The sequence below is a fragment of the Glandiceps talaboti genome, chromosome 7, assembly GCF_964340395.1.
Source record: "Glandiceps talaboti chromosome 7, keGlaTala1.1, whole genome shotgun sequence".
Taxonomy (NCBI): Eukaryota; Metazoa; Hemichordata; class Enteropneusta; family Spengelidae; genus Glandiceps; species Glandiceps talaboti.
The window spans coordinates 17897496-17969584 of record NC_135555.1 but is presented as its reverse complement, the minus strand read 5'-3'; the positions used below and the strand labels follow the sequence as shown (position 1 = coordinate 17969584).

At 36.0% G+C, this 72089-nt stretch overlaps 4 protein-coding genes across 5 annotated transcripts in view; 3 read left to right on the top strand and 1 right to left on the bottom strand.

Annotated features, from left to right (window-relative positions):
• The window catches only part of LOC144438225 (low-density lipoprotein receptor-related protein 12-like), a 5896-nt gene extending 5742 nt beyond the window's left edge, over positions 1 to 154 (bottom strand). For both annotated transcript variants that reach the window (XM_078127267.1, XM_078127268.1), the window contains exon 1: positions 20 to 154. The gene's annotated coding sequence lies outside the window, so the exon portion shown is untranslated. The remainder of the gene's footprint in view (positions 1 to 19) is intronic.
• A 2697-nt stretch (positions 155 to 2851) lies between these two features.
• Positions 2852 to 15576, top strand: LOC144438172 (short transient receptor potential channel 3-like). Its single transcript, XM_078127209.1, has 10 exons — positions 2852 to 3217; positions 4279 to 4412; positions 5978 to 6128; positions 6874 to 7049; positions 9368 to 9547; positions 11516 to 12297; positions 12943 to 13231; positions 13948 to 14133; positions 14526 to 14582; positions 15318 to 15576. Exons 1-10 carry the CDS (start codon positions 3208 to 3210, stop codon positions 15441 to 15443), a joined length of 2091 nt encoding a protein of 696 aa, XP_077983335.1. The 5' UTR covers positions 2852 to 3207; the 3' UTR covers positions 15444 to 15576.
• Positions 15577 to 19067: 3491 nt separating this feature from the next.
• On the top strand, positions 19068 to 34252 carry LOC144437652 (short transient receptor potential channel 3-like). The gene is made up of 10 exons (XM_078126642.1): positions 19068 to 19178; positions 20315 to 20448; positions 25107 to 25257; positions 25487 to 25662; positions 26539 to 26718; positions 27336 to 28135; positions 29414 to 29696; positions 30398 to 30583; positions 32048 to 32104; positions 32728 to 34252. Exons 2-10 carry the CDS (start codon positions 20317 to 20319, stop codon positions 32851 to 32853), a joined length of 2091 nt encoding a protein of 696 aa, XP_077982768.1. The 5' UTR covers positions 19068 to 19178; positions 20315 to 20316; the 3' UTR covers positions 32854 to 34252.
• A 1170-nt stretch (positions 34253 to 35422) lies between these two features.
• Positions 35423 to 44162, top strand: LOC144438038 (short transient receptor potential channel 3-like). The gene is made up of 10 exons (XM_078127070.1): positions 35423 to 35508; positions 35835 to 35968; positions 36558 to 36708; positions 37999 to 38174; positions 39367 to 39546; positions 40409 to 41184; positions 41705 to 41984; positions 42494 to 42679; positions 43701 to 43754; positions 44040 to 44162. Exons 1-10 carry the CDS (start codon positions 35499 to 35501, stop codon positions 44160 to 44162), a joined length of 2070 nt encoding a protein of 689 aa, XP_077983196.1. The 5' UTR covers positions 35423 to 35498.
• Positions 44163 to 72089: the final 27927 nt, after the last annotated feature.

Sequence of the window (72089 nt, the reverse complement as noted above, 5' to 3'; positions counted from 1 at the left end):
AGCCAGTTATTCAACTTACCTTATAAATTGCCTTCGACCAGTTGGTTGAATTCATCATGGCGTCTTAAAAGGTCACATTGTTGTACAACTACGTATCCTTTGTGTGTGTGTGTGTGTGTGTGTGTGTACACTCCTCCCTTGGCAACATACTATTTATACACAGCGTTTGAATAACCCGGCTATATACAGAATGAAAAGGCGATCTTCTCATTGGCAATCAGGCACAAGTTGAACTTTTTGACGATTGAAAGTTGAAATTAGTCGTTACAATAAATCACAAATGTGAATAGATGACGACCTGAAAACTTCAAGTATGCACAGGCCCGTGGCACAGGCAACCATATCAAGTTAAAGGACTCTGACCTGAGCACTCAACCGCAAAAGACGTCTTGCTATGTGTGTGTTTGATTGCTGACAAGGGTCCGCCCAAATTTCCGATGGCCAGAATTAATTGTAACATTGTTTTATATCACTACAGCGATTTTTATAAGTACAGAATTCAACCCCTCAGATTAGTCAAGATAAACGTACTTCATGACAGAGTATTGTAGAATCTGTATTCTGATTGAATATATAGATTATTTGTCTATTTGTCGTGCGGTCAAGGACAATATGAGTGACCTAAGGGGCCTTGACAAACCGTTACGTCACGACTATTTTCTGCCTGAATGAAGAAAAAAATTGCGGAATAATATAATCAAACGTCCTCAAGCATAATTCATAAAAAAATCGGGAAAATAATTAGGATTTGGAACGTTTCGAGTAATTTTTTGAATCACCGCAGAATACGTGATATAGACATTGAGTTGTCGTGACGTTGAACAACCAGGGTATACATATTTTCCGTTCAAAGACAATAACTTGGCTTGTGTTTGGTATGATGTAATGGGGGGGGGGGGAGGGAAATCAGAATGCTCAAACAAACAAACAAACACAAATACACATACAAGCAAAACAATCACAAACAAACACACAAACGAATAATCAAATAAACAAACAAAAAACAAACAAACGAAGACAAATATGCAAAGTATAAAACAAATATTGAAAAATTCTGGCAGTCAAACTCTGAAGAACTCTAGGACGTTTAAGTCTTCTTTCCATATTTTATGCCAGGTGCTCGCATTTTATTCTAAAAACTGAATAAAATTGTTAGTAATTTTGAGAAAATTGAATATTTCCAGGGTTGAAGTCGGGAAGAGGAAGCCAGGAAGAACCGTATATCTACTAAATTGTAAGAGTTGCATTACCTTACCTCCAATATTTCTTTAATTTAGCAACATTTTAGTCATGTTGGACGATGGTATACAAATCGAAATACGCCCATTAAGAGCTGGTGCCATACATTCATTTACGTACTTATGCATCATGAATAAATTTCTTTAACTTATGATAGAGGGCAGTACACTCCAGGTACTGCTGAAAGTACCAGTGGAACCCAATCAACCAGCATATAATTGTCAGAGATTGCAACAAATATATTACAGAATTATTAATCAAATTGTCATTGATTAAGAATACTGTAAATGAATGCTGGGTAGCATCACTTGAATACATTCTTGGTTGCAGAGAGAGAGAGAGAGAGAGAGAGAGAGAGAGAGAGAGAGAGAGAGAGAGAGAGAGAGAGAGAGAGAGAGAGAGAGAGAGAGAGAGAGAGAGAGAGAGAGAGAGAGAGGAGAGAGGGAGAGAGGGAGGGAGGGAGGGAGGGAGAGAGAGCCTCTCAGATGAAGGCATACACAAGTACATTCGCCATCACCCAAATCATCATTGAATTTATGTTGTAGATAATATTGCGGCAAAGCCGCGATGATTTTTAAAAAAAGATTTACTCGGTGAACCACCTCTCCCGAGCAAAACATTGCTGGGCAACCCTTTCAGACCATTAAGATTTTCATGGCCTCTCTTTGTACCCTCGATGAATTTTTCAATTTTTTTTCATGCCCCCCCTCCGATTTCTCCCAATGCCCCCACCCCCCGATGAAGATTCTGACCCCAGCCTAAGAATATGGCTTGAAGTTACATCAGAGACATTTAGTTGCTGTTTTGCATCAAACCATGTTGGTTTGAGACTACTTCTCAGCACTATAAAGACAGTTAGTTTTAATTGTCCACAACTGATACAACGTCGTTCTAATCACAGACAACTGCTGCAACGTTTGTCTGTGAAAGTTAGATATTTTAAAGTGAAAATGAAAAAAAATAAATAATAAGAACACCGTTCAAAACATTGCTGATATTCGTTCAAAACACAACTGGCATTTCACAGAGATAGCTGCCTGTCTGTTATAATCTAGTCAAACTACGTTGCCGTAGGAACCTGGAAAGAACGAACACGTGATCATACATCAGACATGTATATTCGCAGCTCGAATGAGGAAACACTGTCACCATTGCACCGTATGTGGGAAATATGGAAAAGAAAATTATGAAAATGAGTATTTATTTATGTCAGTAACATACAAATTTCGCATATTTTGCTCTGGATGTCAACTTGACCGAGATGATGGTCTACTTTATTCCGACCATTGAAATGCTGTTATCGATCAAATCAATTAGTGCAAATGGTCGACAGATGTCACGTTATGTATGTAAGCTATTATGCTACCCTATACATAAAAAATGATATTCAAGTGATGCATTCCTCCTGTTGTATGATCATGATGCATTTAACTATTAGCATTAAATCCCAATAGAGGGGATAGAAAGGGTATGACCGCTTGGTGAACTTTGACGGATAATTGAAAATGATTGACGTCTGACTTGTTTTATAATAACAACAACAACGATGTAATCACGTGATGTGAATTCTGGTGACCTTCAACCAGCTTTTATGCTGGTACAGCTTTGTTCAATCTATGTATGTGTGTAAATGTTGGTACGGTCGCAGTAGTTTTGTTCTTTTTCTCTCGTTGAGACCTTAAACACAACTGAAACATCGTCGCGTACGACGCAGAAGACAACTGACTCGAGGCGCATCCTTGGTTTATCTACGGGAGATTTGCACATACATTTAGAAAACCCAGATCATACATTGCCAGCACTATACGTAACTATCTCTGTTCAGACATGATGTCATAGCTTTCTTTGTAACAACGAAACCGTGGATTTGCAGGTGTTTAGAGGGAATATTATTCAAACTTAAGGCAGTTTCTACACTTTGGTAAATCACCTGATACCCAAAACAATAGTTGCATATACACAACCGAGATGTCTGTAGGTGAGTGAATTTTTACAAATGTCGGTTTTCCCTCGTTCAACAATATGCTGTAATTCGACGACACACATAGTACTCATGCATAATACATACGGGTGTCTGTACAATATATTGAGCGGAAATGTTTTGTGAGTGTATTTGCTATTTTGTTAACGAGCTACATAATACAAACCATAGGGGCAAAGTTTTTTTGTTTCCTCAAATAGTCATCATCATGATCATCATCATGATCACCACCACCACCACCACCACCACCACCACCACCACCACCACCACCACCACCACCAACATCAACAACAACAACAACAACAACAACAACAACAACAACAACAACAGCAACAACAACAGCAACAAATATATATGAACACCCCGAAAGATATTGCATACATGATCAACACAGTATACAACAACAGCGAAATGTAATAACATCAACTTGATCATGAAATGACTATTTAAAAACATCCTACATCACCAGAGATTTTTTTTTGTCCGCTACAACCACCACATGTATAAATACTCACTCCCTTACATAGCCCACTGGAACGGTGTAACTATATGGATGGGGAGAGTGGAGTTTGACTAGTAATGGCGAATGGATTTTGTTTTTACATTGAGGAAGCCTGTATTCAGATCGATGGTCGTTTCACTACAGCGACTGAAAAAGTCGCCGTTGTTGCGCTCCAAGGTGTAAGCGATAGCAATATGGTACGCTCACAATGAGAAAAATTTACATTTATCGTTTCATGAAAACACGTTCAGCTCAAATGTCCCTGTACTGTTCATGTCTGTGTATGATTACTGCTTTCTTTGTTGTTCACCTGTTCATTCCTTGTCAATAATCCCTTACACCCTGAGCACAAACTACTACGGTAACAGAGACACTTTGACATTACAGAGACACATTGACACTACAGACTGAGATAATTTGACATTAAAGCTTCATTTTGAAATTGCTGTGTATATATTGCTTAATATTGTAGTGTTGATATACTTCAAATGTAATGTTGATATACATGTGGGAGTCAATATAACCTAAATACCAAAACGCTCTTGTTTTGTTTCAGACGTGACAGCTGTACTTAAACTCACTTCAAAGGAGAGACGCTATTTGCAAGCTAGAAAAGGAGAACAGAATGAAAAGAAGTTCATTCAACTGGTTGAAAGTGGAAACACAAAAGAAGTCGCTGAATGGCTCCAGGTATTGTGCATACGAATCGGTATCTGAGGTCAACATGCAAAGGTCGTCAGTATGTCTATATCAGAGTCTATACATAGAATTTGTTTTCACAAAGAAAGCTCTCCATTCAGTTCATAGCCGTCTGTTTTAAATCGGACTTGAATATCTGTAACGTAAATCCCAACATCAGGTGTAAAATACGGGAAAACATCAGTATTTGGAATATTTCAGGTCGACGATAATGAGAGGGGGATTGATTATGTTTACATCGCATTTACGCACTATCTATTTCATGTAAACATATAGGCCTAGGTGACCTCATATGAACTCAGTCTGCTGCTTACAATCATTTTCCACATCACTATGTCTGGTTGTACCAGATGGTATAAATAGTAATTGATTATAGATAATTGAATCAACAATGACCCCCGCGGAATCTGAGCTGATATAATATTACAATGATGACTTAGTTTACGCCATTACTACTCTGGCAATCGAGGTCTCAGTTTACTAAGGCAGACATAGACTAAAAGTACTAGTATTGCTACAACATGTTGGATATAAGCTATTGAATGGATGATAGTTTAATTGTACTCACAGTAAGGTGGCTTCTGTGACAGTGTAAGCACAGACTTAATCACAGAGTGACTGTATCCGAACAACAGAAGCACTACTATCAACCACTTGTGTAATCTACCACATTGAACACAGGCATTAATTACATTTGTGTCCATCTGAGTAATCTGAGACCTCGATTGCCAGATTACTAATTAAAACTCCTATATAAAGGCTTTAATTACCTTTTGACAAAGTTATATAATAAGCAATTTGTACAATATACAGAAACGTATTTAACTTTGAAGTTTGTCACAGACATTCAATTAATTAAAGAACTTATGATGATGGTGGTAGTGGTGGTGATGATGATGATGATGATGATTATGATGATGATGATGATGATGAAGATGATGATGACGATGTTGATGTTGATGATGATGATGATGATGATGATGATGATGATGATTATGATGATGATGGCGATGATGATGATGATGATGATGATGATGATGATGATGATGATGATGATGATGTTGATGATGATTTTCATCATAACGATGATAACACGATGATTAAAATGGCCATTTGGGTATTTTGTTTTGCATTTTCAATTAATAAAACAATTTTATCATGGCTTGCTATTTGAAAAATCAGTGTGAAACTACATTGACCAAGTCTGTGTTTGTAACTCAATACATTGCAAAAATATCAGACAATAATTAAGGCTACTTGTTAGTTAACTGTACGTTTGACTTCATTTGAAACTGAAATTGCAAGTTAAAGGTAACTATTTTGATATTTTATGATGCAAATCCCCCCTTCTGAGATAGTGAAACAAATTTAATGTTCTGAATACTTGGCTTATCAGGAACAAAATCAACTTTCACCCTCCCAATCGTGGTTATCACCACTACCACCACCACCTCCACCACCACCACCACCAAAACCACCCTTCCGTGTCCTCTCCTCTTACTATTTAATATCTAAAATCATTTACGAATAAGATGCAAAATGTATATAATTTATAGGCAGGTAAAATGGATGTCAATGTGAAAGTTAAAATTGGAAAAGTACAGATGACGCCATTGTTAAGTGCAACAGAGAACAATGATTTGCAAATGATACAATTACTCCTTGACAATGGAGCAGAACGTCTTAAGGAACCCCAGATAATGAAAAGTAAGTGAATTAAGCCATTATAAGCTGCGTATTGGAAATTTCTTTACATCAGTCAACCACAGATATATTCACTAAAACTTATTCAATCACTTTTTAAATGCACTGTATATATTAATTAGTGATTATTTTTATCCATGGATGGTGTAAAGAAAAGCGTAAATCTTGAGAACTAGTGCTGGGTTTTGAATCCGATGCCATGTTAGGTCTGACAATATATTATATTGGGACAAATACTAGATCACACATTCACAGCCATTGCCAAACATAATTTAATGGCGATTGTCGTATTTCTGAAGTTCTGCATGGAAAGTTAATGTGTTCTGGTAGAGGGGTCGTTGATTTTAATATCTGTATCATAAAATACAAAGTCATCACGTGTTTTTACTGTGTTAAGTCTACAGTAACATACACGTTTACCTGCAGACGATTCAATGCATCTCAGGAAGTCCAGTGTGTGAAGACTGACCAAAGTTTACCAAAACAGTTTAAACAATGCCCTATTTGCAGCCGTAAAGAAACTCTAGGCATATTTTCATCTTTCGATTTGACGGGAACTATATTGGGCATAATAATTGGTCTATATATTGTTGCTGGATTATTGAAGAATTTCTGGAGTTGGCAACATTTACAAAATGCAGTCTTGATTCTAAAGAATGACAACAATTTCAATCATTATAGTTATCGAGTCAAGATTGAATTTATACATACTTTTTACTGACTTCATGAACGTTTTATTGCTCATAAGGAAATGGTCACTCTGAGAGCATCGCCGTTGCTTCACAAAATCTCCAACTATACCGAAGTCTATCCAGTCCTGCCTACATCTGTCTTACCAGTCAAGATCCTCTCCTGACTGCGATGAGAATGTCACGAGAGTTACACGACCTCGCTCACACAAGTAGCATTTACAGTATCTATAGAGTAAGTACAATACAGGTTGCTGCAAGAATACAGCAATAGAGCAGGAGAAAGTAAACTGTGCAGAAACAAAAGTCAGGACGAATACAATTTATGCTCATTGTGACTGTCTCATGCACAAGGGTGATTCACATACACTGTAATACAACTGTCGCATATGTCTGTCTCTTGCTGGGGGCATTTGTATAGCATGTGTCTGCGTGGCATAGTCCGCACTTAGTGTACAATCATGATGTGGTGCTTGTTTTGTCTGTCAAAATTAAGACAGGGACAAGCAGGCTTTTATATAGTCCTTTAGTTTATTAAATGACCCTCTGCAAGTGCAGCAGTTGTATCCATTCTTACCTTTGTTCCTGTACAGGTTACTTTCCTCTGCTTAATATGTATGACAACTAAACCAAAGACCTTCTTTGACACTGTTACTTTGTGTTATGAGGAATTGAGTTCATTCCTCTTTGTTATTTGTTCTCGACCATAAAGGAGTTGGTTGGTTGGAGAGGTAGATTCGTCAGATGACAATGTAAGCAGTTCAGTAGACTTGTATTCGCTATTCGTACACATGATTGAAATGCGGAGAGATGAAATCTAAGTCAGAAAATTAAAAAGCAAAACTAGTCTCTACTTGTAGGAACATTCGTAAGAGTAATACCATCAGCAACATTAAGCATTACTCTGGGTAAAAATATAATCTTCATATATTTCTTTGGATGCCATTCATAACTCACAGCAACCACTAGCAAATGATATAAGCTGTATGTAGTTTTTGACAATAGACTTGGTGTTGCATTTTGAGTTATTTTGGTTACCATGGTCACAGGCATATCCAACTTTGATTATACTATTTGATCTGGAATTTATCATTCCCAGGGCTGTATGTAAATTGTCTGTTACTATGACACAGTTTGTCAAGGAGGTTGACTTTCGTATTTTTAAGTTGTAACATGACTAGAATCATGGACTTGTTTCCCACCTCAAAGTATCTTTCTCAAGAATTTTTATTTGAATTAATGGAAAGTTTGTAATTTGTGTTACCTTGACAACAACAACAACAACAACAACAACAACAACAACAACAACAACAACAATGTCTGTCTGATAATGTGCCTGACTCTGCTTCTTTGAGAAGCATATTTTCATGGTAAAGGCATATCCAAACGTCTTTGATTTCACAGTCAAACAAAGGTATATTTAGAGTAAATTTTAAATTTTAAGAAACTGCAATGTACTTTGATTATATATCTACAAAAAGAAAATCTAACATAGGATAAGATAAGATAAAATATGACAAGTTAAGGTGAGATGAGATGAGCAGAGCTGAGCTGAGCTGAGCTGAGATGGGATTGGATGGGATGGGATATGATAAGATATGATAAGCTAGGATGAGATGAGATGAGATGGGATGAGCTGAGATGAGATGAGATGGGATGGGATGGGATAGGATGGGATGAGAAAAGATATGATAAGTTAATATGAGATGAAATGAGATGAGACAAGAGGAGAGGAGCATATCTGAGCATAGCTGAGATGGGATGAGATGGGATGGGGTGGGATAGGATGGGATGTGATAAGATATGATAAGTTAAGATGAGATGAGATGAGATGAGATGATGTGAGATGAGATGAGATGAGATGAGATGGGATGGGATGGGATGGGATTGGGTGGGATGGGATATGATAAGATATGATAAGCTAGGATGAGATGAGATGAGCTGAGATGAGATGAGATGGGATGGGATGGGATAGGATGGATGAGATAAGATAAGATATGATAAGTTAAGATGAGATGAAATGAGATGAGATAAGAGGAGAAGAGCATATCTGAGCATAGCTGAGATGGAATGAGATGGGATGGGATGGGATAGGAGGGATGTGATAAGATATGATAAGTTAAGATGAGATGAGATGAGAAGAGATGAGATGATGTGAGATGAGATGAGATGGGATGGGATGGGAGGGGATGGGACGGGATGGGATGAGATGGGGTGGGATGAGATGAGATCGAGATGAGATAGATGAGAGGAGAGGAGATGAGAAAATATGTCAATCGAATAACACATATTACAAACACAATAGTTCTTATGGAACAACATCTATGGTGTAAAAGGTATATTATGGAACCACAAAAAGACCAGGCTGAAGGTCAACCAAGGGTTCAACAGGAAACGGGTACAAACTTATTGTAACTGATTTTGAGAGAAAATGGTTAGTTTATGTGTTTATGTGTTTTGTGTTTGGAAATATTGCTGACCATGAAAAGGAGATGGTGCCTTAATTATTATGGAGAACTAAAAACTTTCTATCTATGTACTTTATTGATGCAGGAGGATTTCCTAGCAATGTCTGAAAAATTGGAAGATTTCACTGTCAGCATACTTGACCATTGTGATAATAATGACGAAGTTCTTACGATTCTTCATGGTCCTGGAAAATCCAAGACAATATCCTGGAAAAGAGGCGACTGGGTTTTGGCGAGGAAAGCCATCGATAAAAATTTAAAGAAGGTGAATATTATCAGTGATATCGATGTTGGAAATATCACTGGAAATAAAATAGCACTATATGGAAAGTCTACTTTATCCCCCTTATCTAACCTTTACCCTACCTGCAACCCACCTGACTATCACCTCTGTCCAAGGGCAGTGCGAGTCGAAGTACCAATTTGACTATTTACAGCCCCCAGGGGTTATATCACTGTGGATCAATGAAGTCAAAGGTGAAACTTTGTCTTGTGTCTCATATACTCACCAAATTTACATGTACAGTCGGTGCACAAGTTTTGTCACTAGTTGAAGGATTTGGTCAAAGGAGACTTTTCATACAGTGAAGGTAGAGAATAGCTGTACATGACCACGTGACACATATATCTGGTCATACACATCCCTGACTGGCTGACATGAAGAGAGCATGACATATTATCTCGAGAGCACGACTTATTATCTCGAGAGCACGACTTATTATCTCTATAGCACGACTTACTATCTTGAGTGCACGACTTATTATCTCGAGTGCACGACTTATTATCTCGAGTGCACGACTTACTATCTTGAGCGCACGACTTACTACCTCGAGAGCACGACTTATTATCTTGAGCGCACGACTTATTATCTCGAGCGCACGACTTATTATCTCGAGTGCACGACTTATTATCTCGAGCGCATGACTTATTATCTCGAGTGCACGACTTATTATCTCGAGCGCATGACTTATTATCTCGAGCGCACGACTTATTATCTCGAGTGCACGACTTAGTATCTCGAGCGCACGACTTATTATCTCGAGAGCACGACTTATTATCTCGAGTGCACGACTTATTATCTTGAGCGCACGACTTATTATCTCGAGCGCACGACTTATTATCTCGAGTGCACGACTTATTATCTCGAGCGCACGCCTTATTATCTCGAGAGCACGACTTATTATCTCGAGCGCACGACTTATTATCTCGAGAGCACGACTTACTACCTCGAGAGCACGACTTATTATCTTGAGCGCACGACTTATTATCTCGAGCGCACGACTTATTATCTCGAGTGCACGACTTATTATCTCGAGCGCATGACTTATTATCTCGAGAGCACGACTTATTATCTCGAGTGCACGACTTAGTATCTCGAGCGCACGACTTATTATCTCGAGCGCACGACTTATTATCTCGAGAGCACGCCTTATTATCTAGAGCGCACGACTTAGTATCTCGAGCGCATGACTTATTATCTCGAGCGCACGACTTATTTTTTCGAGTACACTATATTTTTTGTTATTCTTACTTGCTTTTCGTAGATGGCACGTATGCTCTTTCATAGGAATGAGTCTAACAGAAGTGAGGAGGGAACAGTATAATATAACATAATTAGTTCAACCAACGTTAATGGTGATTCAAAATGCTCACATTCACCATTGCTATTTTGCTAGACGACATGTTTGTTTGAGCAATAGTGAATGTGAGCATTTTGAATCACCTTTAATTATAGTATACCAATCTAGTCTTTAAGAGGTCTTGCCTACTGCCGTGCCAATCATATTCAAACTCGGGAATCAGTTTAGTCGCACACATATTCACTCTCGTGGTAGTAGTAGAAACAACCAAGTTATCAAATTAGTGGTATAGGTGGAATAGAGTCCTTACCAATGATTGTGAGACTCCTGTTCGTTTTCACGTCTGACAGCATTTTAACCAAATATTTAAAAAAAAAATATTTGAAAACGTGAAAGGGCCATGTTTTAGAGAAAATGATATTGATGGAGAGTCACATTCAGGAAAATAGAAATATTGGACCGGGCTTGATCTCTCCCAGGTCCCAGTTCATTACCAAATGAGCCCTAAATCCTTTATTTTAGAAAACAAGCTTATTGACTAAACTATCATGGGATAAATGTTATAGATTTCAAAGTATTTGGCGATTTTAAATGAAGATTTTAGTTCTATTTATTTCAAATGCAAACTCGATATTTGACTTTTTTTCTTTCAGTTTATATGTCACCCTTCCTGTCAGCACGTCCTACAGCGTACATGGTTGAATGGTCAGCCATCTTGGTCTGAGAAGCCAGGAATCATGTGGACAGTTCTCTACTTTGCTTTTTGCTTGTTTGTGTATGGAGTGCTGCAACCTATCCTTGCACTTATTTACATATTTGCTCCGTGTTCCCCTCTTTCCAAATTGATTAAGTCACCCAAAACCAAATTTGTCATGTATCTATGGTCTTACTTACTTTTCTTGACATGTGTTGTACTTGCAGAAATGTATGATGACTACGCCGAATTCCGATATTACCTTACGTACATCATCATTGCTGATAGGGCCTATTTTGACTTCTTAGAATTCCTTATGGTTATTCTTGGATTTGGTTTGTTGTGGGGGGAGTGCCAGCAAGCAATTGCAAGTGGTGTGAAAGTTTATGTCTTGGATTTTTGGAATGTCTTAGACAACATCGTTGTATTGTTTTTCCTCATCGAAACCATACTAACATCTGTGCCGAATGACAGGGAATTGTCTTACCGATCTATGATCATAGTGACTATGTTGCCGGCCTTTTTTGTCACCTTTGCTTGTATACGCCTTATGCAACATCTGTACCTGCATCGTGCACTCGGCTCTATGCTCTTGTCATTCACTCGAATGAGAATGGATGTCTTCTATTTCCTTATTCTCTTTGGTATTGTGGTACTTTCTTTTACCTTTGGATTTGTCTACATGTACAGTGGTAACAACAACTTCTATGCTGAAGAGGTAAAGAAGAATACGTTTAGTAGGCAAGTGTTTCTTTTATTTGTACAGTGGTAACCACAATTACTTTGAAGAGGTGACAAACAACACATTTAGTAGGTAGGCTGGAGTCTTAGATTTCAAGGTGGCTCGGAGTCCGTCAACAAAGTATTTGTATTTTCGTTCATTTGCCAATACATAGTCACGTGGTATTGGCCATTTTAGCGATATCCAATGTATTATGAAAACACTAATCTCCATTTCATCATTTTAGCGACTTCTAGAACTAGTATAAAACACCTAATGACGGTTAAGGTCAAAATCGGCATTCGTACATAGCTAGAATTCCACAGGCAGATTACAAGACACCCCTGTAGCAGGTCCTCTGCAGACCCTTAACAGGATATGCGAAAGAATTATCAGTGTTACAAGTGCTCGCGTGTACACATCCATGTACTGTCACATGTGTAGAAAAGAAAGACCGTGTGACTTGCCTGTATACACAGTCATCAGTGTGAAACAGTGTACCCATATCGATGTCTACAACATAGCCATACCTCTGTTGATATTTGTATATAGAGGTATGATAGGAGGAGAACTAAAATGGTTTAACCCACCCCATTCCAAAAGTTTGTTATCCCATTTTGAACTATTTATCTCGCGCCTAATTCTTTATTAATATCTTATTCCAGCATATCATCATCGTTTTCAACTTTGCTTTTCGCGATATTTGGCAAGGAGGTGTCTGACGAATTAAAAGTATCGTACAAGGTCAGTTCTCCGGGTGAATTAGCTGACTATGTCTGGGTGGATGAAGATGGCAACATGACTTGGATTGAATATTATACCACGCGAGTAACTGACTATGGGTACGTTAACTCGTCCATGGGATTCGTACTCTACGCTGTTTTCCTGTTGGCTAACTTGATGCTAGTGAATCTATGCATTGCCATGATGTCGGATACATATGCCAAGTTACAGGTCAGTGTATATAATTGTTTTTCTTTCCTTAACTGTACCCATTTCAATTTTTTCAATTCAAACTGTGTTGTTTATTCTAAAGTACATATTCTTTATCAAGGCATACAGTGGATTTCCTAGAACCGTGCTGTAATCATCTGATGAGATATCAAGTTTAGTGAGACTGATTTTGTGTTGAGATATACACAATCCAGATCGAGATTGATCCCTCACTGTGAATGTGTTTAATCGTCTGATCTGTAGGCGTATACATCGTTGAACACTACATGAATATTTGTGCCTATGAATTACCCTTCTCTTCTGTTTAAATATTTTAGCTTTGCACTTTCCCAGTTATAACTTGGCTGCTAAGTCAGTACATGTTTCAATTTATTGGTAGTAGCCCAATACAGTCCGTAGACAGGGTGTTCCACGATACCGTTATTGTGTTTATCTCAACATGAAACTGTGATCAGACCCACTGATCTTGATAGTTCCTTTAATGGCTTGTGAATGGTATGTGGAAAAGAACTGTAACCGTGCTTAGCAATGTAATTTTTAGAAAACGGCTCATCCCGGCACCATATTTGATGCAGTAATTTTGTACTATGCAATTTCCGAGTCTACGAAAAACGAGACTTATTTATAACACTAGAACTTTACAGACAACCATACAGCTTTAGGGCATATCACTATAATTTCATTTTGAACCAAACCCGATACTTTTATTTGATCAGGAAAACATTGATGTGGAATGGAAATTCGTCCGTACAACTATCTGGCTGCAATACATCAGAGGGCCAGTTTTACCAAGTCCATTCAATCTCATACCGAATTATATCTGTATCAAGGGAGTAGTTAAACGTTTGAAGGGAAGATTTGTAACGGTGAAAGGGAGCGGAAGACCTGAAATAAACGAAGAGGTAATTTTTTTTATTAAGGGTGACATTTGTGGTTACGTTGTGTTTGTGCTTACACGCACGCATATGTATGTATGTATGTATGTATGTAGGTATGTACGTACGTACGTGTGTATGTGTGTGTGTGAGTGTGTGTGCGTGTATCTATGTCATTGTTTTCTCAACCACGACTGGCTCATTTGAAATTTTATTTGGTACACAAAGTCTTTGGAGTAGTCCCTCATTGCTAGAACTTATTAATATTTTGGCGAAAACTGTTGCAAAGTAATGAGTAAAACTGAAACTGAAATTATGGGAAAAAAATAAAATCCCTTTTGTTGAAATGCATAGTTATAAGTATATAAGTATGTGAATAGTTGCTGATGTTGACAACAATTTTTCTTAACATTTTACAGGATGTAGCGAATGATTATGAACCTGGGGAAACGACGCAGAAGCTATCGTATACAGAGGTATGCTTACCTGTTTTATTGGTATTCAAATCCATAATGGCTCCATGATCAGATATGAGTTATATTTGTGGTGACAAAACTTGTGAAAACCTACAAATCAGAAAGAAAGAATGCGCAGTGTCAGTGAATATCATTCTTAAAAATGACCACACACACAGTTGTTGCGATGTATAGGGAGGAAGCTTATTAAAGGTTTTGCCCTTGGTATTGCATAATAGTACTAGTGTTTTTGCTGAGTAAATTATATACAATCGAATATCGAATGAATGTGACGACCCGTCATCAAAGACAACGTAGCCAATCTTCCTTAGCCGAAATACGAGGAGTGGCACAACTGTAAGGGAAATAAGCTCTCTCACATACCTGAGATGTATATTTGTACTGAAGAAAGTATAGTGCTTGAATGTGGATAATACTTCCTTTGCGCTGAACAATAAATATGAAGTTGTACCTTTCACTCATTAATTTCAATAACTGACAAGTGCTCATCATGTTGAGCAATCATTATTTTGTATACAAGGTAGCTGAATACAGGGATTGGTCTGTTTCTTCACTGGTGGGAGGAGCACGGTTTTTGTTTTACCTATACAACAAAATGCCTTCTTCTGACTTCAAATGCGTACGAATGTGAATATATATATTTCATGGCTACTCCACTTTGTCAACACAACCTGGCAATATGAGGCATGTAATTTGTATGTAATTTCCACATATTTTGACTATGATTATTTGCAGTTGATAAGACTTCTTACCTTGGAATACATGGCAGAACGTTTGAATTACAACAAAGAAGGCAGCGAAGAAGCAGAACCAAACATCGGTGATGGTGATGAAGAAAAAGAAGAAGAATCGCAGATGTAGCCACACAAAACACTGAAAAATATTGATGTAAATCACATGCACGTACTTAGAGACAAACAGCCAGACAGACACAGACAGCCAGTCAGCCAGCCAGCAACACATGCAGACAAGACTGAGGATCAACCTGTCAACCAGCCAGCTAGACATACATACATACATACATACATACATACACGTGTACATTGAATACATACATACATACATACATACATACATACATCCATCCATCCATACATACATACATATATAAATACATACATACATACATACATACATACATACATGCATACATGCATGCATACATACACAAACACACGTGTACAGTGAATACATACATACAGCCAGCCAGACAGACAGAGACAGGCTACCAATCAGCCAGCCAACCAGCCAGCAGCACATGCAGACAAGACTGACGACCAACCTGTCTGCCAGCCAGCAAGCCAGCCAGCCAGCCAGACAGACAGACATACATACATACATACATACATACATACATACATACATACATACATACATACATACACACACACACATACATACATACATACATGCATACATACATACATACATACATACATACATACATACATACATACGTACATGCATACATATATACATACATACATACATACATACATACATGCATACATACATACATACATACATACATACATGCATACATACATACATACATACATACATACATGCATACATACATGCATACATATATACATACATACATGCATACATACATACATACATACATACATACATACATACATACATACATACATACACACACATACATACATACATACATACATACAGACAGACATACATACATACAAGGACAATGAATTTGAAAGGCATGTTGGTTTAGTCACTGATTTAAGTATTTAAGGGGACACAATGATCAGAGCTGAACATCTTGTCATGTTGATTTGTGTAACGTATATGAAATTATTATGTTAAGTTTATTACTGATGTTAGAGAAGAAACTTATCTTTTTCTCCCGTGCTGCAATTAATGACTTATCACTTGAAGTATCATTGAAGTTGCACGAAACAAATTTATATACTTTTTATTCACCTGAAGTCGGTACATACATTCTATGAGATTGCACCTATGTGTCAGCACAGTTGATTGCATAGTATGAATTTCTTCGGTATTTTTATGCGTATAAAAATTAAGTCATTGGGTCAATTATAAATCATATATCATTATAACAGGTTTGAGTTAAGTCAATTGTAATTGATAAGCAAGCTTCAGTAAGTTAAGTATAATTAATACTGCAATTAACTTTTGTACATGCAACAAGAACTGCGTCTCAAGACGTACAATCTCATATCATAATAAGTACTCCATGAGCTTTCAGTGACAATTGAACACAAGTCCACTTCCGAGCATCAGCAATCTCTGTAAAAGTTGTGAAGTTTAGAAATTGACCTCTCCCCAAATACTACCTATCACGAAGTGAATTTTTATACCTCCCCACTGGAAATTGAGACCATTTATGTGTGTTTTGGTAGGAAGGGGGGGGGGGGGTTGGGTTGGGTTAGAAATTATGTCATATCATATACCGATTTACGTCTGAAATACTGGTAATTGTATACATTTTATGGTAAAATCATCTTCAGCACAATATGATATGTATTTCGTGTTGTAATGTAATGTATGGTATACGTAGCTTTATGGTTTAAATTAGAACTTAAAAGCCATGGTTTATATCTCAGTTCCTGCAATTAGTGTTATCTTGGGCCTACAAAAAAATGATTGTGTAGTTCCGACTACGCTCAATTTTAGAATAGGTGTGGTAGGTAGATTTTTTTATTTTATTTTTTTAATACATTTTTTTCATGTGCAAGTGTTTAGTTCAGGTGGTTATGTTTTCCTTTATTTTCAATATGGTTTCTGTGTTATTGGTTTCTTGCCATCAGATGTACAGCTATTACCGATTGTATTGTCCTATGTCAGTTTCCGCATCCACTAGTCTTGCGAGACTTCACACAATTTTCGCGATTTTATATATTTTGTTTTGAATACGTAAAAAAGGTTTAGGCTAGGCAGGTAAAAACTAGGAGGGGTCGGATAACAGGAACCAAGCAACTGTTTTTGTTAGGTCTTATCGAGATTAAATAGGATTATTCTTGAACAATATTATTTTTTTTCACAGTGGACCTATAACAATAACATATCACCTCCGTATATGTTACATAACTACATTATTGTCTATGTATTGTATCTTTGATCCCAGTAGAGTGGCAGGATATAGATATGAAGGAATATTAATTCGAAACGCCAGGATTGTAAAAGCGTCACCAACGGCACTGATTATTTTACTGTCTACTGAGGTCGTCAAGCTTTGATTTGCGGATAGACATTAATTTGATCTATAAATATGTGAACTTCCTCGCATGGATTTTATACGTTATTGAGCCACTGCAGTTTGTACGATGTATATATGTTATGTTAAAAATAGATTAAAGACATATATTACAAAATATTGATTGATCGACTGACTGATTGATTGATTGATTGAGTGAGTGATTGACTGATTAATTGAGTGATTAATCGATCGGTTGATATATTTAATGATAGATCGGTTGATTGATTGATTGATTGATTCGCTGATTATTTTTTTCTACAAAATATCAACCATCACCAGTATTTCAAATGTATGTCACATGATTGCAATCACGATATTTTAGAAGTGATGTTATTCATCTACATAAACTATACAACGACTTGTTTGGATTATGTCTCCTCGGCCTCTGACAGGTCTTGCTATGTGTGTTATCGTTCAGCTACAGCCCAATTCTTGTTAGAGATCACTGGCTGTGTTTGATAAAACCAAGCAAAAACAAATAAGGCACTGCACATATATAGTACCCATGAAATGGTTTGTGCTTGGATGCTAACACATCTAGCAAGTCTGGACCCTTATAGTAGCCCCTTAGCAGGTTGTGCTATCGAGGTCTGCTAAAAACAGCTGCAGTATCCGGCCCTTAAATATTTTATCATATAGCTCATGAAATATTGAATTATGTTTCAAATGATAATCAATTATCGTACATTTTTGGAAATAACGTTGGTCGCCCTTGGTATCAATCGCAATAAAAGTAAAAGGCTGTATCACTATGCGGATTGATATCTACAGTGTACGTATTGTTCATGATCATGCAATGTCCTTTCATCATACACATGATACAATTGTTCTCTACCAGGACATTGAACGTGAGAGTATTTGCTTGTTTGCCTGGATAAAATCGACCGAGCGGTGAGAAGGATTGTCAAGTTTGTTTTGACGAATGAATGTTTGTTAAAAATGTGAATAGATGCCAGTTGTATATTATGTACGTTGTGCTCATTTGTATAATGTGCCCATATATAATTACACAGTCGTCGAGCAGTTACTTTACCTTCTCCTATTCCACGGTGCATTTAGTCGGCCGCATTCTATTTCCATATTGATAAATGATAACAAAAGTACGACCAATTGTTGAACTTTTGACGAATAATTATGAAAAAATGACAGTTATTGAAACGTGATGTGAATGTTTAGGACCTACACCCGCTTTATACACACATAATACGGCGTTGTTCAATCTATTTATACGTGTAAACTGTTGGTTGTACGGTCGCACTATTTTCTTTCTGTCTTTTCCCCTATCGACAACAACAAATAAGGTATACTGATACAACCATATCTTCGTCGTATACGGCACGAAGATAAAGGTGAGTTCAAATTTATTCTTTGCAGATATTAGGAAATACAAACGGGCATTACAAGCCTTGCTCGTGTGCGTGTGTGCAGTCATTGAGTAACAGACTGAGCGTTCTCTGTACCAGCGATACCACAAATTTGCATATTTTTTCGGAGACCTGTGGTAGACGAGTCTACAGGCTTGTGACCAAACCCGTTGCCGAATATCGCCATTGGTTCACGTAAGAGTTTAATCGTAACTAGTAAATAAATAAATGTACGTACGTGTATTGAACCACGTTATCTATAGCGAGTACACAGAAAATACTTTCTCTCCGTTGAATAATTGGACCCCAACGCATTGTCATCATACTGTAAACAAGCTTCTGACGAGCACAGTTGGTATATATGTCCATAGGTTGATTTCGTGTTGTTCTTGTAAAGATTTGGTATGGTTATTTGAAAACCTACGCAAAATACCTCAGAGACAGGTTGATACTACAGTCCAATATTGATTTATTTGACGCCATATACTGTTTGCTTTAATACGCTGGATTACATTTGAATTGGGTGCGTTGTTTTTATTGTCATGACGAAAATATACGCCATTTGGTACACGCCAAATTGAACTCTAATAGTCTGGAATATGTGCGATGAGAAACATGTAGACATAAATGGACTGATTATCGGTAGATTTGATCAAAATAGACCTAAATGGAGTGCAATATCAGCCCTTACTTGAACCTAACAGATCTAATAAAATATAATTTAAAAGTTGCCTATTGTAACCAACTAACCAACCAACCTACCAACCAACCAACCGACCGACCGACCAACCAAAACCAACCAACCACCCAACCAACCTACCAACCAACCAACTAACCAACCAACCAACCAACCAACCAACCAATCGAACGACCAACCAACCAACCAACCAACCAACCAACCAACCAGCCAGCCAACCAACCAAACAACCATCCAGCCAGCCAACCAACATACCAACCAACCAACCAACCAACCAGTCAATCAATCAACCAGAATGTGATTAATTACAACTTAACATCTTAATTAATCTATCTTAATTAACCCATATTAATAAGATATCAGCTTTAAATTTCCATGTATGATTGAATGTAAGCTAGACTCAATCTCCCCCCTTCTGTTTCAGAAATGGCAGAGCTACTCAGTCTGAATTCAAAGCAGAGACGCTATTTGCAAAATAAAAAAGGTCAAGAGAATGAACAGAGATTCATTGAACTGGTTGAAAGTGGAAACACAAAAGAAGTCGCCGAGTGTCTCGAGGTATTGTACAAAGGGGTTAACTTAAGGTCACTGTTCTATACAGGAGGGTCATTGTCTTTTGGTATGACAGTCACATTAGTTTTCCACTCAACCCATGACCTTGTTTAAGGTTGAGATGCAGGTTCGTTAGCTCATTTTTCCTCCATCACATTTCACAGTAAAGACAAGATAAATATACCATTTTTTTCATTAATTATGTCGAGTCTTTGTATGAAGTTGTGGTTTCTGTGGTGATTTTTTACATTTTTAACCATATTATTGATCTGTACCCAAAAACTGTGTTTTTTGACGATTTTCACTTAAAGCTATTTAACTTTTACAAACAGTTGAATATAGTCCTCTTTTCGACTTCAAATGAAAGCTATGTACATAAACAAAAAAACGTTCCTCCGGATTTTTTATTTTGTCCCTCATTGTCTTGTTATAATCATCCAAAGTTGTATTTTTGTGTTTTTTGCATAAATTACCGCTTTTCACACTTCTCAACGCAATATCTCTTGATTCCCTCAAAAACTAAACAATCCGGAGGAACGTTTTTTCGACACACTGTCTCCGAGTATTGTCTCCAAATTTGACGCAGCTGGGACGTTCTGACGCAAAGTTAAATAGCTTTGAACTTCACACAGTATACAAAATAAAGAACGTAGAAAAATGCTAATTAACACAATTGGACTCCTTCCGCCCGACAAAAGCTTTCAAATTCGACAGACATTGCAACAGCTGTTTTCTGTGACTTGCAAATATGTTACTCAATCCTTGCCATTTGGTTGTGTACGTTGCTTTGCTACAGACATGAAGAAAATCGGGTATTTTAGGAGGGTCATGAAATGCTACAGATAGAAACGTGTTTGTTTCCCGCGATAAAGGTGTCAAGTCATCTATTATTCATCTACGGGTGGAGACTTTGGTTTAATCTTTTAATACGGTACGCGTGCCGTTCTCGAGTATACTTTCTGGTTTGGATTCGAAGCTCTTGCTCTACGCAGTTGGTGTTCGTGTTTTGATTCGAATATGGGCTACGTTCCATATTCCTGCTCATGTATTAGGCATTGCTACGTTGTTGGTGTTTCGTTGAAGACACACAATAAAAAAAGTTAATCCTTTCCCTGAAATCAAATTTCCACACCACGACACCGTACGACATCGGGAATGTTATACAAATTGTAAGGAGTGTTACAAAACTACGGTATAAATAATGGTACTTGAACTCACGTCAACAGTTTTTCTTCCACTGCGAGTGACGTTTTATGATACTCGGAGTCGTAGTAGACATTACCTCATTTATTTAAACTACTTGTACCTTCAAAATCTCCGTTTTATAACTTTAATAGCCTTGAGGATCGCTCGGTGCCAAATTCTTTGCCGTTTACGTTCAGACAGCGTCATCGTAGACGCAAATAAACAACGCAACGCACGTATACTACTACAGTACATGTGACTCGGTGTCGACGTGTCTCGAAAGTTCACGAAGGATCGAGCCGTGATAAGCCGATCGTTAGAGTGTGGTTGCCACACTCAATTTATAGGACCTTAACCCTAATAATATAATATAGTATGTGAAGAGGACGTTGTCAAAATCCACCAACGCGAAAGTTCAAAGCTAGTCTACGGCCACGTTCTGTGAATCTTACAGAAACAGAAATGTAATACCCGGAAATCGCCGATGCAATGTCACGCATCTGACGTGAACTCTCAAGTCTCGAAGATAGCGCGGTTCATTTTCGATGCGCCAACGTGTTGAATCGTTTTATTTTTGTAAACATCAATTTTTTTTCGATCGGCTAAAACAATTAGCCTGCAATACTGTTAGATATTCGAGATTTGTATGTTTTTTTTTTACATGCATGGTACTTGAAAACCGTCATCTAATACATCGCCGTCGCGTCGGGTACACTTGAAGGCTGTAGACTAGTGTAGTCACAGTCGCTTGTAAACTGTTATTCCTTTCCTAAATGGTTTTATTCTTGTCTATAACGGTCCTAATACAGAACAATGACGTTATTATGGGGATTGGCGATATTCTTATGAAATCGGTAGCAATGTCATACCCCCCCTCTCCCCCTACGTGTTGTATGTAACTTGTAAGTACCATTTAGGAAAGGAGTAACAGTTTACAAGCGACTGTGCGGCTGTAGTGCAGTGTAGGCCGCTTCACTGTAACGTTTTTAGCCGATGCACTGGTCAAAGTCAACGTGCATAAGTCCAGGTTCAAAGGAGGTATTTTTTTACTTTTTATTGGTTATAACCAAATTTACCGAGTTTTATTGGTTTTGTACAACAACACAGCTAAGAGATAATGTCACGTCAGTCATTGCACAGAGGCCTACCAGCTATGGCTCATTTGCATATGAAAAGACACTTCTGTAATCAACGTTCCTGTCAATCTTCTTTATGTATGCAAATCTTTGTACATAAACATTCAGGAATGAAACCATATAAAACACATATAGCGTTAGAGTTTTTTCATTTCAAATTTATTAATGGAAAAAATGAACGATTTTCAAAAAATCTTTTAACCAAATGATGGCACATACCATGAAGCTTCATAATGAGCAAAAAAAAAAAAAGGCCAAAATTCACCAACGAACCTGCATCTCATCCTTAAGTAATTCTAAGTAAACATGATAGGAATTTGTTTTAAATACAATTTTGTACCTTTAATGATAGATGAGTGTGCTAATTATCATATGCTTAAATATTGCTCACGTCATGTCAGATTCTATAATCAAGCACTACATGACCTTGTCGTTTGGTTTATGTGAACTTCATGATTGGCTGCGTCCATGATCACAGTTGAGGTATCAAATACAGATTGACTTTACAAGTAGGTATGTTGCCCATCAAGGTCTGGTTATGAAATTGGTCTCTATCAAAAGTGCTATCAATATACATGTACCATAATAGTAAGTAAGTAATTAAGAGGTTTTTTTTTATTCTGGGGACATGTGAATATACCCACTGCAGTTACAAATTACCAATACAAATAACTGAACATTACTACATCACCCACCCCATTGAAATTTCTTTCCACTATGAAGTTAAATAACATCTACAGAAATGAGAAAATGAAAAAATAGCACAATCATAAATAAGCAAGTCAAGAAACGAAATAGTACTATGATGAAATATAGTAATGATTACACCTTCTGGTGTATGTTTGTTGAATAAATGTACTAGATGCGCTAGGCGTAGTGGTCATCATAAAGTTCTATACTTTGATTAGACCCCTGGAAAATCTCAACATCACTTCTCGGTTTTATGCAAATTACTTGTTGTAGTTTGTAATTTAGATGGTTTAGGGATATTATATCACTGGTACATTTAATTCAACTGTACTGTGGAAAGCTACAGGGCTATTGTACGGCCATTGTACTATACAGTAGTATTATTAACCATACAATCAACTCCTAAGTCTGCACAATCCGACCCTGGCCAGGTCAGGGAATCTGTAGAAACCATTAACCGTTAAAGAATTTAAACGATTCTTTAAAAAAAAAGAGAAAGAAAGAATTTAAACGGCTGAGTCACTTCATTTGGTAGATATATCTATTTAGTAAAACAATTATGCTTTCATCAATATTGACGTGTCATTATTTGCACGGTGTCATGTGTCTCTCTTAGGATCACGTATACGGCAGACATTCATTTGTGTCCTGCATTGTGACAACATACGATGGATTTTAAACGCTTGAATAACTTGTCAAATAGTTTACCACAGGGCAGCTGGTTTCAGAAATCAAAATCCAACCTGTAACCTTAATATGTGCATGATGAAAGAACCGAATCCAGTCTTTGTGTTTTGTTTATTCCAATGGATGGGCTACACATATATGCTTGCACTGACTAGAACGAGTATGTGCATCTGTTTCTCACGACCTTACTCGACCGCACCCTTATTTCTTGATACACCCCGAGGAAAGATCTGGAAATTCTATAAATTTTAAGACGTTTTTTTTTGCCTATGAAAATTAAAAATAGTCGAAAAAGAAGACTTTTCACATTTGAAATGAAATATGAAAAGCAGATTACATTGATATGAATTTGATATTAATTAATTCATCAAATTGTTTGCCATTACTAATAACAGACAGGCTAAATGTCAAAAGAAATGATAACTTTTGATGTGAATTTCAAATAATTGTTTTGACAGTGTTGTAACAGTTTTAATTACATTATCGTTTTGCACTCCGTATGGTGAGCGTGGTATGTGCGTTTCTTTGGCTGTTAAAATAAAAAATTAATAATGATAAAAACGACCATCAAATTATGTGTAGAATTTAATACAAAGTATTCTTGAGTGATTGCATATTTTTCTCACCTTCATTGTTTAAAATGTCTTTAGTTTCGCTTATGGTAATATAAAATAATGTAATATTTGATTATTAAAAGGAAAGTCCATAGATTCTTATTTTTGTCTTAGTACACCAGCACTAGTAGTGATTATTGAATTGCTATCAACTTAAAATATGATTTTGGGTAAAAGTCTCAGTGACTTATTCAAATCATCATCATCATCATCATCATCATCATCATCATCATCATCATCATCATCATCATCATCATCATCATCATCATCAACAACAACAGCAGTAGCAGCAGCAGCAGCTTCTCATTGTACAAGATCAGTTACTAATACGACGCAAAATTTGATTTTTTAGACAGGTGAACTGGACGTTAATGTGAAAATTAAAATCGGAAAATTGCAAATGACGCCGTTGTTAAGTGCAGCTGAGAAAAATAATTTTCAAATGATACAACTACTTCTTGATAATGGGGCCGAACGACTTAAGGAACCCCAGTTGATGACAGGTAAGCATAAATAGCTGAAGTCTTATTTAGTATGCTATTCAATTAAGGGATTGATATGTTGTTCAAAGATATTTTGACAATATTAATTTTATTCAAATCGTTCATAAATGCATGTACATGGCTACACGCAAACAACACAACACAACAGACAATTTGAATCTAATTTGTCTAATTTGTCGAAGTCAAAGGTCAGACTTTGAAATTTCTTGAACGTCTTCTGGCTTAAAAGAAACTGGTCACTTCAAGAGCATCACTGATGGTGCACAGAATCTTCAAATGTACCGCAGCCTTTCCAGTCCTGCCTATATCTGTCTTACCAGTGAAGACCCTCTTCTAACTGCGATGAGAATGTCGGAAAGGTTACATGACTTGGCCCACACAAGTGGGATTGGTAGTATTTACAGAGTAAGTATTATTATACGTAATCTTGCAAGAAGTAATATATATATATATATATATATATATATATATATATATATATATATATATATATATATATATATATATATGAATACTATTGCATTGTACATTTACAAGGACGTACTACGGTTGTAATAAAAAACGTACATAGATTTACTGTATACAAGCATATAAAATTAAATAAAAGGCGTATCTAAATCTAATTCTGTTGAAGAGAGTATTACAGACTGGTGCACAATTTTATTTTACTAATCGGTATAGCATGGACCTAATTACACCATCGTCCAAGGGTGCAATGAAGGCCGTCTACAGAATACACGATGGTAGACAGGGGACACAAGGAGAACTTACAGTAATATGGAGATTGTTGGGGCAGTTTTATAACTAATGTATCCTCCCTCATCAATTTACCTCCAGTCTCTAAAAAAGGTAGTTTTCCTTGCACATGGATTACATATGCCGTCAGAAAAAGAGAAGATATCCAGTTCTGAGACATTCTAGCGAAATATCATTTTCGGAATGTTACCTTTACCCAAACCTTACCTCGCTCGTGATCCACTTGAACATGTTATTGCCTGTGTTCGCGGGAGTACAAGACAGGAATACAAACAACACTTGACTATTTTTTTACAGGCCCAGGAAAAAATGCTCCCATAGGCAAACGAGTTCAAATACTCCTCATAATTACGGAAGGATATATTTCCAAAAAAGTTCACTAACCTTCTAAAAGCATCCTTATGAATTCCAATTTGTGAACGATCCTCGAATAGCATGGTGTTTGCAACTGTCAATATTTGCTGAATGCTCATGTTGGTCTTTAGTGACTTTATAATAACTCAGTGTTCTGCATCATCTACACAGGATGATTTTCGAGCAATGTCTGAACAACTGGAAGATTTCACAGTCAACGTACTCGAGCAGTGTGATGATAATGACGAAGTTCTCAAGATTCTTCATGGTCCTGGAAAATCCGCGGCAGTATCCTGGAAAAGAGGAGATTGGGTTTTGGCGCGGGAAGCCATTGATAATCATCTCAAGAAGGTAAACCGTGAAAAGCAAACTTCTACGCATGCTCAGCATTACAGGAAAACCAATTTCCTCTATCGGCTATTGCTTCCTGTCCAATGTAACGCTAGCGATGTTATCAGTAGCGAGGCAATATTAAAGTTTCAAGCAAATATGGCCGCCAAAGATGGCAGGCTTACACCTTTGACATCATGTGTACGGGCTTGCTTCAAAACATCAATGAAAAACAAAAACAGGGGTGAATGTTCTGTTCATGACACTTGATTCATATTAGAGCATATGGTGTCGATCACCGCTGACAAGATCTTCAGATAGAGGAATACAAAGCAAGATGTACATTTGTATATGGAGCGTAGGATTTCAGTTGTTATATAAATTGTTCAGTTAACGTTGCTTACTTATCTTTCCCCAACATATATAAGACGTACACATATCTAGACGTTATATACTCATGGAGTATGGAGAACTTCATGTAAACAGACCCGAAAATTTCATAGGTTAACATAATCACATTGGCATAAGATGAAACAGTACAGAATGTGTAGAATATTATAAAAACTTTATTTTCAGCTTGAAAGCAAAAACAACATAACTATATATAACTAAAACTCGATACTATGGTTTCCTTTCAGTTCATATGCCACCCTTACTGTCAGCATGTTTTGCATTCCACGTGGCTGAATGGTCAGCCATCTTGGTCTGAGAAGCCAGGAATCATGTGGACAGTTCTCTACTTTGCATTTTGCTTGCTTGTGTATGGAGTGCTGCAACCTATCCTTGCACTTATTTACATATGTGCTCCGTGTTCCCCTCTTTCTAAAATGATAAAATCTCCCAAAACTAGATTTCTCATGTATTTATGGTCCTACTGCATGTTCATGATCTTTGTCGTACTAGCAGAAATGTATAATGAGTGCAATGAAGTCACTATTAACTACAGTGACATGAGATGTTATTTGCCACGTATCTTAGTTAATAAGATCAGATTTGATTTTTTAGAAATCATGATAATTATCCTAGCCATTGGTTTGTTATGGGGGGAGTGCCAACAAGCAATGACCAGTGGGGTGAAAGCATATATCTTGGATTTTTGGAATGTCATGGACAACGTTGTCGTCCTGTTTTTCCCCATAAATATCATTATATCTACTCTTGACTATGACCAGCATATGTCTTACAAATCTGTTATTATAATTACTATGATGCCAGCCTTTTTTGTCACCATTGCTTGTATACGCCTAATGCAATATTTCTACCTGCATCGTGCTCTCGGCTCTATGCTCTTGTCATTCACTCGAATGAGAATGGATGTCTTCTATTTCCTGATTCTTTTTGGTGTTGTGGTACTTTCTTTTACCTTCGGATTTGTCTACATGTACAGTGGTAACAACAACTTCTATGCTGAAGAGGCGACGAACAATACGTTTAGTAGGTAAGACAATGTTTCTTTCTACAAATCTGTTTCTCCCCATTCCAATTTTGGAAAATACAAGAAGCACTCCGTTCTCCTATGGATGAGTCAGAACTGGAAATCATATCACATGGCAGTGATGCCATGATAGAGTTTCGTCCAGCTCTATCCATTTATAATATAATCCAAATATTGTTACAGATGTCTATAAAGCAAAGAAGTTTTAAAGATATTCCTTGATCAGAGTCCAGAACCTGATCTCCACCAGCTTAATATTTGTAATTATATATATATATATATATATATATATATATATATATATATATATATATATATATATATATATATATATATATATATATATATATATATATATATATATATATATTCATTTTACAAGTATTCTGTTCATACAATTAATCAATAGTTTTAGATATCCTGTACATAAAACGACAACCGTTAAGCAAGTAGCAGGCAGACACACAAACAAAGAGATAAACAAACAAATAGAAGCAAATACACTCACTGACGGCACTGACATAACCTCCGTCCATTATCGTTTGCTGAGGTTAACCTAAGCTAGGGGGATCAGTCTGTTCAATACATCTAGTTCCCATGGTATGTGATCGCCGTCTGTTACCCACGACAATATATTATAATTGACATGAAATCAAGAGTTTGGTATCATTGGGATACATATTTAACGTATAGTACGAGATTATTCATTCGTGATATGTCTATTCTGTCTGTACCTCGCATGATTCCACGGATTACAAGTACTCGCCCACATATCGTATTTGTATTAGTCTGCAGAACGATATACTGGGAGAATTATGACGTAAAGCAAACATTGATTTCGTGGGATTATAAATAAGTATACGCATATTGACTGATGAGGAGGAAAACATCATAGGTCTGTTTCCTCTGGCGACACTGTGGGTTACCCTAACAAAGTTTGTTTCCTCAAATGTTGCACATGGGAACAGACTGTATAAGCCCCACTCAGAATTGTGAAGGAAGATGGATATAGACAGTCAGTATTGTATTGTTACACGTCTCTCTCTCACACACACACACACACACACACACACACACACACACACACACACACACACACACACACACACACACGGACACAGAGAACTGATGATGTCACAGCATCGACCAACATAAAATGAAAATGCTACGCGAGGGTTACAATTTGTGATATAACTGAACAAGAACGAAACTCCTTCCTGACACGTGTGATGTTATCTCGCGTTCGTAGGTTCTAATACTTCTCTGTATATTTCATTCCAGCATTTCATCGTCTTTTTCAACATTGATCTTTGCCATATTTGGCAAGGAGGTTTCTGACGAATTAAAAGTTTCATACAAGATCAGAACGACAGATTTTGAGTTATATGAATTCTATTCCTACGGTGATGGCAATTGGACTTGGAATTTTGTTGACAGAGTGGACGACTATGGATACATCAACTCAACCATGGGATTCGTCCTCTACGCATTATTCCTGTTAGCAAACTTGATGCTTGTCAACCTGTGCATTGCCATGATGTCAGATACGTATGCTAAATTACAGGTCAGTTTATAGATTTATAAGATATTTCAACAGGCAACTCAAAAATAATTTCAAATGGCACTTTATTTCATTGTTATATATTAAGGTATTATCAAAACTGCTCCCCCAAATAAATCTATTGCCATTGTTTTTTTTATTACGGCGTTTAGTGTTGTACCACTGTTTTTAATTGGATGCCGTCTAACTCTTGGCTCTTCCAACTAATAATGATACGTGACCAAATCTTTCAGATTCAGCGGTATGTTGCCAGTGGCGATTAACTAAGACACAATTGTTGGATGAATGTCCCCAATACCCAGGGCTTCTGTCCGTAGGCCTGTTTGTGATGCTCCCTTTATAAATTCGGGAAATATAACTACCACCAGTGGGCATTTCGACATCCAAGTCAACAGTCTTTTGTAAATCTTTTATTTTCAAGTAGAGATGATAAATGTATATATAACTTGGCAAAATTTGTCGACGAATCATTTAATTTGTATTAAGGGAGGAAGCAGTATCAGGGATCTGTAATAGCCAAGTTTTCCTATGAGTGGCTGATGTATCATTTTCTGGACCAAAGGCAAAAAGCCATATCATTATTAATGTTATTATTACATTTTCTTTAAATAAACGATTTAAAGTCACTACTACTCGTGCTGTCCAATTTAGCCAAAAAACCCCAAATGGATCTTAAAAAACACATAAGCTTTTTTTTTGATCAGGAGAACATTGATATCGAGTGGAAATTCATTCGTACAAGTCTCTGGATACAATACATCAGAGGACCAGTTTTACCAAGTCCATTCAATATCATACCGAATTATATCTGTGTCAAGGGAATCATTAAACGTTGGAAGGGAAGATCTGTAATGGTGCAAAGGGACAAAATACATGAAGTGGACCAAGAGGTACTTTCTCTAAAATATCATTTTTATTGGGGCATCAACGTTTAAACAAGACGCTAAAATACAACCTTAGGCAGGCGTACGTACAATATGCAAGATCCAGGCACTATCGTCCCAGCTTTCTACTGTTGCAATAAAATTATAACTATTTCGCATTAGTTAAAGTGTACCACTCTCAATTAATTTGCTAACACTACCACAGCCTTTACGTTAACCTATGTAGAACATCAAGATATAATACACCCCAGGGACAAAGTTCTTAAAATCTCCAAACTTTACAGTTGCCATATTAAAGCCAGTCTGTTCCCTGATCTAGATCTATTGAAGTAAGAAGATACATTTTGGGGGTTTCATTGTCTTCCTTTCCAGTAAATTTATCGTTTGCTATCTCACGGACAGATTTAACATTATTCGGCGGCCATATTTGATTTTGATTATTAAATTATGTAATTTTTGATATCATTTTGACTGCTATTTAAACAAAATGTATGGTAACTCCTGTCGTTTTTTCATTCGCTTTTCTGAGAATGGGTTTGAGTTTTCTTTTTTCAAATTAACAGAAAAAAGTAGTTAATTTCCGGTAGACGCATACTTCCTTAATAGTACGTGTCTGTGTATCCCTTGTATCGGTTTACATCAAGTATTAGAGCGCACAATATATGTATTTGGTCTAATTGTCCAATCTCTTGTCAGACAAATGTTAATTGATACCATGATGATTGTAGTCTTTTGATAAGTTTAATAGGCAACTGGCCTGTCAGTCGAAATAGCTCCACAGACATTAGGTATGTTGTGTTTGACTTAGTTAACGCAAACTGACGGAGTTCGTTGGAACACCTCTTTAAAATTAAATAACGGATACTTTTTTACTGGAATTTATTTATCACATTCATTCATTCATTCATTCATTCATTCATTCATTCATTCATTCATTCATTCATTCATTCATTCATTCATTTCATTATATTCATTCATTCATTCATTCATTCATTCATTTCATTATATTTATTTATTTATTTATTTATTTATTTATTTATTCATTCATTCATTCATTCATTCATTCATTCATTCATTCATTCATTCATTCTTCGCCAACTTCAAAGTGCGACTACACATAATAATGACAACAAAATGGAACATGAAATCGAACAAACTTTTGGTTTTTGAGTCTAATAAATACATTTCTACCCGCCCCACAAACTATATATGCAGAGTCGACATTCGTACTAAACTGAGTAGTTTTTACACGTACACAAATAAAAGAAGAGCCATTATTAGAGCTATAGTCGGTATTTTTTACATTCGTGAAATAAACGTAATATTCCCTTAAGACTTTTATAAACAGGAGTGTTGATGTGAGACATTTCGTACGAAGGTGTTTCACAACGTTGCAAAAATGTGACATTGTTTAATTTGTCCAAAATCTGCGAATACATTTTCATATCGATAATATTTCTACATTTTCAGGATATCCCAATTGATGATGAACCCGGTGAAGCTATGGATGAATTGTCTTATAAAGAGGTGGGTTGATTCTTGATGTATAATTCATCAAGATTATAAAATTTTGTGTTTGTACTTTTACGTTTTTGCTTTTGCAGAAACAAATGGGTCGGTGTGACAGCTCACAGCAAACCTTACATTTAAGAAGTTGTGTAGTGAATAGTCAGTTACTATAGTGACGTCATGATTCGCGGTTGATTGGTTGGAGTGGTTTGCTTATAATCTGCAAGTTGAATTGCTGGCTAAAGTCATTGAGCAAAATTTGAATCACGATTGTGTGGTAGTCAATGGCAACCCAGTTGTATAATTGGGTACCCTGTAGAACAGAGGCTGACAATGCGAATACGTTAATCATGTGTACCAGCCTAATAGAGGCTACAATGGGTTGTATAATATAATAGCTGTTGTGTAAGTTAAAGGTCTGTACGAGGGTCATAATTGTAAAGCGCTTGAAGCACAGTATGGGAAAGTATTATATAAAAGCTAACGTCATTCATTTTATAACGCACTTAGAAGAAAAACACTGTCCATGGATTTGTTCCTGTAACAATATAGTAAAGAAGAGGGTGCATTGGAAACCTGTGGTTAGTTTTAGTTAGAGAGTGTCTAAACTGTAATTTGCAGTGGATTCTCATTATTTGCAGTTGGTAAGAATTCTCACCTCGAAGTATATGGAAGAATCTATGAACGGCGGCAGCGACGGTGATGAAGAAGACAAAGAAGAAGCAACACCAACCATAAATGAAGGCGAAGAAGAATCAAAGCTGTAGAAATATACAAAACGAGGTCACACAAACACATGGACACCGTTTGTTGTAATTACGCGGAAAGCAAGTGTTTACAATAAAATGTTCTTTGTGACAGATAACAAAACAAAAACAAAGCACATACACACCGCAATAGGTATATGCACAGACACAGACTGACACATAAATCGACTAAGTGATTGATAGGTAGGTAGGTAGATGAATATATAGATAGATAGATAGATAGATAGATAGATAGATAGATAGATAGATAGATAGATAGATAGATAGATAGCCAGACAGACAGACAGACACACAGATAGATAGATATATAGATAGATAGATAGATAGATAGATAGATAGATAGATAGATAGAAAGATTTATTGATATCAGTAAGGCATGCAAGGGTATTCACATAGTTACAGTTTGGTAGTATATTGATTCCATTGCATCCCTTGTTATGTCACATAACAGGGTTTTAATATTATAATTATTATTGTTTGTATAATAAGGGACGGTACAGTTAGCATTGTCGAAAGGGTACCTGGTAAAACACATTTTATTGCATCGTTTTGGGTTTATATATTACATTAGTTTGCAGATTCTTTTGCGTTAAATATCAATACTACTTTTCCGATATTGAGAGAAAAGATATTTTGAAATAAAAATTTGACAGTCTCTTCAAAAAGTTTTTTTTTACCATAAATTATTTTTTTACTGTAACTGTAAATTGTCAATTAAAGTCATTTCTAAGCGAGAGTGCATAATTATTGTTTTGAACATTCTTCTTGACAGTGAAATAATTGGAATATGGTTACTGAGCACCTTAGAGCTAGTACTGTTTTTGCAGTGAAGACTTTTTCCAGTGTTATATATATATATAAAATGTTTGTTGTCTTTCATTATTAGATTTGCCACAATCTTGTCACAATACCTATGAATTTGGTTAACATATCGATCGATAGGAAAATAATGTTTTTAAAATTCCTCTAGATTGTGTTATTACTTAGGTGAAACCCGGGTACCAGTTGCTTCGTCATTCACCTGTTTTTAAGAGCAGTTTGAAAACGTAATTTTTAGGTCGTTTTTATCATAATCGGCCTTTTCAAAATTTGCCATGGTAGCGCTCCACTTCTTGTCTGTGTGTACCTTATTAGGGGTATATATGGTATAGTATTACTTAATTATGGGGCACTACTGCTTTCCTCGGTGTCTGAACAATACGAAAAGCATAACTGAATTTATACTTCTGCAGAATACCATGGGATAAAACTCTTAAGAAACAGAACTAAGAGGTGATAATACCCCCAATTTGAGCGAGGGCGCTGTATTCTCATAGTCCAGTTTGCAGTCTGCTTTTATGCATGTGTACATTTTTACTAATACTTTCCTAACATTTGAACTTTTTCAACAGTTTTTCAAATTTAGTGTATTTTTGTTGTCTTTTTCTGCTTGAAAGTTAGTTTTTCCTGTCAGTTGTACAGCGGATTGTGATTATTTGATTATGTATTGGACTTTATAAGAAATAAAGGTTATGATTAAGATAACATTTTAGTCGTAATTATTTGAACTGTTTATGTACTCTCTTGATACTCAGCCTGGATTTATTTTTATAGAAGCCTACATGCCTGTCTGCCCGTCCCCTCTCTTTCTTTGTTAGATATACATATTGATCGTATTTTGAATAATGACGATAACAAAACCGGACAAAATCTGTAGGACTCGCACACAGGAAGGTGGTCAATAATGGTGGTTCTTGAGGTATAAAAAACCCAAACGTTAACGACAGATACACTGATGTATAAAGTCAGACATTACTTTACACTGGTGATTTACTCCAACTTGTTGGATCATGAACGCTATGCTTGATGGTTTATTAAACGTATTATTAGTGAATCTGGGAGGTATGCGAGTAAAAAAAAAGAAGCGAGGAGGTATGTGAACTGTTGGCTGCGTGGTGGATTAAAAAAAACAATACGGGGAGGGGGAATCTGAAAGAGTTGCCGCCATGCCTATGAATTTTTTTTGCCAAAAATTTAATAGCATTCCTCATATTCTGTGTTGTATGAATGAGAATTATCCACAAATGTGACAGCAGTAGTATGGTCGTTCCTTGAGTAATCAACTCTTGACTACTTACGTTTGAACCGTAAAGTCGCAACTTATAAATAAACATGGCGCATGACAATAACACAAATGCGTCATGTGAACCCATGTTAACCTTCGACCCTTATTCGAGTCAGCCTTATTCACTCTCTAGATCTGTTCATATACGTTTACAGTTGTGACCATGATGATACGGCTGTAGGATTTGTTTTACCTCTAGATAAAGCGATATACCGTAAACAGAACTTTAACTTCGCTTTTGTACGATAACAAAGACTTCCAAAGTTTATGAACTGGAACATTGTACATAGAATGAATAATCCCGGTGTTACAAGACGCTAGCCATGACTACTGTTTATGTACGCAGTGAGTAGTGGGTATGTAGCTATAGGAAAATGGTTTGCACCAACTAAATCGTTGGCGTGTTTTCGGAGGAGCGAACATTTTTTGCTTGGCTGTGTTTATATATATAGTCAGGTGAATCGGTTGATCAGAAAAAAAACCACACCTCTATTTTCTAACAACAAGCAGTTGAAACTATCGTAAACAAACCGTTGCCAAGATGTCCACAGGTGAGTGATTTTGTACGTGTCAGAGGTTTTGTAATTTATTCAGTGTGATCTAGGTTTCATACACGAATCCTGAGGCGGATATTAAAGCCTCTGTGTAGTCTGTCTCACAACAATCCAACTAACATTGCTACATTTTTTCGTCTGCAAATATCTTACCAAAAACGCATAGTTACCCAGGAAAAAGATAAAGTATAGCAATCTTGTTTAAGATTTTTGTTGAGTCAGACGCTAATGTGAAATTTTTTTGTCGAGGCTGGCAAGGTTTAGTTTCTGGTGTCATGATTTTAATTATAACAGCTAGACTTCAAATCTCATTTCTGTGTCAGGTATGGAAGGAGTCTTCAATCTGAATTCAAAGGAAAAACGCTATTTGCAAAATGGAAAGGCTCAGGAGATTGAAAAGAAATTCATTCGACTGGTTAAAAGTGGAAGCACAAAAGAGGTCACCGAATGTCTCAAGGTATTGTTCAAAAGTGTCTCAGTTATCGTACTAAGTGATGACCCTTTGTCTGGCTAACTCTATGTGTGCAGACAGGCTTTTATTTTTTTCTTGTGTAATCAATACTGCGAGTGAGGCTGTAGACAATATATGTGTTCGTTGACGATATTACCCTTAGTAATAGGAATTGCTGGGAATTGCGTTTTGACTGACTGACTGACTGACTGACTGACTGACTGACTGTCTGTCTGTATGTCTGTCTGTCTGTCTGTCTGTCTGTCTGTCTGTCTGTCTGTCTGTCTGTCTGCCTGCCTGCCTGCCTGTCTGCATTAAATGTAAAGGAATATTGTTGTTGCCATGCTTACGGAAATGACAAATGTTTTCCTTGGTTTTCACGAGCAAGAGATCAACAATGACATCATAATGCTTGTAATAATAATAACAATAAGAATTCGAATCATCACCATCGTCGTCGTCATCATCATCGTCATCATCATCATCATCATCATCATCATCATCATCATCATCATCATCATCATCATCATCATCATCATCATCTTTCTAAATATGAGCGTCAGTAAGTAATACGATGCCACATATATGTTTTTAGACAGGTAAAATGGATGTCAATGTGAAAGTTAAAATAGGAAAAGTGCAAATGACGCCGTTGTTAAGTGCAGCAGAGAATAATGATTTTCAAATGATACAATTACTCCTCGATAATGGAGCTGAACGACTTGAGGAACCACAAGTAATGAAAGGTGGGTGTTAATATCAAAGATTATGTTTGTCCTTCTATTAGGCCAAAAAAAAAATATGTTTGGTTCTGGTCAGCGCGCGCGTGCCCTGAATACCCCCGCGTCGATCCTTTTTTCCCCCGATAATTTCTGCTTTCCCGTTCCTTATTTACAATTCCCCGTCGATCAACACTGTATGCAAGGCTAGCGGAAAAATTTAACTCGTGTGATGGCGCACTTCTATTTGGTAACGGGTACCCTTTTCTTCTAGTACTGTTGCATACCCATAACCCCCCGTACGATATGTGTACGTAATATGTACGATGAGCGTGGTTGATGGGAATCACGGGAAATAGTGTGTTCACTGTGCTAGGTGGTAAACCGCTCACATGTTTCGAAAATGTCTGAAGTTTGAGTACGTCGTGAGCAATCGAAATGTTGATATCAATTCAGCTGACTTTCGAGGTGTTCTTAGTTCTGGTGATCGTTTCGTTCTGCCTTCTGAATACAAAGATTTTCCTGTAGCGTAAGCAGTTAGCTCTGGATGTATGCGCTACGATGTTCGACACGTCTTTCCAGCTGCGATGAGATGGAAAGACGTGTCGAACATCGTAGCGTATACAGACTGCGTATCAGACTGATGATGGACGGTGCTCGAAAGAAAACACTGCCTCCTCTACGTCCGTTGGAAAGACCTATTTCTCATTATTTAACGTTACAAGTTGCACACTGACATTATACAGTGGTTGCAAGGCAAGACTCATTATTATCTTGGATGGGATTATAACTGCAGATCACTGGGCGATAAGATAAATTTGTAAATGTGACTAGTGATGCCCTGATGGATGATTGATCCGCATCGTACAAAACTTGCCATACAACAGTGCCAACTTCCAGAGTTGTATGACATCTTCCGAGAGCATGTAAAGTGTCAAAAATGTGTATTTACTAATTTGCAAAAAAAAGAAAAAAAATTACGAAAAAAAACCAAAAAAAAAACGCGCGTCGTCGCACCACTTTAGAAAGTTTACCCTGACCAGAACCAGATTTTTTTTTTGGCCTATAGTAGGAAATGCTTTGTAAATTGTATAACCATGTTGAAAGGCTGAAATAATAAGTCACATGATTACACAATATTCATGAATGCATATAGTTGGCCAATCACTAGCTAAACAATTGTCTTATATATAGACACACACACACACACACACAAATATCAGCATATATTTGAATTTCTCTTATGATATATGTAGCTTTGTGTCGAAATCAAAATTAAGTCATACCACTAACCTTCCGCATGTTTTCTGTTTCAAGAAACTGGTCATTTTAAGAACATTGTCGTTACTGTCCAGAATGTCCAACTGTACCGCAGTCTTTCCAGTCCTGCCTACATCTGTCTCACCAATGAAGACCCTCTCCTAACTGCCATGAAGATGTCAGAGAAGTTACGTGACATAGCTGAATTGTATGGTAATCGTGGTATTTATCGAGTAAGTTTTGTCATATTCTGATTACACCAAGAGGTCTATCAACTTAAATAAGTAAAATATTTCATTCGTGTCTGAAAAAAATATCATCAAAATTATCCTGAAATTTGAAATTCGATTAAACACTCTCGTGTTCCGGAATTCGACACTTAACGACATAAGTGCACTATACAAACATAGAAGGGACAAACGTTTAACATAGGGGAACATCCACAAAACACATGAAGTTTATTCTAAAAACGATAGACACAATTGACAAATTATATAATGGCACTACGGCTACAATGATGTAGGCTTGGTGTTTCACTCATGTGACATAACATTTAATACACACCCTCAGACAAACTTCTAATGCAAAATAAACAATTACTTATGAGCCATGCACAGTGGGGATGTAAACGTAATCAAGTTGACATGTTGATTATCAATTAGTAACTAAACAATTGTAGCGATTAAAATCATCAAGTCCATGGTAATATTTTCATTAGAAGCTGTTTTTCTGCACTGTAAATTAATATCAGTGTTCAATGTAATTGGACAAAGGTTCTCGCTGTGTTTGTTGTGTGTATGTTATTGTTAGTCTAGAGTTTAAAGCATGTCTATTCTTGTGTTAAAAACGCACTGTCCCATGAGGGAGACACCAAGCCTACATCATTTTAGCTGGAGTTTATTAAGTAGGCAAGGCGTGTATGGTGTATATTTATCCAGCTTATCAAAGTATTTTGGAGTTTAGGCCCTTGGAAGAACTAGAATCCTTTGTAACACATTGTGTTCATATAACTATGTGGTATGGACTATTGACATATAGCGACCTCAAAGTGTATTTAGTGACACTATTCGAGCTCTATTTTCCCCAGGGCAATACTCCCGTAGCATGGAAGTCGTACCGGGGGTTTGCCTTGACTATAGAAAGAATATGGGCCTGAGAATATGATGTGTCATAAAACAATGATTACCTGTCCTTATTCAGGCACTAGTAAACGTCATATTTACTGTTGGGTTTGAGGCAACTGTTTACTTTGGCTTTCAGCCTTGGAAAATTGTTACTACATAACAGCCATCATGGGTAATAGATAGCGCCCCCATACCCAGGGATACTTGTATTATAGTGTAGGCTGTAACTATACGTCTTCCTGTAGCTATCTTAAATTTACAATATGTATAACTTATGACTAAACATGGTTGTGTGTTTCAGGAGGATTTCCTATCAATGTCTGAACAATTGGAAGATTTCACTGTTAACATAATTGAACAGTGTAAGGATAATGACGACGTCCTCACGATTCTTCATGGTCCTGGAAAACCCAAGACAATATCCTGGAAGAGAGGCGAATGGGCTTTGGCGAGGGAAGCAATTGATAAAGACCTTAAAAAGGTAGTGAGATGTTCTCTTCTTCTGATGTTCTCTTCTTTTTGATGTAATGTTGAATACAATATGACGATTTTAATTGTACCAATTGTTACAGATTTAATCAAACTTGAAGACAGACATTGCTCCTTCAATACACACTTTTTTATCTTTTGCTACAAGTAGTCAAACCTTACTATTCAAAACTAATTCATATAGAAATAACCACATAACTACCAACTTTTTAATTCATCTGAACTGCATGTTTTTTGAGATCATACTCGTGCTGGAAGTATCAAAAATATTTGATACATGATATAATGCTAATAAGATAAAATTTTAACAATTTCGAAAAGAATGGACTATCGTTGCATATTCTATACCTGACAAGTTGCATTTTCTTTATTGAAATGCCACTCTAGGTATAAATAATATGTGAAATGTGTGAAATATACAAATTAGGTTGATTTGCATGCACTAAGTTTGCTCCAAAACTACATGAGAGGCATTTGCAAATTTATTTCCTAAACAAATAGATCTTAGGAAAATGAAAAAGTAGTGACATAAACACAGAGACAGATTCAAAACATAAGAGAGTCATTTTGGGGAGGATAGAAAAAGTACAGCATTTAATTTGTTTAAATATCATATGGCTAGTCACCTAACTGCAAAATACACGGTAAAGATAATTAAGAATTTATATTTATGAATGGCGAGTTCATGGGAGTTCACTGATTTTTTGAAATTCCCAAAAATGCTTTTATCACTAAACAAAGTATGCTAAATATGTATTCACATATCTGTAAGCATGTGACGGAAATATTTGTTAGGAAGAAAAAACCTGTTCCAATTAATTTATACTAATTCGATATTATTTGTTTTCTTTTAGTTCATATGCCACCCTTCCTGTCAGCAAATCTTGAACTGTGCATGGCTGGATGGTCAGCCATCCTGGTCCGAAAAGCTGGGACTCATCTGGACAGTTCTTTACTTTGCGTTTTGCTTACTTGTGTATGGTTTTTTGCAACCCTTCCTAGCACTTATTTACATTTGTGCACCGTGTTCCCCTCTTTCCAAAATGATAGAATCACCCAAAACTAGATTTCTCATGTACTTATGGTCCTACAGCATTTTCATAATTCTCGTTGTCCTAGAAGAATTGTATAATGATCACAGCGATTTGCGACTGAATATGCCTGGTATTTACATTGGCAATATCAAATTTGACTTGATAGAAATCACGATCAATATTTTAGCCATTGGGTTGTTGTTGGGGGAGTGTCAGCAAGCACTATCTAGTGGTCTAAAAGCCTATTTCTTGGATTATTGGAATGCCTTGGATAACATTATTATCTTGTTTTTCCCCATAAATATAATTATATCTTCGCTTCAGAATGAAAATTTGTCTTATTCGTCTATCATTATTATTACTATGATACCATCGTTTTTTGTCACCTTTGCTTGCGGACGTTTCATGCAGTATCTCTACCTTCACCGAGCACTCGGCTCTATGCTCTTGTCATTCACTCGAATGAGAATGGATGTCTTTTATTTCCTGATTCTCTTCGGTATTGTAGTGTGGTCTTTTACCTTTGGATTTGTCTACATGTACAGTGGTAACAACTATTCTCTGGCTGAAGAGGTTAAGGAGAATACGTTTAGTAGGTAAGACAGAGTTATATCCTATAAGTCTCCTTTTCCCGCTACCCGTTCATGGATTGACGAGAAGTTAAGTAGTTCTCCCATGTTACAGTTGCGACTTAACTGAATTCTTTGAAAAACCAGTCAGTGATTCCTTGAGTTTCGTATTGATATGTCCATGAATAGTTAAGGTGTTGCCTCGAGAAATTGAGAAATCCGTTGACACATTCTGGGATACAGATCCAGAACCAGATCCCCACCAACATACAGGCAGTTTGACATTGTCATATAGACAATCTGATTATTTGGATGCCATCTAAATTCGTCCTTAATCTCGTTTCAGATATCCTGTAATTAAGGGCAAAAACAACAACGCAAAGCACCGACAGACAGACAGACAGACAGACAGACAGACAGACAGACAGACAGACAAACAGACAGACAGACAAACATAATAACACACAGAGAGACCTTGTAAAAAAATTTAACAAATTCACACTACGGGTTTGGTTTATTCTTATTCTTTCTAAATATTCTATTCCAGCATTTCAACATCTTTTTCAACACTGCTCTTTGCAATATTTGGCAAGGAGGTGTCTGACGAATTAAACGTGTCATACAAGGTCAGAATAGTTGAATCTATTCAATATGAATATGATTACGACGCTGGGTATTGGAATACCACTTTTATTGATAAATTGACTGACTATGGGTACATCAACTCAACCATGGGATTCTTCCTCTACGGTATATTCCTGTTAGCATCATTGATGCTTGTCAACCTGTGCATTGCCATGATGTCGGACACATTTGCTAAATTACAGGTCAGATTATAGATTTACATGATTAGCATATAATTCCTGTTCAGCAGGCAACTCAAAAATAGTATTTAATATAACACTGTAATTCTCCCACTTTAATTTGTAGCTTGCTTTTCAAAATCCACGATGTTGAAATTGTTCGTCTGCTTGATCACCGTTTGCGATAAGATAAAGTCATATTATTGGCTCTAGATCTTCCAATCAACAATACTGATACATGTGCAAATCGTTCAGGTCTGGCCAGCTGTCTCTAGTGGTGAGGATTATTCTAGACAGTGTTAAATATATTACAGATAGAATAACAATAAATCATGGGTGGATGTCCCGAAAAAGCTAGGATTGGGACTTCTGTACGTAGTCCTGTTTGTGTGAGCTTTGATGGACATGATGAGCAGACAAAAAGTGTTTAATTAGTAAACGAACTGATTTCACTACTAGTGCTGTCCAATTTATCCAACAAGTATAATATTAGGAATTTAAAATGAAAACCTTTGATCTCCATTTTTGATCAGGAGAATATTGATATCGAATGGAAATTCGTCCGTACAACTCTCTGGCTTCAATATATCCAAGGACCAGTGTTACCAAGTCCATACAATCTCATACCGAATTACATCTGTATCAAGGGAATTGTTAAACGGTGGAAGGAAAGATCTGTAATAGTGAAAAGAGACAAAATTCACGGAGTAGACCAAAAGGTATATATACTTCTTGAATATAATCTCCATAGAGACATTAACGTGTAGACTAGACGCTACAACCAAACCTAGGCAGCTGGAGATATGAAATATGCAAAACCAACGAACTATTGTGCCGGCTTTCCACTTCTGTAATACACCTCACGAAATAACATCACTGCGATTGACTGCTAGTGGACATAAAGTATAAGACAATGTTCATGAAAAGATATACACAGTATAATTAGTGTAGGTAAAACTTGTCAAAGCATAAAACACCAACCAAACCTAGATCCATACACCAAAGAATGTAAGCTGTGCTGGAACAAATGTCAGAATGGATACAATTGTTGCATGTGTTATCTCTTGCAAAGCAAAGGGTGGTTTGATAAACAAAAAGATTGAATGGCAGACACTGTCCCTGTAAGAATTTTGAGAGACAAAACAAAAGCATGTCTGATGTCAAACCTTTGACAGTGTCGCATCAACCTCCAACAGAGGCACCTGATATTGTATATGTATTATTGTTAGTTACATGTATCTTGTTGTTTTACCTAGTCTTGGCATGAAGTGCACTTTTTTGGAACATTTCGCATTGGGGTAACTAGCCCACACTCATTTATTAACATATATAAGAATATCATTTAGTATAACCTAAATAACCTCATGGGTAAAATGTTTACGAGATGCGCTTGTACGCATCTCTATTTCCGAGTGCTGGCTCCACTCACCCAACCACCCAAACCCACCTGGTACACCCACTCACCCTCCTAACCAGACACAACACTCTCATTTATCAGAAACAGTTGATGTTATCTAAGGCAGGAACACAATGTTTGAGGCGTTGTTCAATACAATATATCTACCCAAAAACCCAATACTACTAGCATTAATATATATTACATAATATTTTCAATGGCACCTCCATTAATTGGCTGGGTTAAAGGGGAAAAAGAAGAATGGTTAAATTATAATCGTGTCTGGGTAGACTTACACTTTGTGACAAAAATAATGTTTATCTATCATATTACCACATTTACAGGATGAAACTACTGATAATGAAGGTGACGCCTCGGATGCGTTAACGTATAAAGAGGTAGGTCGACTTCAAATTTATGATTTGTTAGAATTTATAACTGTTACATGTTATTGAACATGATTTAGTAAATTTGCACGTTTTTCTTTTGTGGAGACATATGGTGTTCGTAGAGTTCTTAAAGAGAGTAGCTGTGTAGTAGTGAGCAGCGCTCCTCGAAAAAAAAAATGGCCGTTCACAGATTTGTCACAATATAATGCAGGCGTTTGTGTGTTGGAAGCTTATAATATCGATTTTTAGTGAGTGTCTGAAATCTAAATTGCCACGGATTCTATTTATTTGCAGTTGGTAAGAGTTCTTACCTTGAAATATATAGAGGAATGTTTGAACGGTGACGAAGATGGAGATATCAGTGAAGCAGCAGAACCAAACATCAGTGATGGCGAGGAAGATGAATCAAAGTTGTAGTAATACGTGTATTCACACATCCACCCACCTATATCCATCCACCCGCCCACCCACAGACACATACATACATACATACATACATACATACATACATACATACATACATACATACGTACATACATACATACACACACACACACACACACCTACATACATACATACAATACATACAAACACAGAGACTATAGAGTATTGGATGAACCATAGATACTTATCTAATTTCTCTGTGAAAGGTAATTGTGGCTTTATGTATCCAATAAACAAGATTGGATTTTTTTTTATTGTTTTTGACCACACAAAGCAAAATTTACTTATTTCACCTGTGGAAAGTGCTGTTTTGATGAATGCGGAAGGCTCGCGCAGTGATTTACCTTAAGGTCGTTTAACCTTACTATATAGCCAGAATATAGGTCGTCTTGTTATGTGCTAGTTTGGTAAGTTTCATCTCAATCGTACACAACATAAGCAGAATAACGAAACCTCAACAACAACATGTCACGCTCATTCATTTCGTAGAGTGAAAGGTTTATCCTAATCGCGTTCCATGCTACTCGACCTTCGCTCACATTTGCAAAGAGCAGCGAACAGCTTCTTTTTCCTTTTCCGTTGTTTTGTTTGGAGAAATGATAAGAAATGATTTTTGTTTATTTTCAATCGTGAGAAAACAATTTGTATTTTGAAAAGGCAGTGATGTTGACATTTGATTTTCATTTCTTTGTATACATTATTATTATTATTTGTTATTATTATTTGAATAACAAGCATCTATTTAAGCAGTAACATATATATTTCATGGAAAGTGTCCGCTGCACTGCCTAATATATATTTTACTCCATGTACGACATTTAAATTATAGATTACCGATTTATAACTTCACTAATTATAATCTTTACCAACTTAATTGGATTACTTTCATTTCATATTTGGTCCAAGTAGGTGAAATAGTATTGGTGACAGTGAATTTTAAAATACTTTAGAGCGCCACCAATGACCTTACTTTGCAGCCAATGATCCCACCTAGGGCTGGTAAGGCCTAAATGTGGTTCGTGAAAAAAGACCTTGAGTTGTAATAATTCTTTAGGATTTCTTTCTTCAGAAAATAATTACTGAGATGTGACTAAAGGTTGCTTTAGAACACTGTTTCTGTTATGAATATTTATACCTGTGTATGATGTTTGTTGTCTTTCATAATTCAATGTGCCATACCCTTGTTACAATGCTTTTAAAGAATGTGTTTAAACTTCGACCACTTTGAAAATAAATGTATTAACTCATCATGCAGATTGTGCCAGTGGAATTTATGAAATGTAACTCTTTTCGTAATGTCTTAAATTTGTATGACGTATGACAGGATTTGTTGATACGTCACACTATTCTCAGAATACTACAATAAAATTGAATGTTTTGTGCATTTCAATATACGCACGCACGCGTGTCTGTCTGTCTGTCTGTCTGTCTGTCTGTCTGTCTGTCTGTCTGTCTGTCTTTTCATCCGTCTTTTCTTCCGTTCGTCCATCTCTCGGTCTGCCTCTATACACTCACAAACACACACATACTCTGTGCCTGCCTGAGTGTCTATCTATCTGTCTGTCTGTCTGTCTGTCTGTCTGTCTGTCTGTCTGTCTGTCTGTCTGTCTGTCTGTCTGTCTGTCTGTCTGTCTGTCTGTCTGTCTGTCTGTCTGTCTATCTGTCTGTCTGTCTGTCTGTCTGTCTGTCTGTCTCTGTGTATATATGTATATTTGTGTTTCCCTCACACACATACTGTCAATGTATGTATGTATGTATGTATGTATGTATGTATGTATGTATGTATGTATGTATGTATGTATGTATGTATGTATGTATGCATGTATGTATGTATGTATGTATGTATGTATGTATGCATGCATGCATGTATGCATGCATGTATGTATGTATGTATGTATGTATGTATGTATGTATGTATGTATGAATGTATGTATGTATGTATGTATGTATGTATGTATGTATGTATGTATGTATGTATGTATGTATGTATGTGTCTGTCTGTCTGTCTGTCTGTCTGTCTGTCTGTCTGTCTGTCTGTCTGTCTGTCTCTCTCGAAATCCTTCGTTACAAAAGACTAATACAAATAATATTTTTTCAATCTGTGACTTGCATAGTTCACATGTTGAAGTCACTTTCAGCCCTCAGATGTAAAACGAGTTGATCATTGATAATATATGTTATGACATTTTTGAAATCATTCACATCAGAAACGGCTTCAGTGTCATACTATATGATATCATCTAATTACAATGCTTGAGACATGTATAGATCGGGTTTCCAAATTCTAAAGGGGTCACAGTCACGATATGAAATATAAAGATTAAGTTGTCACCTAACTAAAAATATCCTTTACAAATAATTTAAGAAATAATGTCGAAGCATATCAGATATTGACGTTGGTATCAGGAACGTGGAGAAACTGCATCTATTTAACTTAGCCAATGAGTGATTTGGTACTCGCTTCAACATGTTCAAGGCATAACAGCAAAATGAATGCAACACTGAGTGTGACTTGTGTATTAGTTATAAATCAAAGTATTAATGTCGCAAATTCTACTATGTAACTTCATCACACAAATATTGTCCTTGTCATGAAACTCAGATGTTTACACAATATACAAACAAACAAACACACACACACACACACACATACACACACACACACATACCCCAGGGATATGTACAGGGAAGTGTGGCTGATACGTGCAAATAAGGGACATTCAAAATGCAATACACAACGCCATTATGAATCTCAATTTTCTTGTTTTCACCCTATTTTTCTATCCCAACGGAATACGTGACTTCTTGTTTTGCGGAAAACTGTTTTCGAATGTCAAAAGGTTGCACATTTGTATATATATATATATATATATATATAAAACTTGTGGCATTATTCGTGTTGTTGAGGATATCGAGATTACAAAGTATGGAAACAGAAGCTAAACCTAAAGTCCGCCATTTTGTGCACCGAGCGACACTTGTGTATGCTTTTATATAGAATAGAACTCTAATAAAAGAATCTTCTTAACAAAAGTTTTTATGGCAAGAAGTCGTCAGCGTTCAAAGACATATTCCCCCAACACTACGATATTGTTTTGTTGTTGATTGATGTCTGAAACATGGCTCTACAATTCATAATATCATAAACCATAAAGCAATATTTAGTCATTGCATAAATTGATATATTGTCGGTAACGACTTCCCATAATATCGGGTTGATACGGTTAGCATTATCAGTTGTAAGAACACTCCCTTTAATTAACCGGCATCCGTCAATTTGAGTTAACAGAAACAAGACAGATGCAATCATGTAGTTTCCTGTATGTTTGGCAGACAGAAGAAAATGTATCTCAAACTAAATGAGACCTATCCTTAATGCCGGTGGGGGTGGGGGTGGGGTGGGGGTCACCTTGTTTTTGTAATTTGCAATAGTGGGGGGTCATGCTGTTTTGAAAATCGTTGATGGGAAGGGGTGGGTGGTTATTGTGTTTTGGATTGTGATGGAAGATAAACACCCCTTTCTACTTTGGCTTATAGCCTTGTCTGAAATGTGGTACATGTAAACCAATGTTACTATACATATGCAATATTAATGCCCCTATACTGATGTTACAGGCCCATATATTGTTATGTGATAACAATGTCTTTGCCTCTGTTTACGTTTGTTCTAACTAACATTTTCTCTCTTCCTCTCCCTAACAACATATTTTGTAATGTACCTATGACCAAAATACATATCATATACACGTCAATTACCCCCAAGTTGGATAACAGCGCTCTGTTCTGAATAACATATGGCATAATTATAAACTGTATAAAGATCTATGGTTCGTCAAGATTATTTCATGGATTGCAATCCTTGTTTTATTCTGGTCGAATAAAACCCTGTGACCTTTGAACCTACAAAAGCTGCAACCGGGACATTATTTCACAAAGAAACCAAAGACAAATTCAATGAAAATTTTGTCAATTTCTTATATTAAAAAGACAAATTGTATCTGCTATTTACTCCGTCGTCGACCTTGTCCTTAAGTAGTATACTGGATAGTAACGGGTTGAAATTGTGATCGCTATTCAGGGAGTTCATTTTACAATGTTGATTTATTATATCGTATCATAATACTGTCCTGGGTATACGAGTACGACGGTATGGCGAGTAAGTGAGTATTATTATATAATAAAACATTTCCAAAGCACTTTCCAGCTTTTGGTATATTTACCTCCTAGATGTGATGATAGGGTTATTTCATGACGACATAAACTCTTCCCTTATAAACTTTTTTTTCAAGTTGTGCCCTACATAATGCTCAGATGGTAAAGATAACATAAGGTGTAAAGCGAGATGATCATTTCAATATTATTATATATTCTTGACAGCTTGCACGTCTGCATAGTCCAACTACAACCAACTATTAATATGTAATTGTATTGTACATCTTACACGGCATTTTGAGTTACTAAATGCAGCCATTGAGAGTGCGCACTCTAATAAACTATTACATTTTATTTCACTGTAAGCACAATTAAACAGGTCCGTGTATGATCTCCTTTGCCTCATTCGACAGTGATGTTGATTTATGTGTACAGTGAGATAATTAAAAATGTATCATTTTGCACGCATGCGCGTTATCAGTGTATGTATACTTGTTTGTGAAATTCATAAACAAACAAACAAACAGACAAACAAACAAACAAACAAACAAACAAACAAACAAACAAAATTGTGTGAGATGTAAGGAAAACAAAACATATAGTGCCGCCTAATTGAAACTCTATAGTTACATAATTTTGGTAGTAACGTGAAACAACTTTTGTTTCTATAATGTTTGTTTGTTTGATTGATTGATTGATTGATTGATTGATTGATTGATTTATTGAGATAATGAGAGACCAGTTTCTCATTATCACTTTATCCATCAATGGGAGTTATTGTTCCTGAAATTATGTTATTTTTAAAGTAGACTCGTGTCTTTGTAATAATCGTAATAAAAAATTTGACAATTACAGAGGAAATTGTACATTGTAATTGAATACAAATAACATGGATCAGAAATCGCACTGGCTACGATAGAGACCGTGTTTGTCAACTCCACACTATCGTAAAACGTCATGCCTTTACATGTATAACAAAAACGGTGATGCTTTGGCGTTCCATTCGTGGGACATCATGACTTGTACGTAAATATAGACACATTTCAACTCCAGACTAACACTAACAGAGTCGCCACACACAGCAGGATCCTGTACCTAATCAAAACATTATAAATATTGCTATCCTAACTTCACTTATTTACTTGTCTACTAATAAGCAACATGATACAGCTAAATTGATGTTGGCTTGGTGTTTAACTTATGTAACATGACATTTAATACACACCCTCAGACAGCAAAAGGAACAATTACATAGGTGCCTTGCATTGTGGGTATGTAGAAGTAGTCAAGTTCAAATGTTGAGTATCAGTTAGAAAATAAACAATTGAAACAATACAACCATCAAGTCCAAGTGTAATGTTTTCTTTAGAAGTCTGTACTGCACTGTAAAAGAATAGCAATGCTTATCCACTGTTCAGTGTGATTGGGCAAATTATCGTGCTGTGTTTATTGTGTCTCTGTTATTGTTAGTCTAGAGTTGAAATATGTCTATCTTTGTATCAAAAACGTAATGTGCAGTCCCAAGAGTGAAACTCCAAGCCTACTTCATTTTAGCTTCAACTTGTCACACTGCATCTACATCCTAATTGTGCGCGACTATGGCAAACTGGGCAAAAAATTATGTTCACCACGGAGATGTAGATGAATTTTCTCCGATTGAAATGAGGTATCACAAGTTTGTAAACAAATTTGATTATTTTTGACATAACGTTGTCAAGCTGAACCCAATATCCATTTGTTTTTTGAGCAACGAAATCCAATGTATTTTTCTCTATCAATTAATTTTCCTTCATCAACATTAACAATTGTGTGTTCTTTATCAGCAATGTTTAAGTGCAAAGACTGACACGTATTATTGTACAAAATAATGTATATATATTTTTGAAACATTTTTTTCCGGAGCAGCAAACAAATAATCATACGATGTTTGTTTGTTTGTTTGTTTGTGTGTGTGTGTGTGTGTGTGTGTGTCAGTAGGGGTCGGTTGATGTTGTTTATATTTGTATCGAGTGGTCTGTTGGAAGTCTGTTTCTTATCTATCTAAATTGTTCTTGGGGAACATAACATGTGTATGATACGCACAGTCGTTCGGCGATCCCTCGCTGTTTTACCTGTATGTGTATTTGATGGTATCACGTTTGTTTTTTAACGTACCACAGTGCTTCCTTAATTACTGTGTTGAATAGTATCCAATGTGTGGAGATCACATGTTGCAGTACAGCAGTAAACCAATACTAATGGCAAGGTCATGTGGTATGAGAAAATAATTGGTGGGTATATATATTGCATGTTTATTTATACGACTAGGTTAAAGGTCATGATAAGCCAAAGTCTTTGACATCATCAAAATGGCATTCTATCAATTCATTATTAACATATGGGGACTCTGGTGACAAGATGATGTCTATCCCTGCAGTTTCTCGTTTTTGAAGAAGCTGTGACATTCGTGTTTTTTTAAAAATTCTTACTCTTTGTAAAAACATTAAATATTTACCAGAAATTGTCTATCTGTCTAATTAGCTGAATTACTTGTCTACTGGTACTATGTGAATTTACTGAGATGCTTTTTGTAAAACGGTCCGAGCATTTTAGCCATTGTGTAAGTGTGAATAGTTGAGTATGATAATAAGGCCATCATTACAAAGAATCGAAAATAATAAAATGATCACTAAAAGTATTGAAAAATTGTTTCAAGTTAAGGAATATACGTTTTCTTAACGATACATCGGCTCGTCACATGTACAAGCGTACCTTCATCGATGCTTCTATACATATGGTCTGATATAATATCATAGTCCTTTATGTGATTTCTCTATAACAGAAAACATCTGACGGTCATTCGTCATATGCAGCAGATTATTGTAAAGTGATATGCAGGCTCCTCATTACCACGAGTGTCCATATCCAATATTGAGAGAGAGACAAATTGTTCTGCTAATCCGTGTGGAGACAGATACAAATCACACAGCCAGACATTCAGTTCAACATCTCTTTAAACAGACTCTGGTGTTTTAGCTTAATATTAGGAAACATGCTGCCGAGGTTTACATTATAGAAACGTGTATGCATTGACGTTTCACTCATGGGACATGCCATTTTCAAACACACTCGGGCAACTTCAAAAGGGAAAATAAACAATTATAGAGGTGTCACGCCGCGGTGCATTATTTGTTTCAAACTTATGTAGGAATGTTTCTAATAAGATATTGATCGTTTAAAAAATACATGTGCACTTGAGGGGGGTACAGTGTAGAAAGTGCATTTCATAGAAAATTGGTACATTGAGGTTGGTCATTCATGAGAAAACAACTTTGTTGACACAAAGAAAACATACTTTTTTGCTTGTCCAAAATAAATATTCATTTATTTATTTATTTATTTTATTTTTTTACTTCTATAACCACAGCCTTTTTGACGGCACCGTTCGTTATTTCGCGTTCTCGTGTAAAATAATAGCTCTGGGTTGCGAGAATGGAACCAAATTAAACTCCAAGAGAAGTCATTTACCAAGTGCACATCCGCAAAATATCATTCAGCTTTTGCCACAACAAAATACACTTCAGAGAGCCAGATAATGTGTACTGCATAGTGTAATTGTACCAATTCTGGTATTTCAACATCATATTCAAATACTTTATGACTTTACAGAATGTCTATGGTTTGATATAATATAGTATGTATTATGGTTCTAAATGACGTGTTACATGGCCTTATTTTCAAAACGTTTTCACTTTTGGAAGTGTCTCCTTCCGATCGGTAGCAATCACAGTGATAATATTTCTCCCAAATCAAGATGCAAGGAGACATCTCCTTATGCATGTGAAATCCATATCCTTTGTAATCTATTATTGTAGTTGGTTATCACTGTTATTTTAATGCATCATTATACCATATAATGTATATCACCACTGTAGTGTACGTGACAGAGGGGTGGCTAAAATAATTCTGGTGTTTCATTGACAGGTCTGAACATTTTTTTTAAGAGGAGAGGGGAAGAAGAGCTACAAGGTTTGATTAACCGTAAATTGCGTACATTTCCTAACTGTAGAACTGATAGAAATTGATTGCCATACAGAGAAATTGCAAGAGATAAAATCGAAATGACTGAGTAAGTACTATTATCATATGTAGACTTAACCATGTTTTGCCACCATTATATATAACTTGTTTTTACATGTTTGTCCAACATTGTAAAACAAATCGACCTACCTACCAAATGTGATGGGCTGGGTTGCCCGTTGAACAGCTTTTAAAAAAAAAATTTCTGGCCTAACATCCATAATATTTCAATACAATGTAGGTATCATACTGCACTTGATAACTAACAGGGACAATGATTGACTTTTCATTGTGAAATTATATCAATTGTCGCACACAGTATCACAATCGGTAGATCATAATGGTGTATGAATTGTGAACAATCATGACAATTGCGTCGATTCGTAGTCTTATTGTTCCGTTTGGTTGTTATGTGGGGGCGGTAAGCGCGAACCCCCTTAACTGTAAAAATGCGATAGTGGGGATTTTAGTTGAACCCCAACGTCCAACTTATAAGCAGACACCCATACATGTAAGTTTAGGCCAAGAGAAGAAGAAGAAGAAGAATTTCTGCTCAGGACATTTTGCCTGAAGTGGTACGACGACGTTCAAAAACCTGTCACTCACTCTACTATTTAAAGCAGTTTCTTTTTCTTTAGTAGGTTAAAGCATAGACTCTATGCATATGGTTAAAGCAAGTGTACGTGTATGTGGGTCAGATGTCATTTGCTTGTTCATGATTCACTCTGCAAGAACACTGAAGTAGGGAGGGCTATTTTCTGTGTTCCTCCTCCCAAAAAAGACCGTCGCGGAGGTAATTTTTGGGCCTTACATGTTATAGTGCACATAGTGTAATAACAATAATAAATGTCACGTCATATGAACCCATAGTGACCTTAATGATCAGCACACGAGCTTAGGGTCAAGCGAGTAGCTTCCAGGGCTAGCCAGCTGTTTGTAGGTGTTATGTACGGTACGGTTCGAGTCGCACTATTTTTCACCCTCTAGCTCTCGATAAACTTTATACCGCTATTACAGAACACCAAATTCGTCGTGTACGATAAAAAGACAATTAGGAGGATAACAAACTATATCCACTGGAGTTTTGCATATTTTACTTCATATGTTACCAGCCGTCGTTAGGAAGTAAAAGCGTTCCCGGGACCGACTAGCTAGACTGCCACAGAGTTGTTTGTTCTCTCGGAGAGAACGAGGATTGTCCGTAGTTGGATGTCTTTGTAGTTAGGTCAATCAACTGAAACAGAAAGTCACACACTGTGTTTGTTAACAGCTCAGTCGATCGTACACAACAGTTACGTATATTCAGCCAAGATGTCTGGAGGTGAGTTATTTATGTATCAGCGGATTTGCTTTATATTGCGATCTAATGTTAGTACGCAAATGAATCACGATGCTGATATTAAAGTCTCTGAGAAAGTTTCATTTGACAACGTACTTCAAGTGGATTCTTATGTTGTTAAAAAGCCGCATAAGCAACTAATAAAAGACGGCCTAAGTAACGCTAACATCGTGACTTTGATATACTATACGTATGCCATACTGCCATATAATATGATATTTGATATACATTTTGTACATGTACATGTCTAAAATTAGCCACACTTCAATGCTCCCTTTCTGTTTCAGACGTGGCAGAGTTTCTCAATCTCAATTCAAAGGAGAGACGTTATCTGCAAAGTAAAATAGGTCAAGAGAATGAAAAGAAGTTCATTCGACTGGTTGAAAGTGGAAACACAAAAGAAGTCGCCGAATGGCTTAAGGTATATTACCAACGAATTTTAAGGTCGTAGTGCAAAGATTCATATATCCTTTGTATGTACTTCAGTGTTTATTGTGTATGTATTTCTTAATTTGGCCTTGAATATGCATTTAAATTTGTCTAATGCATGTTAGAATGTACAAATGTATGCAGTTGGCAACTTTCTTACCTTTGACAAATTAAATCAGAACATAATGACGAAATGTCTGTCCTTGATGTCATGTTAAATTCTAGACGCCTTTAGGCAAAATGACCGTATGTACTTTGGTCTACGTCCATTTCTCATGCTTTGAATTCTTTATCTGGATGCATCCAGGCTATGGCAAGAATGCTAACACAGATACGCGATTGGTTTTATCTATTAGTTTATCTTTACTGAATTGTGTGACGTTTACCGTTGAACTGATCTAATTATATACAAGTCCAATCATCTCTATAGTATCAAGTTAACCGTGTCCATTACTGTTTGATTTGTAACTACGCATTGACAAAAGTTCTGTAAAACCGAGTTCTTTATTTGTGTCAACGCGTAAGTCTGAATATTTATATGTATATTACATGTAGTAATAGTTGTAGTAGTAGTAGTAGTAGTAGTAGTAGTAGTAGTAGAAGCTAGTAGTAGTAGTAGTTGTATTATTATTAGTAGTAGTTGTAGTAGTAGTAGTAGTAGTAGTAGCAGCAGCAGCAGCAGTAGTAGTAGTAGTAGTAGTAGCAGCAATAGCAGTAGTAGTTGTAGTAGTAGTAGTCGACGTAGCAGCAGCAGTAGCAGCAGTAGTAGTAGTAGTAGTAGTAGTAGTTGTTGTTGTTGTTGGTGAGGTGGTGGTGATGATGATGATGATGACGGTGCTGGTGGTGGTGGTGTTGGTGGTGGTGATGACGATGATGATGATGATGATGACGACGACGATGATGATGATGATGATGATGATGTTATTGTTGTTGTTGGTGTTGGTGGTGAGGGTGGTAGTGATGATGGTGATCCAAATGAACCGCATACTAAGAACAACAGTTACTTAAACACGGGTGTTTATATACATATAGGTAGAGGATCATACCGCTAAATAGTCTGCTCTTTATTGAAGACAAAATTATCTAACTCAACTTTTGTCTGTCAAATTTGAGGCTGAAGAACGAAACTGTTAGATTTGAATTGGGAGTAGAACGTAGAAACAACAAACTTGTATACCAACGCAAGATGCCTTCAAATATAAGTTAAGAGAGTCTTTAATGACTTCACAAGTCTTTATTTATGTCATTTTTATTCGAGGGTTTGAAACATGAGATGCTTGTTCGACAATCTGTTCAAATAATGAATGTTGTTCAGTAATGTGCCCTGGTAATGTATAATATATATTACTATATGCTATATGTAAAATCCATAAATTGCCCAATTCATGAAATGGGTAGGTGAAACTGACAAGTTCATGGTATTAGTTATCTTGCTATCCAGGTCATGATGTAGGTGAATAATGAATGTACATTACATTATTAAATGGTCTACTATTTGAACAAACAAACAAACAAACAAACAAACAAACAAACAAACAAACAAACAAACAAACAAACGTGTTTAAGTTGATATTAAAAAATGTTATATTCACATATATTTAGTACACTCATAATCAGCTGTCACTCCACTTTTGGTAACAATGAATCAGTAATCTTTGCAGAGAAAAGAATCAGGTATGTGATATTGAGTAAATGTGCCATAAGCTACAGTTTGTAAAGATGCCCGCACATTTCAAGAATTGTGCATTGTCACCGATTGGTTGTAATATGTAGCTGTTGCCAGACTGCAAATGATCCTACTGTACAGTAGTACACTGGGAGTTCTGATAATAGTTATTCGTGCAGACACTGCTGATATATATGTCACTGTATTCTTGAAACGCAGGAATTCAAAGTTCTTCCCAGTTCTGATTATCTGAGTTTACCGAGGTCTGATAATTCCTCGGCTTGGTTTTTGTCTTGTACAGTTTCATTTTGAAAGTTTGTCCTAAGGACTATGAAGGATCGCGAAACACCCATTCATTGCACAGTGGCAGATACATATGTTCGGGTCACGGTAATGATTTGTCACTTTTGACCGTATGTATGTATGTATGTATGTATGTATGTATGTATGTATGTATGTATGTATGTAGGTAGGTAGGTAGGTAGGTAGGTAGGTAGGTAGGTAGGTAGGTAGGTAGGTAGGTATGTATGTATGTATGTATGTATGTATGTATGTATGTGTGTGTGTATGTATGTATGTGTATGTATGTATGTATGTGTGTGTATGTATGTATGTGTGTGTATATATATATATTGATATGTTTTCCATTGACATGTTTTGGAGTATTCGGTTCACTTGAATGTTATACCCAATGATTGGGTGTTGTTGAGAACTCAGCTATTACGTCATGTACGTTCTTGAACAGATTGTGATTGTATTGATCAGATATTCACTTACAGAAGAGTGATGGCTGGATTCCACACACCAGTGTGAGCCTTCCGATCCATTTTAAGTCAAGATGCTTGGTCCCTCATTTTATCTTCACAGTCAATGTTCAAAGGTGGCTATTCCGGCTGATTGTGATACAACTGATTTTGTAGCCTTTAATGCAATCATGGAATTCGGAGGAGACTTATGTACGGATGTATGTACGGTAGGGGGGTGGGTATGCGTCATAGTTGTCGTGATCACTATCATCAGTAAACGTTACCTCCGAATTCCCAATATGAAAGATCAATTGGTATACGATGACAAATTTATGTTTTTAGACAGGTAAAGTGGATGTCAATCTGAAAGTTAAAATTGGAAAAGTGCAAATGACGCCATTGTTAAGTGCAGCTGGGAAGAATGATTTCCAAATGGTACTACTACTTCTTAATAATGGAGCTGAACAACTCAAGGAACCCCAGATAATGAAAGGTAAGCGAAGTATATTAATCCCAAAACCTATTTTTGTATTTTTACCTTCCATTAGGGGAGGTTATATTATGTTTTTGCCTGTCTGTCTGTCTGTCTGTCTGTCTGTCTGTCTGTCTGTCTGTCTGTCTGTCTGTCTGTCTGTATATATGTATGAATGCATGTCTGTCTGTCTGTCTGTCTGTCTGTCTGTTTGTCTGTCTGTCTGTCTTTGGAAGTGATATGTCAAATACTACTTCATTGATTATAATGAAATGTGATACCTATCTTTTACCTGGTATTGACAAGAATTGATTAGATTTTGATAAACACCCTATTAGAATAATTAGTATGCATAATTCATGTTTTTTTATAATTAGGATATATCTTCAGAATACATTATTCACATCTTATATATTTTAGTGTTTATGTTAAGAATAACAAAGCACATATGTGGTATTACGATTGTTGATGTATCTGATAGTTTTAATGAGTAATTGCATAATGAGTGAGTTTTTGTAATTAGGTTATATCTTCAGAATGCAAGCTTCAAATTCACTATAATTTGCTAAATACACTAACCATAACACATATCCTTTAAAGCCTGTTGGCATCGATTTTAGCACAACTAAACTGATAAGATTCAGCAATGCTATAGGCAAGGTGCGGTGTCTATCTACACTACAGTGGATATATAAATTATATGGTACAATGATGTATTAAAATAACACTACAGTGATAACCAACTACAATAATAGTCCGATCGAAATTACTTTACAAATGATATGGATTTCACGTGCATAAGGATATGTCTCCTTCCATCATTTTGAAATGTATATATATATATGCATACATACATACATACATACATAATTCAAAAGAATAAGGATGTTATAGATCGTATATATATATATATATATATATATATATATATATATATATATATATATATATATATATATATATGTGTGTGTGTGTGTGTGTGTGTGTGTGTGTGTGTGTGTGTGTGCAATTTAAACTCGAAAGTCACCAGACCACTTGCTTTGGTATTTTATGGGAACATTGTTTTTGGTATTTGGTTGGGAAATTGTTGAAAACAAAATGATCACATAACTGGTGTGTGATTTGGGTCAAAAAATGTCGTTTTTGGTCAAAAAACGTGAACTCCAAAACTACTAGGAAGATTGGTCAAAAATGTGATGAGAACATTCCTAGGGGTATGTAGGATTAAGATTTGTTCACAACATGATGATTCCAACAACAATAATATGCAAAACCGGTCTAAAATGTGTATTTTTGGTAAAACTACCAAAACTACTGAGCAGATTGGACTAAAATGTAATGGGAATGCATTTGGATATGTCTAGATGGAGAACTATTAAGCATGTAATGATCTTATTGGCAATATGTTGATTAGGTGTAAGATATGAATTTTGGTCAAAAAAGTTACATTTTATTTAAAAAAAGTACTTGGTCGATGTGGCTGAATATTGATGAGAAGTTTCTAGGCGCATTATTTAAACAATAATGTACGCCCTCCCAGCCAATAATGGACGAAAGCAAACTTTGAACGACATAATGGGCGAGGCGACAGCAGAGCCCATTATGGAGTGCAAAGTTTGCTTGAGTCCATTATGGGCTGGGAGGGCGTACATTATTGTTATTATTTTATAGTTTTGCCAATTCCAGTGAATTTGTAGACCGAGAAACGCAAAACATCGTATAATATACACAATGCTGAACATCGTCTGCCATGTTCGGCCCGGAAGATGAATACTAATCATAGCAACACACGTACGTACACGTATACGTACACACACATATACACTTCAATGAACTGCTTATGGTGTTTACCCCATAATTTCCCTGTTCTTAAATACTCACACCTTTATTGCTGTACAGACATAAGCTTGGATTGTTATGCTCGTTCCGGGGCCGCGATGCCCAATAACAGAGTACATTATCAGTAATAATGTATAGCGATGACGTCACAAAATTTACTGGAATTGGTAATGCTATAATATAATCTACAAATATTGTTTAAGTTTTTTGACACAATTGACCCGAGAAACCGTTACCAGGCCCATAAATAGCAGCAACCAAATGCCAGTATATTTGATAAAATAACAATATCATCTGGTTGGCAAGTCAGTAAACATTCAAAAGAATTATGCAAATATCCATAGCAACAGACCAAGCATATAGCAACAGCCAAATGACGATGTATATTACAAAGATAACATCAGGGATTCATAGACAAGTGAAAAACATTTTTAAAAATGTATTCGGATACAATGTATGTGTAGCAACATGACCTTGCCCATAACAACAGGCAAATGATCACATATATTGTAGATAACAACAAGATAACAACAAGGCTGGATAGGCAACTAGATAATCATTCAGCAAAAGAACATCTATACCTAGCTTGGATCTATATGTGGATGAACATTAAAAACTGTACAGTTGTGCTACAACGCCATTGGCGCTATTATTAGTTTTAATGATTAATTTGCATGTCTATGAAGTATTTTCGGTAATGAAGCTGTACATGATTGTTAAAAATGCATACTTCAAATTCAATATGATTTTGTAAATATATTAAGTATATCAAAAAACATTCATGTGCCAATAATTTGCATAATTAATGAGTTTTGGAAATTAGCATATATATTAAGAATGCAGCTTCAAATTCAATATCATTTGGCACAGACAGCAATCATAACAAAGCACACATAATCCTATAAAGCCTGTTGGCCTATTGTTTTTATTTATTAATGATCAATGTGCATAATTAATTATTTTAGGTAATTTGGCTGTATCTTAATAATAACACAGTCAAACAATCTGTGTATGAGCAAAACCCTCTAGTTTGTCATTATGGGAGCTAGAGACATTCATTTTAAATCTGGTTATTGTTAGGAAGGCTTTTGTAAATTGTATAAAAATACCTGGACCTTAAAACTATGTGCTGTGTGATTATTCAATATCGTTTCATGAATTCACGAATTTATGTAACTGTCATTTGGACATTCCATGTTATAAGTGCATTAATATAAGGGAGGTGATCTTGTTCAAGTTAAGTCGGAGGCAATCACCTCTGTTGCCCGCGGGTGTTCAAAACCGCCATAGTGTAAATGAATACTGAATATTGTATATTCGTTAGGGGTAACTGTTTTTTTTTAAAACTGCAACTAACTTAAGCTTTCTGAACGTATTTATTTTGCTTACAAGAAACTGGTCACTTTAACAGCGTCGCCGTTGCTGCACAAATTATCCAACTGTACCGCAGCCTTTCCAGTCCTGCTTATATTTGTCTCACCAATGAAGATCCTGTTCTTACTGCTATGAAAATGTCGGCAAGGTTGCGTGATATGGCTCAAACGAGTGGTATAAGTAGTATTTACAGAGTAAGTACCACTGGGAAATAGTATACTGGCTACATGATACGGTATAAAAGTTCAATAATGTCTATATACCCTATTGTGACCCCCAAAATAACCAATCCACGACCCCAAAATCTAAAACATTTACGCATAACACAAATTACTTATATGGTATCATTGAACAAGAGTGTATATGCGAAATATTGGTCATCCTTGTATATTATATTATATTATATTATATTATATTATATTATATTATATTATATCATATCATATTATATCATATCATATCATATTATATACATAGACCCTCATATTCCCAGGGTGTGACGTCAAAGTATAGTAATATGAAATCCATACATTTCATATTACTATACTTTGACGTCACACTATAGTAATATGGTCGGAACTGACTTTGAATTATTTGTAAACATCATCAACCTGTACAGTTACGATGTTATTGTTTGAAAATATGGTTTCCTTGCTATTCATGGATTTCAGAACATCGATCATCATCATCATCATCATCATCATCATCATCATCATCATCATCATCATCATCATCATCATCATCATCATCATCAGTGTAAACAATGAACAAATGAAAAACATCTCTTTTGGACACATCTATCGCCTTTTGTACAGCCACTAACGTACCTAGACATACTAACATCAACATCGTAAAAACTTCTAGTTGTGATAGTTGCGCAACGCAATGAAATAGTTGTCAAATAGTTGTCCGTTAAATTCAACTATTGATAGAATTTTTGAACGACTTTTGACAATGTGTTTTTGGAAATTTCACAATGTTTTCGACATTTTAACTTGCCAGTGTTGATGTTTTTAGCGTATGACTGTGAGCCGAGTTCTATGCATAACCGGTGTAGGCATCCGTTCATTAGTCAGTCTCTCGATATGTCTTTGAAAGTGTCTATATTTTGCCAAAGAGTTAATCACTGTTCTTGACAAATGGCCCGTCTTTGGCAAAATGTTCCCGACCTGATTTTTACTGATCTCAACATATATGTTAGTAGTAGTACGTAGCGACGGCAGCTGTCGCAATGGACTACATTCTGAAAACTGAATGAACATAACAGCTGAGCGCTGTATGTATGTATGTATGTATGTATGTATGTATGTATGTATGTATGTATGTATGTATGTATGTATGTAATTTGTTAATATATGATGGTATATGTATATATATCAGTTTGACAGAGTTCACAACATTTAACATTTAGATATGCAATCAGGTGATGACATATCTTGCTTTGATATCCTATAGGAAGGATATTGATTCAAAACGTCAGGATTGACTTTATTTATCAGGACTGTTCTACTCATCACGTTTGCACTCATACAATATGTATGTGTGTGTATGTGTGCTGATTTCAGGTTTTTGGGAGGTTATGAACCTGAAAGACCACGAATATATTGTAACTGATACTAGAAGTCTGTCTGTAGCTATCTTAATTAAAAGTCAGCATGGTATTAAACGTGATTTTGTGTATCTGTCATACAGGAGGATTTCTTCGCCATGTCTGGACAACTGGAAGATTTCACAATCAACATAATCGAACAGTGTGATGATAGTGACGAAGTTCTCACGATTCTTCACGGTCCTGGGAAATCCAAGACAATATCCTGGAAAAGAGGAGACTGGGTTTTGGCGAGGGAAGCCATTGATAAAGACCTTAAAAAGGTAATTCTTAAGATGACGTTTAAAACATCAATATGCAAATCGGGGTAATTATGTACTTGTTTCGCGAAAGGAATTGTTTCAACACATAACCACATAATATAATGTATGTGCTCAATGTATTACTTTTTTATTTTCATTAATTGAGAGTATTTTTAGGTATAGTCATGGCGTTAATTATGCAAATTACTACACACATTGCTTCATGTATATGAAATATATCTGTCACTCATTGTGTCAATATGTGAAATTCTACTGGAGAACAAAAAAGAAAGTTTGTATAATAATATTCAAATAACGGTAATTGAAATGCACAGATTATGCTCAACAATCAATCAACTCTACACATCACAATGTAGAATATGTGTACAAAATATAAATCCATCTGAACAAGTATTATTTAGATATTGTAAATAATGTGTAAGCTTGTGGAAAAAAAATAATAATGTGCAAATTATGGTGATTTATATGCACAAAATTTTGCTCAATATCTAAATAGTTCAAGACTTAACAAAATGGAACATATGTACTCAATTTCTTTTCAATTAAACTAATAGTTCTTCATATACATTTAGAAACGTATCACCTTAGGGGCGAGATCAATAATGCAATGCAGCATAAAAGACTAAATTCTTTTGTTTTATTAATTAGTTAGTTAGTTAGTAAATTAATTAATGTATTACTTAATTAATTGATTAATTCGTTGATTAATTAATTAATTTACTTAGTATTTTTTGTGGGGGTGAGCCATTTTACTTCTCTTCCAACAACTAAAAACATGTACATTTTAATTGATCTGTTTGTACCCTTAAACACAAATATTCCCTGAACAATGTAGTCAAGTTGAGTAGTAGAAGAATTAAAATAAAGTGTCAACAAAAGAACTAATCTTTACTCACTACAAACTGCATAGTACTACGTACTGATTAGAAAAATGTATTATGCTGTCAGAAACATTTTGAATTTTGGCAAATTTAGTTAATTATTAGTATGTTTGGTGGGGGGGGGGTCATGACGCCTGAGTACAAGAATTTCGTTTCTTTATCCTACAATTGGAACTATTGATCTCGCCCCTTATTGACACAGAGACACGGACAGATCAAAAACGTTATCACAAAGAGATAAAAAGGAGAAAGAGTATAAGATTTGTATGTCAAGAATAAAACACAGCTGTTTATTAAACTGCAATATAAGTGAAAAATCATCCAGAATATGTAAATTTATTGGGATTTCATAGATGCCACTTTTTTCTTTCAGTTCATATGTCACCCTTCCTGTCAGCATGTCTTAAATTGCATATGGCTGGAGGGTCAGCCATCTTGGTCAAAGAAGCCAGGATTCATGTGGACAGTTCTCTACTTTGCTTTTTGCTTGCTTGTGTATGGAGTGCTGCAACCTATCCTTGCACTTATTTACATATGTGCTCCGTGTTCCCCTCTTTCTAAAATGATAAAATCTCCAAAAACTAGCTTTCTCATGTATCTATGGTCCTACAGCATATTCATAATCTTTGTCGTATTGGCAGAAATGTATCGAGAGTGTTTAGTATATTATATTGATTACAGCGAATTTAGATGTCATTTGATAGGTATCGAAAGTGAAAATGTTAGCTTTGACTTGTTAGACATCATGATAATCATTCTATCCATTGGTTTCTTATGGGGGGAGTGTCAGCAAGCAATGACCAGTGGTATAAAGGTTTACATCTTGGATTTTTGGAATGCCTTGGACAACATTATCGTCCTGTTTTTCCCCATAAATGTCATCATAACATCTGTTGCATTTGGCCCGAATTTGTCTGACAAGTCTATTATCATAGTTACTATGCTGCCGGCCTTTTTTGTCACCGTTGCTTGTATACGCCTGATGCAATATTTCTACCTGCATCGTGCACTCGGCTCTATGCTCTTGTCATTCACTCGAATGAGAATGGATGTCTTGTATTTCTTGATTCTTTTCGGTGTTGTGGTATTTTCTTTTACGTTTGGATTTGTCTACATGTACAGTGGTAACAATAACTTCTATGCTGAAGAGGTGAAAAAGAATACGTTTAGTAGGTAGGGTAGCGATTTATTTTGAAATCTCTGTCTCTGTCTGTCTGTCTGTCTGTCTGTCTGTCTGTCTGTCTGTCTGTCTGTCTGTCTGTCTGTCTGTTTTCTCTATCTCTTCCTCGCTCTTGCTCTCTTGTCTGTTTTTCTGTCCCTCTTCCTCTCAGTCTCTCCTCTCCTCTGCCTGTCTGTCTCTTCTCTAAATCTTCCTGTCTATCCTCTTTGTCTATCTATCTACCTTGTCTGCCTGTCTGTCTGTCTGTCTGTCTGTCTGTCTGTCTCTGTCTGTCTACTGTCTTCTAGTTTATAGAAAGACGACGCCACTTATTTCTCCCAATAAGTCAGAGCTAGAGTTACAATAAATATCATCACTTGGAAATCATGCTGGTGACCTTCATTCAAACACAACATGTGGCCATATGGATGAGGATTGGGAAATTAATTTTTGATATTTAATTTATAAAACAATTTTATCATGGCTTCCTACTTGAATGTACAACAACATAGGCCAAGTCTGTGTTTGTAACTTAATACATTACAAAAGCTACCAAAAAACGTGTAAAATGTTTGTTATTGGACATACAATAACAAACATTTTACACATTTATCAGTCATTTGCAATATATTGAGTTACATACAGGGCCTCGGCATACATGTTGTCTCACATTGATATTTTCGAGTAGGGTACCATGATACATATATTTTATTAATTAAAAATCCAAAACAAATATCCAATCCTCATCCAATGGCCACATTAACAAATGCCGCAAATGCTTAAATATATTTCTTATTGTAAAATTCATATTGCACCATATCCTTTTTACACACAGGTGATTCAGTAAAGAACAGTCAAGACCTCGTGCACTAACGACATGCACCCCACTCTTGCATTCACGCGTCATGTCATTGTGTCGTATCACACTGTTCGTAGAGTAATACGTAATGTATTAAGATACTAAAAACAACAGATCTCTGCTAATTCTTTGTTTATATTCCACTTCAGCATATCGTCGTCGTTTTCAACTTTGCTTTTCGCGATATTTGGCAAGGAGGTGTCTGACGAATTAAACGTTTCCTACAAGGTCAGATCCTATGATTTTACGGATGCATACGATTATTTCTCGGGCATTCTCTGGGATTCCAATGACACAGATACTTTCCTCGAAAGAGATTCCAATGACACATTTACTATCCCTGAAAGAGTGGACGATTATGGGTATATCAACACAACCATGGGATTCTTCCTCTACGGCATATTCCTGTTAGTAAACTTGATGCTTGTCAACCTGTGTATTGCCATGATGTCGGACACATTTGCTAAGTTACAGGTCAGTTTATAGGTGTAAACGATTTGCATGGGTCAAATAGAAACCAATCAGCAATATCGCATAATAATCAAATATAACTTCCCAATATTTTTCTTCGTTCAGCCAAGGAAAACACAAGTGATCTAAGGGCCCTAGTCACTACGCGTCGCTTGACGAGTAATGAGAACCCCTAGGTCACGAGAATTTCCTGAAGAAAAATATTATTATTGCCAAACAATGTCTCCACCCAGTGAACTATGTCCTCACACGTCTTCCATAGCATTGTAACTTTTTGTCGATATGCCTAACACGACTATCATTGCTCGATCTTACACATGTTTTCAATGACATTTCGAAGACGCGGCACAGTGAAAAGAGACAATGACAATTCAGAAGGTTCAGTTATTATAGTGTAGACTGTAATTTTCACACACAAGTTTGGTGATGTTGGTATTGACAAATCTGCTCTAAAAACTAAGAATAATTCGCAACACTATTGCCAAAAGTGTTAACCATATAGTTCTTAAAACATGTCACTATATACTCTAATATACCAAAGTTTGAGTTCAAACAAACAATATATTTTAAATGCTTTTTAACAGGAGAACATAGATATTGAATGGAAGTTCGTTCGTACAAGTCTCTGGATGCAATACATCAGAGGACCGATTTTACCAAGTCCATTCAATCTCATACCGAATTACATCTGTATCAAGGGAGTTGTTAAACGGTGGAAGGGAAGATGTGGAATGTTGCAAAGAGACAACATACATAAAATTGACCCAGAGGTAACGCTTATAAATATAACCGTAATCTATAAATAGGCTAAGACTGCCACACATATAGATTTCTCACGCATATAGATGGAGTGGCCAATCAAAAGAAGTCAAATCTAAGCTTTCCACTGACGTATGAACTCATATACGTCAATAACTAACTCTACTACACTATTCCACTATCCTAACTGACATTTTGATTTTTTTTTTTTTTTGAATTTTCACTTAAGAATAGAATAGAATAGAATAGAATAGAATAGAATAGGATAGAATAGAATAGAATCTAACGGATATGGGCTGGCAGTCATGATGACACCTAATTATGGATTCATCATGTAAGGGGAGAACCATTTGATTTCTGGGAGGGGGCAGGAGGAGGTGGGTATGGCAGTAATTTCTTCCCATCACTGTGACAACAATTATTTTTCTATTCTCAGTCCTGCATCAGTTTATTTATTTCCATATAAAGAAGCAATGCAATTATTTTCCTCGGTCACCAATTTTGTAATGTGCGGTTCATAAATATACCTAAATGTCTCTTGTTCTGGGTAAGTAGTAATAAGAGGCAGTTAACATTTAATGTACAAGAGATAGCTGGTAAAAAATCCACGAGGAGCTGACGAATCACTTGGCTAGCTGACCTTTTATACCGAATTATTATTACCAAACAAAATTATCAAGTTTGAACCAACCTTGGAAAATGCTTCTACTTTTTAGATATGTCTTATAAAGTGTCTGACCAATCACTGTTTAAATGGCAGGATGCCATTAGAGACCAGATTAACTTAGGACTCTCTGATCAGAGTAAAAATAGATGAGAGAATGAGCGAAAATTCAAAAAATCTAAATGTCAGTTGGGAGAGTGGATTAATGTAGTAGCGTTAGTCCTTCAAATCTGCAGGTAGGCTAACTAACTACCAAACCAGGTACAGATCGGACCTTGTGAAAACTTTCAAAAAACTTCCAAATGGAACAAAGGCAAGGCCACGTTTATCCTAGCTGCATTTTGTTATGCTCAGGGGCAACGAAAAGTCATTTTCAGCAACCTGCAGATTGTACAATAACATTCGCGTTATATAATTGGTTAATCTGGCAAGAAGTGGCCTGTTGTGTGTTGGGAGGGGCATCAGGAAATATATCTCTAGTGACATATAAGATAACAAATACCATGTTTACATGTCGTCTGTAATTTGAGTAAACATAACTCGATACACATATTTTGTGTAAATGTAATTGAAATGTCAAATGAACTGAACACAGACATTGGTGTAAATTAGTTATTGATGTTTATAATATTTCTATATTTATAGGATGTATCACTTGATGCATACGAACCAGGTGAACCGATGGATAAGCTTTCATATATTGAGGTGAGTTTAACTTCGAATTCATCCTGAGTGATTTACTATAGTATGTCATCGAAATGAGTTTGTTTAGTTCTGCCAATAGATAGTTATGTTTTTTTCCCAGTAATAGTTAAATGTGAGTTGAATACAAATTTTGACCTCAACAGTTTATACAGCAACATTGGCTGAAACAAAAAGAATAACAGTTGACAGTAGATGGGGCAGGAGTTGCACAGTGACTTGTCACTTAAAAAACCCAACATTTTGACTGTAGACTGTAGAGTTGTTACAATGTAGTGAAAGTATCCGTGAAACTGTAGGAACTCACCGCTACTTGTTAGTTACTATCTGACTCATAATGTGCTTAAATTCTAATTGCTTACAGTTGGTAAGAGTTCTTACCACTAAGTATATCGAGGAATGTTTGGATGATGGCGACAACGAAGAAGGCAGTGAAGAAGCAAAACTAAGCATGCATGATGGCGTGGAAGAAGAAAAAGAAGAAGAATCAAAGTTGTAGACATACACTAGTGATTTAAACTGTGTTGAACATACATACATACATACATACATACATACATACACACACACATACATACATACATACGTATCTACCCCACCCCCACCACGCACACACGCACCTATATACACGCCGTCATAGGCACAGACAAAGACAGAGAAACAGATACAAATACAAATAAGTGTATGTTTGCATGTTTCAATGTCGGGTAAAGGATCCTGCTGTGTGTGTCGTGTCTCTGTTATTGTTAGTCTACAGTTGAAATATTTCTGCATTTGTGCCAAAAACGTAATATCCCGAGAGTGAAACATCAACCCAGCATCATTTCTACTGTATTTTGCTAAGTTTTAGAATTTATATACTTGTATTGTACGCCTTACATAGTTCGATATGTTGTATACCCATCAGTGCCAAATATATTGGTGAAGTGGTGATACAAAGAAAACTTCGTACAGCAATTGTCAGTCATTTATGGAAGGTCCCCGTTTAATTTATACCTTTGTTTTATGACCTTAGACTAATCTTGAATCCAACAATTAAACTTTGACCCTGGCACTGATGATTTTGTAAATGTTTTCACCGATTATACAATTCGCGCCCGTGTAAAACTGATTATAATGTAACATTTCAAACTTTAATATATATATCGTGTTTTCATGCACCATAAGATACACGGGCATTGGAAGTGCATGAAGCAATGATTGCAAGAGCGCCACCATAGACAGTTTATTATTGTCTATTGTCTTTGATATCATTTAGATTTAAAAGAAAGACGAATTCAACTTCAAAATTGAAGATTCAATTAATGCGAGTGATATAAAGATTGAGTGACTGTAATACTTTTCGACATATAATTTTACATACTTTGAGACTTATCTTCATAGTAGATATGTCTGATATGCAGAAAATGAGATAACACCATCAACGATATTATATTCCAATCGAGAGGACACATATTTTGAATTAATTTGTAGATTAACAAACACATGTTTTAGAGAAATAACATAACTTTTACCTTAAGTTCATTAGACTAGAGTTAAGGCTTGTAGTTGATATATGGGCTATTACCAATTTAAGTTGCCACATAGCAGTTGTCGAGTTCTTAGTAGCCCATTTATTCAGCGTTTGACTCCAGACTACTAATTTCTCAACTATAAAGTAAACCATTCTTTGTGATATTTTAGACTTGGATGTATTTTCGAGAGTATATGTTGTAAACATGTGTAATTATTGTTCATTTAATAACCACCAATGCCAAATGATGTAGTCTAGTTTATTTAAACAGTAGTTGATTTTTAGACAGTATTCCATCTTTATATTCTCGAAACAAAGGGCATATTTTACCTACCGAAGCACCGAAAAAATTACACGTACACCTCGGACGGTGCCGTAAAGAGGTACGATGTTATACGTCAATACTTCTTTCTAATCAGTTATGCTTCTGACGTTGACGATGAGATCTGTCGCATCTTTTGAACCTTGGCCTTAGTACTGGTGCTGTCACAGAAGTTGATAAAAATTAGATAATTAACGCTAATACTGTGTAATTTAACATTCTCACAAGCCAGAACATATTTTTCCGCTGACGCAACTAAAAATGAATAAAAGTATAATTTCATCCTTTACTGTTAAGCTTCAACATTTATTATTTATGTAAGGTTCAATAATGAATAGTGAGATAATTGAGAAACTGTATCAAGTGACATTAACCTTATAGACACTGAACTGAAAGTTCCTAAAAATACTTTCTATTCAAATGAAGGGGAGGGGCAAAAGGCCGGAGGCAAAATGACCAGGGGGAGAACGGGCCAGGCGTAATGGGCTGGGGGGAGGGGTCAGGGGGCAATGGTCCTGCTTTTGTACAACAGCTAAGAACAGTGTTGAAATTCAAAGTACATGTGGTGTCACATTGGCCAGCGAAGATTGCGGTAGAAAAAATACCTGTTGCTGAATTATCTCTGGTTCAGATTTATATACACATTCTTCTAAAACAAGCAGGCATATTAAATGGGCACAATGTGTAATTTTGCTATTTTAAAGGGGAGAGGAGGACGTTTGTTTCATTTTGAAATATTCTCCTACACGTATCATAACACCAAGTCCTGTTGTATTGTGACATACGGTAACTTATTAGTTACCAATAAATTCCGAAATATTAGACATCTACATTGTACGTATATACACAAATGTGTTAGCAAATGGGCGTCATAAGAAATGAACATAAATTAAATCTGATATATTGGCATTAATTAGAACCCATCATAATGTCATTACCTCTCGTAAGGGTACGGGGGGCATGTGTGTGTGTGTGTGTGTGTGTGTGTGTGTGTGTGTGTGTGTGTCTGTCTGTCTGTCTGTCTGTCTGTCTGTCTGTCTGTCTGTCTGTCTGTCTGTGTCATCATTTTCTAAAAATCGGCTTGCTCAATTGTAATTTAGAATATATAATCTTTAGGGTAATGGCTAGACCTGATTAAGTTTTGAGCCAGATCTGTTAATGTTTAATTAGAGAAATTTGCATATTAATGAAATCAACTAATTATGCAATATCTTAAGACTGCATACTTCAATTTCAATATAATGTAGTATATTCGTTAAACATAACAACATACATTTGTCCTATAAAAATCGTTGATGTACCTTACAGCGTTAATGAATAATTTGCATAATTAATTATTTTTGGTAATTAGGCTATATTTTAAGAATGCATACTTCAAATTCAACATAATTTAGAACATACGTTAACCATAAGAAAACACATATTTCCTATCAAGTTTGTTGATGTACCTTACAGCGTTAATGAATAATTTGCATAATTAATGATTTTCGGTAATTAGGCTATATCTTAAGAATACATACTTCAATTTCAATATAATTCAGTGCACACGTTAACCTTAACAATCGCATATGTCATGTAAAGCTTGTTGATGTACCTTTCAGTGTTAATGAATAATTTGCATAATTAATGATTCTTGGTAATTAGGCTATAGTTTATGACTGCATACTTCAATTTCAATACAATTTAGTACATATGTTAACCATAACAAAGCGGATATGTCCTATAACATTTTTGATATAGCTTACAGTTTTAATGAAAAATTTGCATAATTAATGATTTTAGGTAATTAGGCTATATCTTAAGACTGCATACTTCAATTTTAATACAATTTAGTACCTATGTTAACCATAACAAAGTGGATATGTCCTATAACATTTTTGATATAGCTTACAGTTTTAATGAAAAATTTGCATAATTAATGAATTTAGGTAACTAGGTTGTATCTTTAAAATGCAATCTTCAAATTTCGTATAATATGATACATATATCAATCATAATAATACGCACCTGTCCTATGAAGTTTGTTGCTACAACCTTTACCTTTAATGAGTATTTTGAATAATGAACGATATTCAGCAGTATCATACACTCTTACATACATTAACCTAAGAAAGCACGCTTGTCCAAAAACAAAGCCTGTATGTTACCATTGTTTTTATTAAATTTAATGAGTTATTTGCATAATTAGTGATTCCCTTACGGGAGGCATTCAGTTTAAATCTGGTTTTTTGTTCAAATGAGGTGCGGGTGTGGGGTTCAGAAAGCGCATAAGTTGGTTCTATTCCCCGGCCTATGAAATGCACTTGGCGTGTGACGTGTACTTTGTAAATTGAAGGCTTCTGTACGACATGCGATCACCTCAAACGTAGCCTGACATGTTCACAAAGACTCCTTACTAAAGTATTTACCTAAAACTTTATTATAAACATTATTATAATAGCCTTCAGTTTATCTTCATTGATTATTGTTTACTGAAATCTGACATACATGTTGAGATGGTTTTTAATCTTTTTTTTTTTAAATGTCATTGAATGCACTCACATTGATACTTGGAACTACATTTGTTAACGCATAAAGTTCATCAACAAATATAGTTGCCTAACGTTAAATTTATATCTCGCG

Excerpts from the sequence above, each read along its gene's own strand:
- LOC144437652 (XM_078126642.1), top strand. The coding sequence starts at position 20,317 with ATGGCAGAGCTACTCAGTCTGAATTCAAAGCAGAGACGCTATTTGCAA. Across the intron at positions 20,449-25,106 it reads AAGTCGCCGAGTGTCTCGAG|ACAGGTGAACTGGACGTTAA; the intron begins GTATTGTACAAA and ends TTGATTTTTTAG. Across the intron at positions 30,584-32,047 it reads TACATGAAGTGGACCAAGAG|GATATCCCAATTGATGATGA; the intron begins GTACTTTCTCTA and ends CTACATTTTCAG.
- LOC144438172 (XM_078127209.1), top strand. Across the intron at positions 6,129-6,873 it reads GGAACCCCAGATAATGAAAA|GAAATGGTCACTCTGAGAGC; the intron begins GTAAGTGAATTA and ends ATTGCTCATAAG. Across the intron at positions 9,548-11,515 it reads TCGATAAAAATTTAAAGAAG|TTTATATGTCACCCTTCCTG; the intron begins GTGAATATTATC and ends TTTTTCTTTCAG.
- LOC144438038 (XM_078127070.1), top strand. Across the intron at positions 36,709-37,998 it reads GGAACCACAAGTAATGAAAG|AAACTGGTCATTTTAAGAAC; the intron begins GTGGGTGTTAAT and ends TTCTGTTTCAAG. Across the intron at positions 39,547-40,408 it reads TTGATAAAGACCTTAAAAAG|TTCATATGCCACCCTTCCTG; the intron begins GTAGTGAGATGT and ends GTTTTCTTTTAG.